This window comes from Nicotiana tabacum, chromosome 21 (genome assembly GCF_000715075.1).
Source record: "Nicotiana tabacum cultivar K326 chromosome 21, ASM71507v2, whole genome shotgun sequence".
In the NCBI taxonomy this organism is placed as follows: Eukaryota; Viridiplantae; Streptophyta; class Magnoliopsida; order Solanales; family Solanaceae; genus Nicotiana; species Nicotiana tabacum.
In genome coordinates, this window is record NC_134100.1 from 78,227,784 (window position 1) to 78,299,872 (window position 72,089).

At 38.2% G+C, this 72,089-nt stretch overlaps 1 protein-coding gene, 1 long non-coding RNA gene and 2 pseudogenes across 5 annotated transcripts; 3 read left to right on the forward strand and 1 right to left on the reverse strand.

Annotated features, from left to right (window-relative positions):
• The first annotated feature begins 3,645 nt into the window (after positions 1 to 3,645).
• On the forward strand, positions 3,646 to 4,449 carry LOC107821026 (uncharacterized). The gene is made up of 2 exons (XR_001656043.1): positions 3,646 to 4,191; positions 4,286 to 4,449. It is a non-coding gene; the product is annotated as an uncharacterized LOC107821026 (long non-coding RNA).
• A 2,319-nt stretch (positions 4,450 to 6,768) lies between these two features.
• On the forward strand, positions 6,769 to 30,786 carry LOC107821025 (flowering time control protein FPA-like). Of its 4 annotated transcripts, XM_075242542.1 has the most exons (6): positions 6,840 to 6,917; positions 7,712 to 8,020; positions 21,381 to 21,493; positions 23,095 to 23,215; positions 23,406 to 24,637; positions 29,273 to 30,786. In XM_075242542.1, the coding sequence occupies exons 5-6, from the start codon at positions 23,466 to 23,468 to the stop codon at positions 30,489 to 30,491; spliced, it is 2,391 nt and encodes a 796-aa protein (XP_075098643.1). In that variant the 5' UTR covers positions 6,840 to 6,917; positions 7,712 to 8,020; positions 21,381 to 21,493; positions 23,095 to 23,215; positions 23,406 to 23,465; the 3' UTR covers positions 30,492 to 30,786. The 4 variants fall into 4 exon arrangements, with proteins under 4 accessions (XP_075098642.1, XP_075098644.1, XP_075098643.1 ...); XM_075242543.1 differs by lacking the exon at positions 21,381 to 21,493 and having other exon boundaries at positions 6,810 to 6,917; XM_075242541.1 differs by lacking the exons at positions 21,381 to 21,493; positions 23,095 to 23,215 and having other exon boundaries at positions 6,769 to 6,917.
• Positions 30,787 to 32,731: 1,945 nt separating this feature from the next.
• LOC107775266 (beta-galactosidase 7-like) lies at positions 32,732 to 37,331 on the forward strand (annotated as a pseudogene).
• Positions 37,332 to 37,786: 455 nt separating this feature from the next.
• On the reverse strand, positions 37,787 to 42,065 carry LOC107775265 (vacuolar cation/proton exchanger 2-like; annotated as a pseudogene).
• Between the last annotated feature and the right edge of the window lie 30,024 nt (positions 42,066 to 72,089).

A 72,089-nucleotide genomic window follows, 5' to 3' on the forward strand; every position in this document is an offset into this window, starting at 1 on the left:
GAGGGATCCAATAGTAATTGTCCTCGTCCGTTCCCTGCTCCTCCGATTGAGTCGAGGTTGGTAGTTGTGGTTGTTATTTAGCTTCCTGTTTTTCTTTGGATTCTGATCTTTTTGTTGACGAAAGTGCCAACACCGGTATCACTTCGTCGACTGCGAATATCTCTTTGGTAGCGTGTTATTCCCCGTATACCATTTTTATTCCATCCGGTGTTGGGAACTTCAGCATTTGGTGAAGTGTTGAAGGAACTGCCCTCATATTGTGAATCCAGGGTCTTCCCAACAGGGCGTTGTATTTCATGTCGCCTTCGATCACGTGGAACTTGGTTTCTTGAATAGTCCCAGCTATATTTACTGGTAAAATGATTTCTCCTTTAGTCATTTCACTTGCCATGTTGAAACCATTGAGAACTCGAGTTGCGAGCACGATCTGGTCTTATAGGCTGAGCTGCTCCACAACCCTCGATCGAATAATATTGGCCGAGCTTCCTGGATTAATTAAAACACGTTTAACCTAAATTTTATTCACAAGGATAGAGATTACCAATGCATCGTTGTGGGGTTGTGAAATTCCTTCTACTTCCTCATCGTTGAATGATAAAGTGACTTCTGGTGTATAGTCTCGAGTTTGTTTTTCCCTGGTGATCGATATCTTAGTGCATTTGAGAATAGGACCTTATGGGATATCGATCCCACCAACGATCATGTGAATTACGTGATGTGGTTCTTCCTGCTCATTTTTTCTGTCTGCATCCCTGTCTCTAAAATGATTTTTAGCTCGGTCGCTCAAAAACTCTCGAAGGTGACCCTCGTTGAATAGACGGGCCACCTCCTCCCTTAGTTGTTTTCAGTTTTCGGTTATGTGACCATGCATACCATGATATTTACATATTTGATTGGGGTTCCTTTGGGATGGATCAGTCTATAGGGGCCTGGGCCATCTAGTATCTTTGATTCTCCCAATAACTGACATAATACCTGACGCGTCGATGTTGAAGTTATATTCTGATAATCGTGGTGCCTCTGTGGGATCAGCGCGTTTATCGAAACCGTTTTTGGTCATGAGCCCTCGAGAGCTCTGTCCTTGATCGTTCCTTCGATCATTTTGGATGGGATTGCGTCCCGGGCCGCTATTTCTACGATATGCATTGTATGGCTGATATCGATCTCTGTTTGACTGAGGTTCTTTGTCGATATCTCTCTGAGTTCTTCCAACGGGCCTGATCGGATAGGCGAACCGGAAGGAGTTCCTAATTGATCATCCTCAACCCTGATCTTTGACTGGTGTCGATTATGTACATCGGCCCAAATTACTGCTGGGTATTTAATTAAATTCTGCTTTAGCTATCGTGAGGCCACCTAACTTCAATCGTTCAAACCTTGAGTAAAAGCTTGAACAGCCCAATCGTCTGTGACTGGTGGTAGTTCCATACGTTCCATCTGAAACCGAGATATGAACTCCCTTAACATTTCGTTATCTTTCTGTTTTACCTTGAAGAGGTCCGACTTCCTAGTCGCAATCTTTATTGCTCCGGTGTGTGCTTTTACGAAAGAGTCTGCAAGCATGGCGAAGGAATCGATGGAATTAGGCGGCAGATTGTGATACCATATCATTGCCCCCTTCGATAGCGTTTCTCCAAACTTCTTTAGTAGAACCGATTCGATCTCATCATCTTCTAAATCATTTCCTTTTATCGCACATGTATAGGAGGTGACATGCTCATTTGGATCGGTGGTCCCATTGTACTTGGGGATTTCTGGCATGCGAAATTTCTTCGGAATGGGCTTCGGAGCCGCACTTGGGGGGAAGGGCTTCTACACGAACTTCTTCGAGTCCATACCTTTTAAAATTGGCGGTGCCCCCGGTATTTGATCAACCCGGAAGTTATATGTCTCTACTTTCTTATCATTTGCCTCAATTTTCTTTTCTCCCATTTCAATTTGTTTAGTGAGATCCTCGAAAATTTTCATAATGATGGGGTCAGTCCCCGATTAATTGGCATTTGACCTTTCCGGCACTGGCTTGGTCTTGTGGACGACTTCTGGTTCTACCCCACTCGGCGCTTGATGTTGATTTTGTAATTATGCTATAGCGACTTGTTGAGCCTGTAACATTTCAAATATCAATTAGAGGCTAACTCCACTATCTCCTCCGCACTGCGTACTTCGACCACCAGATCGACCTTCCCTGCGTATGCTACCTTCGGGATCAACGCCCAAATTTGTATTTAGGGCGATATGTGAGCTGACGTCGATGGGGTTTACAATTGGTACTCCCTCGAGATCTGCTTGAGGCACCTCGATTTCTGGGGCGACTATATTGTCGTTTTTCCCGTGAAATCTGAAACCGTTGTTACCATGTGTGTGCGTTGTTTGTGAGTTTAATCTTGAACAAGCACATGCTTTCAAGACCATGTATCATCCAGATTTAGGAAAATAAAATAGCAAAATAATATTGACATGCATATGAATACCATTTTACAATTAGAAAATATTTACCCTCAAAATTGGATAATAATTAAACTTATAATGTGGATTTAAGGACACGTGATTTCACTTAATACCGATTGATAAATATGAAGATTAAAGATAAAATTATATAATAAAGTAAATCAAACCAGTATTTGAGTAGAACTCAACCCTTGAGTTAAAGTATACTCGAACTGATTGATGCAAGGACAATAAAAACACAATAAGCTGAAGAACAAGAGTGTGAGCGAGGAAGAAAATTATATTGCTTTGTTATCAGTCGTGCCTACAAATGGTTAGAACTCCCCTTTATATAGTAGAGAAATTCTATATATGGTACAATTCTAATTACAGAAGTAAATCCCATGATTAATTAAACAACCGTTCTTGATTCGATTCTTTCCGAAATTTTCGCCATGATCTTCGACCGGTCGTGGATATCTCGCTTTTTCGTTATTATGCAATCTTCGGAATTGCTCGATGTTTATCTCGTTCAGTCTCAATTACTGTCGGCCTCGATCTTGGCAGGTGCCTCGAATCCCGATCTCGGTACCTTGTCTTCGTGCCTCGATCCGATCTACTTCGGAGTCGTCTTTCGATGCAAACTCCCGGTCTCGGTCAAATAGTAAAATCGGGTGGGCCCGATTTTAATCGTATACAAGTTTGAAAAGAGTTCTGCTAATTTAGATTCAAGAATAATGGTACCATAGACGATTCATTCCTCACCTAAATATTTCCACTTCATGGATAACTCCTGAAAATTATCCAAAAAGTTGGAAATTATTTGTATTGACAAAAAAAAATTAAATACGTGGCTAATACAAGAATCAACACGTGGCACACATACTAGGATCTTCTAGGCCATTCCAGATCAACTGAATTCATCTAGTCAAAACCGAAGAATCATTCGAGAAGTTCATCCTAAATTCTCCCCACCTATATCGGATAGTACAATATCAGAGTAGGCCATTCAGATAGCCACCGAAAATCAGGTAGATAACTCCCTCATACCAATAAACTCTAAGATAACTAGGTTATAAATTCATTAGGCGTAACATACGAGATATGCTAATAACACTCGTAACGGGCGAGCACAGTATTAGGAAACAGTTACAACTAGATAATCCTATAAATACTCTCGTTCTCCAATATTGTAACCTATTCCGATTCAATCTCTCACAGTGTTGTTATATATTCATTGAGTCATTAGCAGAGCTGTCAATATAGGCTTGGCCCATTGGGCCAGCCCAATCCAGCCCGTAATTTAGCATGGTTGTGCTAGAGTTTTTGAAGCCCATTTAAAACGAGGCTTTTAAGTCCGACCTGAGTAAGCCTGTGGCCCGGGAGGCTTGGTTGAGGCTGGGCCGGCCCATGGGCCTAATAAAAATATTTATTTAAAATATAGAAAATATAAAAAGTATACTGCCTTCAATGATGGAAAGTCAGAATTGAATCTTTACTTAGAGGAACCAAAGCGTGATCTTGAGAAGTTCCAAGAGATGGATGTTGTCATGTATTGAAAGGACCATTCTAGGAAATATCCTGATCTTTCAGTGATGGTGCATGGTGTACTTAGTATTCCTATTACCACTGTGGCATCGGAATCAACATTTAGCATTGGTGGGCATATTTTGACAAAGTACATAAGTTGCATCCATCATGAAAATGTCCAAATACTTGTTACTACTCGAAATTGGGTCCACGATTTTTCCCAAACTCAAACTGGTAATATTTTTTTTTATATGCATTTGAATATTATTAGTTTTTAAAATTTAATCATTCTTAATATTAACTAATTAATATATCATATGAACTGTAGATGTAGATAAAAGTGAAGATGTTAAAACAACTTTGTCACAAGCGGATTCAAATGTGTTTGATGAAGATGATGTATTGGATATCTCATAAGCGTCATGGACGCTCTCTTGAATAGTTTGTTTTGAGTTTTGAATTTTAGTGAATGAAATATAGTCTTGTCTTTTACTTTTTTGTGTGTATTTATTGTGATATATTAGAACAAAATAAAAAGTTATTAAGTTTTGCAAAAAAAATTCAATAAGATATTTATTAACTTTTAAATATTTATCTTTTTATAGGTTAGAACTTAAAGAAAAAATATAAAATTATATTTTAAAATGATAAACCGGCCTGTGGGGACCCGCAACCCACATAAGGCTGGAATGGGCTGACCATTATAAGGCCCATCAAAATGGTGGGCTAACCCAACCTAGTCTGTCAATTGCTAAAGTTCACGTGGGCTGGGCTAGACTAACCCGGCCCAGCCCATATTGACAGCTCTACTCAGTAGACCCACTCCTCACGTTTTCTTTTACACAATTTGAGAAAGAGCCTGTAATCAAACCAAAAATAAATAGCATTCAACTTATTACTAAGTTTTTCATTATTTACTTCATGGGAGTGAATGTATAAATTATATCTTATGCACTTTAGATACTTTATCGTACTAGTTAGAAATCTCATAGAGTTGGTTGAAGCAAAGGCACAAGCTAGAGATATTAAGAAGCTCATGAGATTCAATTAGAGGAGGTTGAGGTGTCTTTTCCTTTCGCCTAGAATATCTTTTTCAAGGTTGGGAGAGAACAAATGTCATATTTAGAAATGTGGTTGAGGTGCTCGATCCTAAGGTTGAAAGAAAAGAAAGTTCAAGCTTAATTTAGACTAAGTTTATGTGCTTTGCACATTATGCTCTATACTTAGTCTAGACTAAGTTTGACATGGTCAAGTGATTTGTGGATGGCTATTATTATTATTTGTGAACTTCAAATATATTTATTAATGAAAGATGGTATAAAGTATAAACTTTGTATCTAGATTCTTGACTTGTGAGCAAGTTAAAATAGAAAACTAAAGACCAAGAGGTTTGCTTATCTGATAGAAGTACTATGATGGAAATGAGAGTGAGTCACTGTGAATTTCGTCATAAGATTACCAATAGATTGATGGACTAAATAAAGGATTTTATCCCAATCAAGAGGACTTATCCTAAACTTAGTTTGGCGAGTTATACGTAAATGAGAATTTTGTTATATGAAGTGTTTACTATTTTATATTATGGTCCGCGATTCACTTCTCATTTCTGAAAGACCCAAGATGTTTTGAACACTTGAGTGGATCTCAACACAAATTTCTATTCATAGACTCATGGAAAGGCTGAGTGTATTATATAAATTCTTAAAGACATGTCGAAAACATATACCGTATATTATGAGGCAATTGGATAATTTTCGTCTACTATCGAGTTTGCCCATACGAATTTTGTCTAGTATTACATACATATAGGGGTTTACAATTTACTTTTTATACTTGAAAGACAATGAGGTTTTGATGACTCGAGTGTGTGTATATTTTTTGTTTAATATCCTTTTTAAACTTTTGATGCACAAAAATATTCTAGATGCGTGAAAGTTTCGAGTGCATTTGTTTCTTTGTGATTTGCCCATAACATTTTAAGCTCAATTTTTTTAAAAACATAAATATCTCTAGTTAAATAACCATTCTTTTAATTTTGGCTTTATTAGCTAGCCAAAATGTCTTACCACATGTGGTTTAAGTAAGTTAAGAAAGAGAGAAAGAAAACAAAACAAATTTTATTGTTTGTGACATGTTTGAAATGTAATTTCCTAAGTCAAATCCAAACTTATAGTATTGCATTAACTATTTGGATGTATCATGTACATGTACGCATGCTTATTCTACCAAAAATCATATGGCATGATTGCTTTTTTTTTTTTTTTTTTGCAATGGGATTTGGATAATATAAATTCTACATAACACATGTAGAAATACTTACCAATTTTTTGGGTACAATGGTCACTTTTTGGTAAAATTATGTAAAATATATTCATTTATTTCTTAAGTTTTATTTAACTAAATACAACTAAATAAATTACAAGAGTACATTTTTCATCCTCTCGATTTATTCACCATACGAAGAGCCAAGCATCATTATTACGCTTTTGCAAGCATTTTTAAAGATATTTTAGTTTAAAAAAATATACTTTAATGCATTTTAAACATGTTACATTAATTTTTGTTTTTACAAACTATATAGCTATATTTACATCAAAATACAAATGTTGCAATTTGTACTCAAAACACGGAACCCGAGAAAGGGAAAAAATGTACTTCAAATCAATATATTAATTTTATAAATACTTTAATTCAACAATTTATCAAAACTTTTAGTTAGTATATTTAACTTTAATATATCATTTAACTATAGTAAAATAATGTGATGGAATAACATTTGCTCAAAAAGGGGGCCACGTACCACGACCCACCTATCTTCTGATATTTGGTCCAATTCGATTCGCCGGTGATTTATCCCATATTGCTCAAACCCTAATCCACTCACTCCCTTTGTGTTCTCTCTTACAAGAGTTTATGCCGTAAACTGCAATTCCTCAGTTTGTTCCAATCTACATATGTCGGTAAATTTCTTCTCTGAAAACTTTTCTATTTCAGTTACCCTACGTAGTTGATATTATTATGTACTTTGTTTTATTTGAGCATTGCCATTAGTTTATTTGTGCTTTTGTTTGTTTTGGTGTATAGAGTTGAATTATTTTTTGTTTCCTTGCTGAATTTGCTAATTCAAGTTAGTTTAAGCATTGTCATTAGTTCATTAGGGCTTTTGTATGTTTTGTTGAATTACTATTAGTACAATTTCTTTTGTGCTTCCGAACTCGGGATGCTTTGTGCACCAGGCTGCCTGGGTATGTGTTACATGTTATTTAATAAAACAAGTAAGCCTTGACCCCAAGGTAGTTGCGGTTGGTTCCATGAATCTTCGGTATCCATTCAGTTCAATTTGTGCCCCTTTCATTACGATAATATTTGGTAGGTGATTTCCTCATATCTGCTGGTAGGCATAGTTACCTCCTACATGTGCTTGTAGGAGGTAGCAGGTACCCGGTGAAATAGTCGAGGTGTGCGCAAGGTGGCATGGACACCACTGTCATAAAAGAATTTTTCTTTTCCATGAAATTTGGCTTACTCCAGATTTCATCAAGTGGTCATGCTAGAGACATAAACAGTCATGGATAATGAAATTATGAGATCCTTCCGAATGAGCTAAGAGAATCTTATTTATTCTCTTTCGTTTTGTTAATTGAAGAAATTATTGGAAAATAAAAAAACAAGTACAAAAATGAGTAATAACCCCCAGTAGAGACTGGTACGATTCAATTAAACATTTTATAAATTTTACATGGTTCTTTTGCAGACTGGCAGAGGAGGGAGAGATAGATATCGCAGGGATCATCCTCCAAGATCTGAAGAGAAGAGTCATCATGGTCGCGAAAACCCCCCTTCCAGACATCTTTGGGTTGGAAATCTATCTCATAGTCTTTCGGAAAGTACATTGGCCGATCACTTCTTACGTTTCGGAGACCTGGAAAGTGTGGCATTTCAACCAGGTCGAAGCTATGCTTTCATTAATTTTAGAGACGAGGAAGGGGCTTTTGCTGCTATAAGACATCTCCAAGGCTATGCTGTTGCTGGCAATCCACTTAGGATTGAGTTTACAAAGGCGGTTAGTCTTGTCAACCTTTGCCTAATTTTCCTTGTGACGTTGTTGTCTGTGCATAGAAAATTCTCGGCAGAGCACTTGATACTGCTATACTTTTCCGTAGAAAGTTTCTATGAAATGCATTTTCTTACTCTTAAACGTTTGTTGTTAATATTAATGCAACCATCCAAGTTTGATCTGGATCTTGATCTTCCATTTGCCATTCTATCTGCTTTCACTCAATAATCAGGATACTGGACTCCTCATGGCAGCATTATATGTACAGTATTGTTGTGGAAGCCGGAAGGTCATGAGAATTTATTTCAGTGGCTAGGAAGTAGGGTGCAGTTAGTGCTTCTGTAACTCGATTTGTAGGCATGGACTGAACTCTAGACTAGTCTAATATAAGCAGAAATGATCCGAACATTAAAAGTAGATGTATAAATATTGGTGTAATTGTCTAGAATCTTATGGAAGACTTAACCACCAGACTAAGGCAAGTGGTGAAACCGCAGTTAGCCATTGGACCAAGGAAAATAGTAGAAGTTCAGCAGTCTAAACACAAATATTTGCAAATGTTGTTTCAGCAACCTCCAAAAGTGAGCAATATTTCAAATGAGCAGCAATCTGGTATAATTTGTACAATAACTCCTGCATGATATCCTTCAATAAAAGATAAAAAATGACCTATGAACGGGACTTGTGGTGTGTATTTATCCGGGGGGGTTGGTGTGGTGAGTACTGTGTGTCCCTAAGGGGGTCCAATTCTTAAATATGCCAAGCATGGCCCAGTACTCCATCCATTGTCAACCATATGCCATCCAGTGTATTTCAGCCTCTTTTGACTAGTTCAGAAGTTTTCACTCTATCCTGAGCAAATGATGAGTAATCAATTAGGATAATTCAAAATTCAAAGCTCTAACACAACTTACACTAAGTCACTAATAATATAGATCATAACAGGTGGTTACTTCCCCCCCCCCCCCCACACACACACACACACACACACACAAAAAAAAAAAAAAAAAAGATGGAAAAATTGTAACAATTGGTTAAAGTAGTCAAACATTTAATCATCTGAAACCAAAGGAGAAATGAAATCCAATACCTATATGACATGGAGAATCTAAAGACAATTCCACGAAATTTTCAGCAGATTAAATTTCCACAAATATTTTGCAAACATGCAGAATATGGCAGTGACATAGCAGGGATTGTCTTGTGGCATTAGCAATTCTAAAATATTAGAATGTCCTTGTATTTTGCTCCCTCAAGCGATCTTGTAGCCTTAATTTGTGAGGGTAGGGAGTGACGAGAAATTTCACAGGATTCAGGAGAGGTTTTACACCGCACCAAGTGCGCTCTGTAATCCACAAGTTATGGATCATCTGAGTAAACAATGGCTACAAGGTCCTTCCATTTTTGTCTCCTTTACTGTGTTTCCATGAAAATCAGTTATCAGGAACCGAGCTCCTTGCTCAAGCAATGTCTGTTTTTGATCACTGTAAAATGCCATCAGAGTCATGTAGAGTATCCAACTATGCATTTCTTTTAGCACTTTTGCTCATTAATAACCAGTGAGAGCATAGATGCTGGTGTCAATTCATCGGATGTGTTAAAGGACAGGTGGACTGTCTTTTTAATCAACCTCCGGCTGCTTAGTGCCGCAATTGAGCTGGACCACATAGCTGCTCAGTGGCAGCATTTATCTGTTAAGTCCTAATTTTAGATGGCTCGTTTTGTTCTAGGATAGTCCAAGCTGCATTAGGTAGCACCTCACTAACTTCATACTAGTGCAGCAGAAGCACCATATACACATTTGCGAGTGTTTGAATGCACTTGTTTCTTTCTTATTCATATGCATTTAAGAGATGATTTTTCCCCAAGGCAGAGCATAAATCTGAACCTGTTTTTGAGATAGTGACCTTGTTCCATGACAAGGTATTACTTATTAGTTTGCCATGACAAAGAAAAAAGCTAGCATTTAGTAAATTGTTTCCGTTTCCTTTTCCTTTTCATCTTCAGTTGCCTTTTGGAATTGGTAACAGTATTTGTAGCATGTGGTATAAGGTGAGAGTAAACAATCAAAATTAGATCCTGTTCAAGCAGGAAAACATCTATTGCTATGACCTTTCTGTATGGCATGCAGTTGGGATTGAGGGACCATCATGTAGGCCTGTTAGTTTTCCAGAGATGAAAATTAACCATCCGCATCTTACTGCTGTTTTCATTTAAAATTACATTGGCAACACATCTCCATAATAAAAGGCTATTAATATCAGATTTATCAGAATTTGCATCACGAAAATTTATCAAATTGCATGGTTTCTTAGTTGTGATCTAGTTCAAACTACTATTATCATGGCTTCACAATTAAATAAATTCCTATGAGCTACATCTCATTTATACTGGAAGTCCTTCACAAGCAACATCTCATGTGCGGTGCCTTCAAAAACCACAAAGTAGAATTACAACTGCTTTCATCCATAGCGTTCCGGTTATTACCTTTTTGAATCAATGAACCAAATTAAGAGGAAACACATAGATTAGCTATTCTAGAATTCACTCCAACACAGTAAACCCCAATTCTTAGATCATAATGGTGTCAGTGACACTGCAACAACCCAAGTGATAAGGATTCTCATTCTCAACCATATGTTTGGACTGAATAAGCACCTAACGAAACAAACTGATCAAAAAACCATCCAGAACTGTGAGTGATGTATCCAAATTAAAGTATATGACACGACATTCTACAGAACATTCCCCAGTTGAACACTTGAATCCGGCAGTTCATCAGCTGATAAGAAAGGTTTCTCAATTTTCTTTCTGGATGTATTCCATCATACATCAAATTCACATACATGACCTGAATGACTGGTGGTCATTGATGTAAAAATAAGCTGCAGTTCTCTTATGTGACCTACTTGAATGCTTTGAAATTGTGACACAATTATCTCTTTCTATGGTGTTCTGTGATCTAACTTAGTCTGTATTCAGAAAGTACCGATCTTGAGGCAAACTCCCTCTGCTTCTGGAAACAAAATTATAGGAGAAGTAAGGCTGAAGAGTTGGATAATTAGCGATGATATTTTCAGGAAAAGTGAAATTTCTTAATTCAGAAAATTTTACAGCTGCCAACCATACATAGATGCTAAGATGCAAATAGAAGTCAGTACGTGGCTTAAGTATAACTTATTGTCAATATTATAGTCGCAAAACAGAGAGTATCATCACTTGAGCAAAATGCATGACTGCTGCTCACTAAGTTGTTCCTACTTCTGTCAGGTCCTCCGGGGAAGGCGATCCATTTATATCTATTTGCATGTGAGGCGTTTGAATTACTTTGCCTACTGCATGTTTGAATTTAATTAAATCCTGATTCCTAAACAAATGAATATACAGAAAGAATATCCTTGAACATAGCATTAAATGAGTTTGCCTCCCTCATCTTTTTGGTCAGCTCTTGAAATATTTACATGCTTTGTTTGGATGAGATGATTCTACTTCGCTCTTCTAGAGGTTCACTGAATTGGGCGTGCCTATTTTTATATGTCCACCATGAAGTTGGTCTAGGGGCGTGCCTATTTTTATACGTTCATAGTCTTGCGGACCGGACGGTTCTATCCCAAATTAGCGTCACAATCTAGGAACAAGTGGAAGCATGTTTCTGCTACCGGCTGGACCCAACTCATAATTGGCGAATTTGTAGGTTGAATTCTACTGGATGCACGCCAATGGGACCTTCCAATAAGTCTACTGGAATTGGCTCTATATCCGTTGCCTAAATCTCTTCTTTATCTGCTGCTCTATAACTGCCTTCCTCGCCTTGTCTTCGGCTTCCAGTGTTGTGAACTAACCTCTTCCTTTTACAGCCAGACAACTGGCAGATAAACTGGGCATCTAAAGAGCATAAGATCCGAGTTGCCGCCAGGCATAGAAGTCAAGTATTGTATTCCACCTATGTATTTATGCTGTCTATTTCTCATGCTGCTGTGTGGCCAACTTTGGAAAATGATACCAGTTGATTTCCATGACATTGGGGGTCTAAGGCATTGGTGATCCCAAAATAATGCTTATGAATTTGCACCACTTGGTAACGTAAATTATTTATATATTAAATCAGAAACAGGATTTGCAGTCCGTTTTATTGTTTCAAAGGTGCTCAGCTGCCAGATTTGTCTAAGATGAGGTTTTGATACTTCTGTTTTGGGATTAATCACTTGGACCATTGTGTGAGCACTTGAGACTACAAGCCCTCCAGAGCAGAACTTATATCATGAAGGACAAAATCCTAGAGGCTGTATAGGTGTACTGCTTGGTGTCATATGAATTTAAGACAGCTACATGTGAAGATGTTTAATCTGCCTGCACCATACTGCTGTCACACCCCAACCTAGGTGAGGTGGATAGGCACTTAATGCCTTACGTACGTGAGTGACCCATTCCGTAAAACTAGTATCTTACCACATTTGCAACACCTACAATAAGATCCATCCCAAATATATATATATATATATATATATATATATATATATATATATATATATATATATATATATATATATATGCAACAACACAGGCCTGCAAGGTCTCAACCAACACAGACATCTGTCAGGTACACATACGTCTACAAAAGCCTCTAAGAACATCTGACAGACATAACATAGTCAGGATAGGGCTCCGACCTACCCATAAGTCTATATATAAATTCAAAACATAAGGACCTCTAGGCTCGGCTACACTCCAGATGATATGGAGTCTACCGATCAACAAATGGAACTGAAATTATTTGTTATGGGGGGGTCCGTCAAACTGCCTACTGAAACCTGCTGCATTTCAGCAGCGTCTCCGGCCAAAGGGATGTCAATACGAAATAAGATACCGAGTATGTAAGGCAACTGAATAATCATAAATAAGTACTGCAATCAAATAAAAGAATTCTGAAGGAAGATAACCGGATAAAACAAGGGGTCAAATCACCTGGAGATCAGAGCTCACTCATACAGTAAGTCTAGAAGGTCATATACCTAATCTTACCAAACAGGACCCGTAGCATTGCTATGTAGCTTTGTTTTCCTGAATTTTCTATAACAACATCTCACAGCTTATACCATGTCTAGTCTATCATATGTCAGTCACATGAACACATAAAACCGAAATGCTAATTACTCGTGTCGTCTCATACGTATGTGCTAGCTATCAGACTCGTAAGTCTGTACTTTCCTGGAATAAGCCGGTACTTCTGGACTAGTGTATCCTTCATTTATCGGGCTATCATGCCTGTATCTGCCAGGCTAGCGCTCATGTACTACCAGGTCACTAGACGCGTCTGTTGTACGTATTTATCGTACAAATAACATGCCTCAACAAGTAGAGTTCTCATATAACTTCTACTAAGGTAATCAAATCATACTACAAGCAATAACTATCAACAAAAGGCAATCTCATCATTTCTGCAATCGTCTACAACAAACAGCTCACATAGTGCCAACTTGTGTCGTCATGATACCGAAGTCCTCATAAGGAAGCACTATAGCTCATAGACGTCTTCTAAATAGGATAAGAAGCTACGAACAAACATTTGAAATTGGACCTACAAAGGTGCTACCAGTTAAGGCATGTACGGGCTATAAAGGCATGAGTAGAGCAACCCTTAACGACGGTCGTTTTGATATATGAATACTTACGAGGGAGTCGTTGTGGTTCATATGCATTTTCGGATAGAAACAAGGGATTACTACTGAACATGTGGAACTCGTGACCTTGGGGCAATCTCAAGTAAGGAATGTATGCAACTAGCTAATACATGGGTAGAACAACTCGCATTAAAGGTTGTTATACTAAGAAGGTTTTTATGAGGGAGATGTTATAGCTCAATAACACTCACCGGAAAAGAACATGGGTTGTGAAGAGTTATATGAAACACATTCTATTAGGGCGACATCAAGTAAAAACATAAGGAGCCGTTGAATGACGAGTATAACATTTCGAAGCATTTCATTTTGGAACTCACTTTTCTGGAGGGGAAACTCACTATAGATTCATGCCTAGGAAGAGGATAACGAATAGCCTTACATACCTCTAAGCTGACCTTTTCACGTTGATGACGGAACTAGCCTTCTCCACAAATCACGCTACACAAGAAACAATACTATTATTAATGAAGAGAAGCATAACAACTAGCCGACGAACGACAAACCGCTCTATACATTGATTCTACAACATATATCTTCGTCTAACTCCTGTCTAATCCTCATTACACCATCAATAACACATAAATATACATACCACAAAACCAGTCCCAACACGTCACACAACAAATGAAACAACACTAGCATCAACAGGAGAAACATGCTAACTAACAAATGAGCAACAAGCTTGCTTTACATCAAATCGGACAGCATCGCCTCCGTTTCTTTTACATCCCTCAAGTCAAGAACAACATCAACACAACAACAATCAACAACTATATGTCCAGCACATGAAGAACAACCAGAACAATCCCTCAAAACGTCACACAACAACACTCTGTACCCAACTTCAACATAACCACCTCTATTTGCAATTTTATCGCTATCCAACCCATCTAAAGCTCTATTAAGCTCAAATACATGGAGAAGAATGATATTCTTACCTTGGACGACAAGAATCAACCCACTTATGTCTTGCTTCAACTTGAAGTAACTTCAATTCCATAGCGCCAAAGGGAAGAACAATCTAAACTAACATCACAAATTTTTTTAAAGGAGAAATCACTTCCCAAGCTTGTAGAACTTCACTTGAATGGTAGGGAACTGCCTTGGGAGTGTTTGGAGAGGGTGAGGATCAATTTCGGTCGAAAAATGAGGTTTAATGGGGTCTCCACCGTTTATATATAATTGGATAAGTTTCCACTGTCTATGTGGGTCCCAAAGGGGGCTACCTATGCAGTCTCGCAAAAACGCGAATATCTCTCTGCTCCGACGCCGTATCGACAAACGGTTTATGTTGGAAACTAGACTTTAGACTCGTAGGCCTTCAATTTGGTGGGTGGATGACCCCGTAACTCCAATTATATTGGGAGAAAAGTTAAGTGACATTAGACCCAAATTTCAATAAACTTATGAACGTAAATTGCGATAACTTTTGCCGACTTTCGACGAAACTTACTTTCTTCGATTCGTTTAACTTCTAAACTGTCCAACATGTGTTGTTCATGGTTTTAAACACTTATAAAATTGAGAATAGTCTTGCTCTCCGAGCTTACGTCGACTCACTTACGACGCACTTCAACGTACGAAAGTACGGGATGTAACAACTGCTCAGTGTTCTGTGATATTTCTAGAGCACCATCTGCTTCTGATTTTTCATTGTTTTTCTTTGGGGGACAGGGGACAGGGTTAGCTGCTGGTATTCATCCGTTTCATCTGACCCCTGTCCCCTAGGTGTCTCTCACCCTCTCACTTTCCAGTTATTTCCGCTAGCAACTGGTTTTTGCCTATTTCTAGCTATCTTAAATTCCCTAGAGAGGTTCTCATATCATGTAAAGACAGAATTGCAAGATGAAAACTCGGCATGCATCAAATTCTTCTGGTATAATAAGACCAAATATGAGCATGATATATTTCTAATATTGAGATCTCAGATTTTTCTTTCTTCATAAATTTGGTACTGAGAAAGTACAGAAGTTTGCTGGATTTGAATCTTATCAGTGTAGAAATTCCGTGAAATCAAACTATATCATTTACAAAAGGAGCCCTATACCAAAATTTTCAGATTCTGGATAGATCTATATTTAACTAATGTAGCATTCTCCTACCTACCTTCACGCACCTATGTGTTCTCTCTGGCCAAATTGTCCAAAGAATACATAAAGAGATGGTTTTCTGTATCAGCTTCCGCTCTTGTTCGCTGCCCCTGCCAGCTGCTCAATACTTATCTTAGGTTACCTGGCATTATCAATTGAATCCCATAAAGATTTAGGAACATACACCAATTCTGCTCGACATGTTTTTTGAGCAATTACCAAATCTTCCATACATTATACATATTTACAATATCAACAAATGATTCACAACTTCCGAGTTCTCTTTGCATAAGCAGCACCAACTGCATAAGTTTAAGGCTCTCTTCTTGCAAATTTTCCTGTGTCAGACACGTTTGATGTGCAGTTATCTATCCAAAGCGTGCTACCTTGCTTGTAGCATTTTGTTTCCAGATTATCTTGCATAGCCATTCTGTACTTTGCCTAGAGGATTTTTGTTTTCTTTTGACAAACTAAGCCCTAAGGTAACCATTACCATGTAAAAATACAGAAAAAGGTCTATGTTCTTCCATGACCATGCAGTATCTAGTGGAATACCTTGCCAGTAGTTCGTAATGGGACTTCGTAGAAAGTTTTTCATCCTTTCTACCTGTCCAGCACATAGTTTCATTGTGTGTCCTGTGGAGTAACTCCTTCAACCATTCTCAGCAGGTCTTTTAATCGTTCTACTGCTGGATGCCCCAATCGTTAAAATTTCTTTTAAATTGGAAATTCCAACTACTTACATACCAGCAATCTGCAATGCAACAATTTCTGTTAACCACGAGGCTGTACAAATTAGGGAAGATTTCTGCTGAGGTATTTTCCCCTATTTTTTGCTACACTATTAATTTTATTAACATTTGGGCACAAAAAATTCAAATATACAAGAAATATGCCTAAAGGTAGAAAATAAATTTTTTTAGCTTTCAACGTACGACACACAATCTTCTTCTATACATAAAGGAACCTCATGGGTGCACCAAAAAGGAAATAAGGAATTAAAGGTTATTCCACCATTGTACAAAGTTGAAGTAAGGAATAAGGAATAAAAGCTCTCCTCTATTTCTCGCGAAACGACCCATATAAGTGCTAGTAGAGCAACATCGCACGCCATGCGTCCTCTCTTCGATCTACCACAGTTCGAGCCGAACATTACTTCATTTAGAGTGCGCCAATCACTTAAATTATTCCAAACTATCTCAAAATATCCCACCATCAGTGTTGTCAAAGGCGAAAAGCTCTAACAAGCGCTCTAGGACTATTGGGGCTTTAAGCGCAAAGAGCAATTAAAGTGTGGGCTTTAGTTAAAAAAAAAAAAAAAGCACAATGAAGGATGGTATTAAATATATGTGTAATTCAAGAAAATTAGGGTAGAAGGATAGTAGGTAGTCGAGCATTTTTCTTTTTCTTTCTCAGACCGGTAGCATTAGTGTTAATATGGTATCCTTTTATTCAAAGATTGCTATTACTACCTACTGTTTTATTGTTATTATCTTGCTGTTGCTATTACTTGTTGCTACTGCTTCTTTCCATCTTTTGTTTAGCCGAGGGTCTATCGTAAACAACCACTCTGTCCTCCCAGGGTAGGGGTAAGGTCTGCGTACACACTACTCTCCCCAGACCCCACTTTGTAGAAATTCACTGGTTTGTTGTAATTCAGGAAAAAAGTAACAAATTCACTTATAACGTTTTCCTTAACAACTAATACACTTATTTGCCGATCATTGTTGTTTTTTAGTATTGCTTGATTCAAGATAGAACTCGTGGGTAATAAGGCGCGTGCCTTAGTACCTTGCCTACACTTAAGCACCGCTTAGGCAAGGCTTATCACCCTCCTTGAGCTTTACTAAGCTTCAAGGCTTAAGCGCGCCTTAAATGAGCCTTTGAAAACATTGTCCGCCATAGCCTCAAGGCTATCAAACAATGAACGCGGAGATTTTTGACGTCTTCACCGACTCTCTTATATAAAGCACCAAATGATGTACGTAACCTTCCTCTTTATTATATTCTCTGCTGTCAAGATCTATGTTGCTCGGACTCTTCACTTTGGGTGCTACACCCGTGTTGGCATGACGTGGGTGTGGGTGTGGGATCCGTACCGGATTTGGTCAACCGATTTTGGGTACTTTGACCAAAGTCGACGGAGAAATTCAGGACATACACAATGATTTTTGAAATTAAAACAAAAGTTAGGGTGAAATTGAACAAAATGGAATACCTTTTACATAGAAATTTTCATGTCATGCCTTTCCTTTTATCTCATTCTCGGATTCTCCTGTTGATCAATATTTTCTCCTTCTCGAAATACCTTATATGTTTTTCACATAATCTCTCATAATTTAAACATATTTTTATAACTTTATTTTTAGATATTTGAATTATTTTTAGCGGAATTCCCCCACTCGTATCCCTACCTGGATTCGTATCCCCGAATCTTAAAATTTAGATCATGAAAGATCCGACCTCTAGATCTGCACCCGTATCAGACACCCGCACTCGAGTCCGAGCAACTTAGGTCTAGATTACCCCTCTTACTGCTAGCCAAGTGAAAAAACACACCTTTTTGGGTACCTTACAGATCTAAATAGATATATATGGAAGGAAGCCTCCTCCGAACCAGGAGCTTCTCATAATATGACTTAACCAAGAATACTCCACGCCCCAACCTCCATACATCGTGGTGGTTATCCTCTGACGTGCCGTCTTTGTTAAATAAACCGACTAAGTTTTGAAATTCTTCCACTTCTAGTCATGAAAATTCCTCCTAAATCTCGGTATCCCATACCATTTTTCCTCCCAAATTTTGATTTTCCTTCCATCACCAACTTTCAACGTTTTCGAAAACTACTAATACGTTTTCAGAATGAAATACATGTGGAGCGTGAATTGGAGTACTCTATGGATATTGTGCACTTATTTTTATTTGATGACCTCTTTGCAATGCTTATTTTTCCCTTTATTCTATCTCCAAGGCCATTTAAATAGGAGGCTTTCGTGAAGCCTGGGATTGCTTAATCCTAATTTCTCATCCTCTTTACATTGCATCACTTTTCCCATTTTATCAGATGCATCTTTCTTCCTTCTTGATTTCCTTTCCCTAGGAATTCACTCTAAAAGAATCTTGGAACAACCCCTAAAGGTGTTATGAAGAAATTTAATCTGTTAGCATAATAACTTTAATTGATAGAAAAATCTATGATGACCTAAAACAATACCATCTCGGGGAGTGTTTTATTTTGCATATCTCGAGTTTAGAATTCTCCTCACACTTTTTCCACCACGATTTTCTCTTTTAGGAAACTCGTCTCCTTGATTCTTCTCCTCATTCATTTTGTATTTGACATTGAGATGTTTATATAAAGCATTCTTTTCAACCTTACGGCAGCCATGATGGCATGTGTGTTGCGCTGGGCATAAGGGGCCTGACGACTTGACGTCATCCTAACCTTACTCTACTCACCCTTTTCTATCTTGGACGGAATAGGAATTAATGACATCAGGTATGCTGGGATGCTATAAAGCTCACTATTCACCAATGACAATTTTTCTCAAAAAGATAGATTTTGTTACTTCCACGTGGTTAGCCTTTTTTCCCATTTTTCAATGGACTTTTTCATGTATTACTGTCTTGTATTTTGCGCAAAGTAGTATTTCCAGATACCTTGTTTCAGTTGTTCAACCTTGCAGCTCAAACTTATCTGCTAGCTCTCGAATATTTCATTAAATATTGTTTGAAAATAAGTTGTTCTATGAAGATCTGTTACTGCCCTGATTGCAACTAGGATCCTTTTTAGATGTAGTCTGCCTCTTGTTTGCATCACACAAAACCGAAGTATTGTCAGCATATTTTCCAAAAATCTACCTTCCTTATCAATATTCTGTATCCACTTGACCAGTTCATCTCCACAACTTGGGATAACCGGATAACATTCTGTCGAGAGTCCCATCACCATGATAAAAAGATCAGCTGATAAGCATTCACCCTATCTCAAACCTATCTTCTTTGGGAGAGAAAAAGCTTTCAAGATGTTGGATTTCCACATTGGTAGTGGATGGGGGACTTGGTCCCCTCGTATGGTCTTGAGCAATTCTTACCTCATGAGCTACATTTTGGGGTCGAGTTAGACCCAGGATCCATTTCTTATCATGGTATCCGAGCCAAACTGTCATTATTCCTATCTGGTTTCCAGTGCTCTGCTTCCTTGAACAAATTGGAACAAATTCCAGTATGTGCTCCTTTATCACTTTTGCATCTTCTAATAGTACCCCTTATTTCTATTCTATCAATAGAATTATATCTTTTATGGGCATTGGCTATTCTATGAAAGAGCCTTGTATTTTTATCCCCTTGCTGAAGTCACAAACATCTACATGAAATTTCTTCCACTCTTTCTATTTCCTCGAGCTCCACTTGTTGTCTGTTTTCAGGTGGCCCTGGATGACTAGTACACGAGTTAGATGTGTCACTGACTAGTATATGAGGGATATGTGTCTATCTGTCAAAAAACATGATTGGTCTCAGACCTATACTTTCTTTAAATGGTTGAACCTGACTAGTCAGAATAAGGCTCGTATGCTATTTGAGTTTCTAAGCTGTCCAAACTGTTATCCTTTTCAGGTAGGTTTTGCATATAAAGTGATTTCTGGAGTCATGCCCATGTTTAATTGTGCTATTTTATGTGCATGCTTCATGCCACTTAATGATTATTAGGATCCCAATTTTCTTGTTTTGTAACGCAGGTTAGAAGTTAGGCAATTTAGTTGAGATCTTGTTTTGCATGAATTGTTGTTTCCGAATTGCTTATAGTGAGGTTTGTGAAATGGAATCATTTTTATTCTTTTCTTTTTCTCTTCGGAAATTCCAATTCGAATAACTGTACAAGTTTGACTTACAAGATGTGCAGATTGTTCCCTCATTTTTAAGGATTTTTCTTTGCCACTAATATGCAAATGACCATGATCCTCGTCTTCTTCGGTGTAACTTTTCCACTTCTGCTCAGTGTTGTCTAAGTGTACTTGGTTGAGGTCCTAATAGTGCTACCATCTTTTCCATTTCCCAGTGAAAAGAGCTTTTTCTAAACATATCTCCTATATCTCCTGCCCATTCAATGGACAAACTTTTTAGAACTGCATTTTTGTATCCTAGTAAGAAATATAAGATGGTTTTGATTTGATTGTCATCATTTTACTTCATTTATATATGACTCACTGTAGCTTTTTTAATTAATTCATCCATATAATTGTTGTTCGGGTTATTTACTTGCAATATCTCTCTTATATATATATATATATATAGGTGTGTGTGCGCGCGCATGCGTATGCATGTGTGTGTATGTACATATATATGAGTGCATGCATGTGTGTGTGTGTGTGTGTGTTTGCGTACGCACATGCAATTCTTGTCATATGGATTTCTTCACTAAAGAGTATTAATAATGTTTTTAGCTTAGAGCTCTTGCGGAACTTGGCGCCTTTTTTCACTTTGTGCTTCTTGACATCACCACTATCGCTTCACTCAGCAAAGGAGAAGAGTAGCTTCTCTTAGTTGTTTATTCCCACTCTGCTTCTCCAACTGGTTTTCCTAGTTCATGGCAGGATGAAGGTTGTCAAATTGATGCTTAGCTTAGTGATTGGTTACATCCACGGTGTTTATTCAAGTGCACCATTGATATACTCCAGGGAAGAGCAAATAGGTGTGTTAAGTTGAGGTATTTGAAATATATTCTTTTCAAGTTAGGAGATTGTGCCTTTAATATGTGCAGAGGTTGTGTTGCTGTCCTGTAACTTGACTATCTCTAGAGCTTCCTTTCATTGATAATCTAGGGGCTAGAACAGAAGATATATGTTGTTGGGTTGTCTTCTTCAAAATGCCTGGACACGTTTTTGGCTTTTGTGCTATCGATAACTTGTGCTTTATGCCTGGCTTTTTCCCTATGGATTTGATCAGTTAAGAGCCTGTTTGGTCAAGTTTTTGGCAGGCCAAAAGTACCTTATTTTTTTTTGTCAAAAAAGTACTTTTCGGAAAATTTAAGGTGTTTGGCCAAAATGAAAAAGTACTTTTGAGCAGTAGCAGAAACAATGTTTTTGCTTTTTGGGAGAAGCTACAAATTTTAGCTTCTTCCAAGAAGCAGACGCAGAAGCAGAAAATTAATTTGTTCAAGATAAAAATAGCCTTATACTAAATTTATATTTTTCAAATTATCCCTCCTTAATTTAACATTTTTCTTTTCCTTTTCCTTTTTCTTTTTATTTCTACTATACATTTCTTCTCTTTTTTATTTTAATCATAATTATATTCTCTTCTCCTATTCCTAAGAGTAAATTTTAAATTTATATTGAATGATGTATTTTGACATATTTAAATTATCATGTAAACAATAAGTAATACCACACACTCAATGCTATTAATTTGGAATAACTATATTTTATATTGATTGAAATTTTTAATTTATATTTTTACTTTACGTTTCATGTTTTAATTGAATTCCTTTATAATAAGTGTTTAAATTTATTTTTCTTTTCTAAATAATATTAAGTGCAAATTGAACCTTTACTGTCTTTTTTCGTAATTTGATACTTAAAAGTGCTTTTTTAAAAGATTGGCCAAAGACAATGAGCTTGCAGAAAGTACTACTCAAACGAATTGGACAAACACAAAGAGCTTGCAAAAAGCACTACTCAGATGAATTGGACAAACATAAACTGCTATTTTGCAAAATTACTTTTTCAAAAAGCACTTTTCAAAATAAGCAGTTTTTGACAGCTTGGCCAAATAGGCTCTAAGTCTCAGAAAGGTAACTGAAAGCTGCATGTGAGTGAGCCTCACAAGTAAAATATTAGGTGTATTCCTATCATATCTTCTGTAAGAATTGGTTATAGAAATTCAGTGGAAAACCGCAAAGCTACTTCACATCCGCAGGTCACTGCATCAGTGAAATCTTGCATTTCTTCTACCGGAAGAATGTTGCTTTTGTTAAGACACAGATCTATTGACATTTATACTTCTGTCTGGACGTCGCGTTTCCTCTTTGCACTTAAAAGAGACGGTCTGAAGTCATGATGCTGTAGCCACATCCCCTATAGACTTGGGTTTCTGTGTTTGTAGGCGATATGAGCCTGGAAGTTGAGCTATTCCCAACTTGTTTAAATAGTAGTTAAACTGATGTCCATCTAGATGATTGTATTTGTCATGTCTTATATGCATGTATGTTTGTTTGCGTATGTGTACACTTCATCATCTTACTTCCAGATTCTAGCTGCAATTATCACAGTACCCTCGTGAAGATAATGCAGTATTACTGTATTGCAGAGTGTATACTAGTAACAAGAGTATGGAAAGAAAGCCCTTCACAAGAACTGAGACCAGTTTTAAATTTTGAGGGTTTTGATTGATCCTTATTCCTTAATGCAGCATGTTCTTCGACTAACAGGTTACTTCTCTTAGTGTTGTACTTCTCAACAATGATACTGCAACTCACCATGTATAATTATTACTTTCTGGTGAAGAAGTTAATCTATATGCCAGCAGATCCACCTCTCTTTTGTTTTTTGTTTTTTAATTTAAAAATATATCAAGAAAAAATGGCGATAATTCTGCTCTAAATAGGGTTTATATCACAGGAAAAATCATCACCTCCAGCACGGGATGAAGAGTATTTTCCACGTCGAGATGAACGTCCCATGATAAGAAGATCTCCACTTCCACAAAGGGACTTGAGGCCTCGCCACTCTACTCCTGACTTATCACCACATCCGGACAAATCAAGGTTAAATGATAAGAGTGGAGAACCCAGTGAGGTTTTATGGATTGGGTTTCCTGCACAATTGAAAGTAGACGAATTTATTTTACGAAAAGCCTTTTCCCCATTTGGACAAATAGATAAGATTACTGCATTTCCTGGTAGAACTTATGCCTTTGTTCGATACAAGAATGTGATGGCAGCTTGCAGGGCAAAAGAAACGTTACAAGGAAAATTATTTGGCAACCCTCGTGTACATATTTGTTTTGCGAGGTCGGAATCTGGAACCTCTAACAAGGAGAGGAGCTCAATGAATGATTCACCATCCTCACATTTGAGATCATATGGGCACATTGGTTCTTCTGAGAACCTTCGGCATGGTAGGGACTTTGGTAATGCTTCTGGAGATCATGGCATGAGGTCTCCAAGGTTTAACTCAGATATGGATCCTGGTGATTCTCGTCTTGTTGGTTTTGGCAGAAGGGGTAATTCATGGGCAGGTGAAGATGGTGCACTTGACAGGAGGAGATTTCCAGCTCTGGATTCTGAACTGGGGCATGGGGACAATGCTTACAATCAGCGTAGTCCTCCAAGGAAAAGAGTTTTAGACATACGTGAGTTTTCTCCTCAGCGGTTCCCTAGACAAGATCCATTGTATGATGATTCATGGGACTTGCCTGAGGATCCTTTAGTCTTTCATGAAGCTAAGAAACTGAAGACCAGCTCCTATCCTCCAGAAAATGAGCTTCCAGAATATCCTTTCACTGATATGGAACCAGCAAAACACAGGGGGTACCATGAATTTTCTCAAGCCCAGGTTCTTGATAAAAACTTTGATTCTGGATCTCTTGTTCATAGACAGATCCCTGAGCGGATGATGAACTCGAATCTACCTTATCCGGAGGAGAATGAACGATGGAATTCACGTTTTGATGGTTTTAAGGTGGGGTCTGGTCAATTGGCTTCAAATGCTGAGCAGAAAAGATTGACTCCTGAACCACATCCCTCATCCATGAATACTGAGTGGAAATGGGAAGGTACAATAGCCAAGGGAGGAACTGCTGTCTGTCGCGCTCGATGCTTTCCTGTGGGCAAACATCTAGACATGAACTTGTAAGTAATAACTTGCTTCAGGGGTAAATGTTTCCATAGACATAATTTCTCACCCTAAAGCTCTCAAGTTATTGAAATAAAAAACTGATAGACGACTTCCAGTTGGAAATCTTTTTCGAACTGCAGGGCTCCTACTGTCACGACCCAATTTTTCCACCGTTGTGTATTGTGATGGCACCTAGTCTTAGGGACTAGGCAAGCGTAACATTTACTATATAACAACAATAATTAAATAACATCTAACAATTTTTGAAATGGAAATCTCTATAAAATTTACAATTTCCCAAACCGGTAGTACAACTCATAAGCTCTACAGAGTTTGCTACAATTTTCTAAATACAACTGTTTAAAACAAAGTAAACAGTATGAATACAAATCAGAAGGTGACTCCGAATCCTGCGAACGCAGCAACAGGTTTACCTTGAGTCTCCGCAGCAACAATCCGCACAGTTAGCTAAAGATCAACTGACTTCGAAATACCTGGATCTGCACAAAAATGTGCAGAAGTGTAGTATGAGTACACCATGGCGGTACCCAGCAAGTATTAAGACTAACCTCAGTGGAGTAATGACGAGGAACAATCAAGACACCTACCGGACTAAATAACCTGAACAAATATAAGTATAGAAACAATAGAGTATGATATCTACATAAAGACTACGCGAAGTGGCAATTGATACGGTAAATTTCAGTAAGAAAGGGATATAACAACTATCAACGGAACACCATAATAATGACATAGAAGAATGAATGGAAACACAACCTAAATCCGATGAACACAATTAAAAGAAGGGCAGGTAGCAACTAGATGAAAACAACCACTTTCACACCAGGTTTAGGTCAATAAACTTCACGAGGTACCGAACCTCATACTATTCACAACTCACGGGTCCCAATACCTGAACCCTAACACTTGGCATCCTGTGCCCTCATTACACTTCATAACCGCATTGACGACTCACGTGCCAAATAGAGCCATTCTCACATAGAAGGCAAGTAAACAAGGGTGTGCATCTGTACTTAACAATATCAAGAAAAACCTCTTAACCGATAAGAGTGCTCAACTACGTGTATGCTTGTGCAAGTGTCCTAACATAGTTCATGCCCGCTAGCAAGTACAGGAAAAGAAATGGACAGCACGTAGAATGTTTTCTAACAACTTTTGACAAGATAAAACTCACACAGGTAAGTGTACCACTACACAAACATCAAACAACAAGAATGCCCCCAAGCCATCACAAGTCATCACAAATCAATCCCTTACATAGCCCACCTTGTCTCGCCATGTGTGCAATAATAAAGTAAGTGCCCGCCTCGTCTCGCCACACGTGCATAACAATGTTCCCCCTTGTCTTGCCACATGCGCAACCCACATATATATATCCCGCCTTGTTACGTCGCATGTGCAAATATCAACAGTAACAATAGTACGGCAGAAACCTCGTGCAACCCCATAACAACAACCGCACGGCAGAAACCTCGTGCATCACAATAACAACAACCGCATGACAGAAACCTCGTGCCTCACAACAAGTACAACAACAACAATGGCAGTAATACAAGGGTACGACAAATAAGTCAACTCAGAAATTCTAGAACTCAAAGGAACGGAGGAACTAATTCACAAGGAGTAGCCACAATAGAGAATGCTAGTCATAATAAGAACAACTCAACAAGAAAGGAAATATTATGTAACAACGGTCCACAATGTACAGTTCGACAACGAGGGAGCTAACACAAGGCGAATAATTCCAAATAAGGACAAGTCAACTAAAATATAAGATATCTAACTTCTTTTAAGGTTGGGCAATTACGAAAGAGACACAACAACTTCAATTAAGGATAAACAACATAAGGATAATCATTGCCTCAATTAAGGATGAACAATTACAGAAGAGATAATTATAACTTCAATTAAAGATAAGCAGTTAGGGAAAAGACAACATGGCAATAGAAGAGATAACAATTTCAGTTAAGGCACATATGAATCAAATGAACAACAAGAGTGGATCATGAAGCAATTAATTCTAATAAAAGCAGGTAGAAGTGAAACTAGTAATTAAGAAACGTAATCATAACGAGAACAACTGCATATTCAGTGAATACAAGGACCTAAGAACCCTAAAAGGCCAATTTTCCACAAATAGGTCCGAGCACGTACTCGTCACCTCGCGTACACGGACTACAATTAGCATAGAATACTCAAATCCTAAGGGGTAGTTCCCTCACACGAAATTAGGCAAGATACTTACCTCGAACCAAGCTCAATCAATCGGTACCAATGCCTTTTCCACGAATATACGACTCCGAAGGGCCCAAATCTAGCCAAAATCAATTACATACCATAAATACAACTATAAGAAACTAATCTAATTAATGAAATCAAAGCTAAAGCAAGAAATTAGAAAATCGCCCCAAAAAGCCTCCCCGAGCCCACGTCTCGGAATCGGGTAAAAGTCACAAAATATGAACACCCATTTACTCACGAGTTCATTCGTACCAAAGTTATCCAAATATGATGTCAAAATCCCAATCACAACTCAAAAACTTAGTTGAAGAACTTCTCCCATTTTTTTCAAATTTCTCAACCAAATTCCTTAATTAAATGATGAAATCAACTATAGATTAGTGCAATATAACCATAAACGAGTTAAGAATCATTACCCCAAAGTTCTCTCTGAAAAATCCTTGAATTATCGCCTCAATCCGAGCTCTCAAAGACCCAAACTAAAAATGAGATCAAACCCTCGAAATTGACCTTTTCTGCCTAGCGATTCTGCATTTGCGGACTACCAATCGCACCTGCGACGCCGCACCTGCGGAATTTCCATCACAGGTGCAGAGATGGCTTAAGGTCCAAAGATCCGCTTCTGCAGACCAGGGCACGCACCTGCGAGCCTGCTTCTGCGGATGACCTTCCGCATCTGCGACTCTGCCCAGGCCGCCCTTTTCGCTCCTGCGGTCAATCCTCCGCATCTGCGGATGCGCAGATGCGGCTCCCATTTCGCACCTGCGCTCACAGACCAAGCTTGACAAACCGCACCTGCGCTCCTCCTTCCGCACGTGCGATCCCGCACCTGCGGTCTCCCCTCCGCAGGTGCGAAAACACCAGAAACCAGAAAATCTTCAGCAACTAGCCTAAGTCCAAATTCAATCCGTTAAGCATCCGAAACACACCCGAGGCCCCCGGGACCTCCATCAAACATACCAACCAGTCCTAAAATACCATACGAACTTAGTCGAGCCCTCGAATCACATCAAACAACGCTAAAATCTCGAATCACCCTCCAATTCAAACCTAATGAACTTTGAAACTTCAAACTTCTACAACCGATGTCGAAATCTATTAAATCAACCCGGAATGGCGTCAAATTTTGCAGGCAAGTTCCAAATAACATAACAGAGCTGTTCCAACTCTCGGAATCGCATTCCGACTCTGATATCGCCAAAGTCAACTCTTGGTCAAACCTCTCAACCTTCAAAACTTCATCTTTTCCAACTTTCGCCGAAATGCTCCAAATTACCCTACGGACCTCCAAATCCAAATCCAAATCCGGACGCACGCCTAAGTCCAAAATCACCATACGAAGCTGTTGAAGTCATCCAAAGCCAATTCCGGAGCCGTTTACACAAAAGTCAAATTCCGGTCAACTCTTACTGCTTAAGCTTCTAAAACATGAATCCTTCTTCTGATTTGACTCCGAATCATCCTATAACTGAATTTGACCACGCACGCAAGTCAATACACATGATACGAAGCTGCTCAGGACCTTATGCCGCCGAACGGGACTTAAATTCTCAAAACGACCGGCCGGGTCGTTACACCTACCCTCTAGACATTTGACTTGAAGCCCTTCCTCACACAGAAATATCACAAGTACAAATATACTCTGCTTTAACTGATAAAATCATACTTAGTCCATGGAGCTCATGTTGTATAACAATTGTAGTTTCCTATATGTGCTTTTGAATTAACTTTTAAATGTTGGATTGGTAAGCTCAACATTCAGGTAAGTATCACTTTAGAGCAACTTTCTACAAGACTTGTACAGTGTTCGGGCGATTGATGCTGTAAGAACAGTACTTAGGCTTGCTCAAGTCAAATATAATCATTTTCCGTTTATATGGCCGAGAATGAATTGTAATAGAACTCTGATAGTGTACTCTTTGGAGAATTCAGTGTTTTACAACCTCGTTACGTAGAAGTGAAATTTTTCGATTAGGGCATCTCTTATCTTAGAAGTCAGATAAAAAATGGATAGTGTTAATAGTCCGCTCTACCTAATTTAAGGAGATTCAGAGATTGATTTTTGCGCCTTCTTGCCCTTTTGGGAGGCAATCATCATTTCTCTTGTATGGAGTAGGAAATCTTTGTTCATGTTATCAAGTACATGGGAAGAATCTAGAATGGTACTTAAGTAGTCACAAGACTTGTTTTAACTTTCTCGTTCATCTTAGAATTACGAATTTCTGTCTTCTCATACATTTGTTCACAGGGTTTTTGGGATCAAACTACTACACTTAAGAAAAAAATGAGCTTATCTTCTTAGATTGAGAACTTTACACCCACGTGTTATGTATAGAACTTAAATTCTTTTTCTTCCATTGAGTTTGCAATGGTTCACAATTCTGCAGACCTGTATTCTTAGACTGCACAGCAAGGACTAGTTTAGACATGCTTGCAAAGCATTACTATCAAGCAGCTGGTTCTTGGGTTGTCTTCTTTGTTCCAGCTAGTGATCCTGACATGGCATTTTACAATGAATTCATGAATTATCTTGGTGAGAAGCAGCGAGCTGCTGTGGCGAAATTGGATGATAGGACCACTATGTTTCTTGTACCTCCTTCAGACTTCTCTGAGAAAGTCCTTAAAGTGCCAGGAAAACTGAGCATCTCTGGTGTTGTTTTGAGATTAGAACCTACTGGTCCCAGTTATGCGTCTCTTCACCAACAGCCTGAAAATAATGAAAGCAGTGTTACCGGTTTCCAGGGCATGACATCGTTTGCCAAGCCGATATCGCCTTCTGGGCCTAATTCCGCACTTACATCTTACCCAACTACTCAGAGGCCAGGACTCAGTAGTAATATGTCTTTTCCTGGCATAGATACAGGACCTCCAGCTGCTTCATTTCCAGGCTCTCTTCACCCAAGTGGTAACTTTTCGGAGCCACTTAGTGGAGACAGGAATAATTACATGGCCAATCAGCAGTACCCTGCCATGGGACAGAACTGGTCTTCCCATGATATGCAGAACATGAATCCTGGTGCTAAGAATATCACCTCACAATCATCCGGTGGCAGAAATGATCCTGCAATGGTTCAGGGATATAATCCGGTCATGCCTAGTACAGGACATGAAAGTTCAAGCTTCTACAGGGGTGAAGTTTCAAGTATCCATTCAAATGGGAATAACAGACCTCCTCTGGAGGCAAAGACACCAATGTCAGCACCTCTTCAATCAGAACAACTTGCATTGTTAGCCTCATCACTTCTTGGACAGCAGAGACAATCTGGGGTTACACCCACAGGACAAGATCCTAGACAATCAGGCACCGCTTACATGCCTGACAACTCATACAGACCACAGCAGAATCTTCCGCCCTTAAACAATCAGGCTGTTGATCTTTCATCATCACAGTTTGGTCAAATGCAGCATTTGCTTCAGCAGCAGCAGCAACAACAACCAACTATGAGTTTGCCAGGCCCACCTCCGAGAGATCTTCAACATGGCACTCAATTGAACCAACTGCAGACTGCAGCAGATGAGGAAACGGACCCACAGAAGCGCTTGCAGGCAACATTGCAGTTGGCAGCAGCTCTTCTTCATCAAATTCAACAGGGTAAAGGGACCTAATGAGCAAATATATACATACGTATCGAGGTCAATAGTCACTGGATGTATTTAGTTGCTTCTATATGGGGGAGAAGTATCTTCATTGTGCTGTGCTTTCAAATTTGACCTAGAGCTAAGAAACTTGCTGCATCATTCTGTTCCTCCAAATCTGTCTTTCTTAACTTTTTAATATATTGCTTCTTGTACTTGTGGTTTGACCTGTAGTTCAAGACTAATTCATTCTCCCCTATTTTTGATAGCTCGAGGCTTCGAGTTGGAATTTCTACTGTACAGTTTTGAACTTTTGACTGTTCAACTGGATGTGTAGCTGTGTTCTGTGCAAAAAAGTGTGCCATTTCTATTTCCTTGGCATTTATGCTCATGGTTTGACATGTCATTATTTTTCATCTCCCTACATGGAATTGGAATATCTACATTTTGCATTAAAATTGTAGTTCTTCACATCAAATTTTAAAATTTCGCCCGATTTGTGACAAGAATATGGAAGTCTGACATTTCAAGCACTTCACTTTTTTTTTGTTGAGGCTAAATGGAGTTATTTCTTTAATCAAGAAACAGAGAATAAGTCCTATCAGCAACAATCTCCAGAACGAGAGATATTGTGACAGTAACTAAAAGGGAATTAGCTTAGAAGTCAAGAAAAGGGAATAAAAACTGTTTGGACACAGCATTTTCTTTGGCAAGTTTAACTTTGATACATAAATTTCTTTACACTAATGGCTTATTTAGAAGGTAAGTACATGTAGTTGACTATATTTATCAATGTGGTACCCAGAACTAGGGGAAATGAGTTACTACAAGAAGTTATTTATTTTCGAACAGGGTATGCTGTTACAGATTTTTTTTTTTTATTCATATACGATATTTATACCAAATTCCATATAAGTTAATTATGGTTGAGGGAGTATATTGATGTAAAAACACACATTAATTTGAGTGATAGAAGTTCACTAAAAATTACATATCGTGTACTTATTGATTTGATGTACATGTCCGTGACGGAAACTTTATCCACAGTAAAGCTGTCGAAATTTGTTCACAAAAATCATGAGTCTCTGCCATCAGCTTTTGGCACCTCTTTGCTAATGCTCTCTGTTAAGTGTTAAATTACATTTAATTAGATTTGTTATGTGACATTTAATTAGACTTACAAAAATGTTCATACAGCTTGCAATCAGCTTCTTCGATGTGCTATAATATGACTTACATCAACTGCTGCATTCATTTGGTATTACTTTTCTAAGCCATTGAGTACAAACATAGAAAACTTCTACCCAACTATTGATTCCATGTTCATATAACTATTTTTTTTCCTCTTAATTTCTTTAGCGTAACTGATAACACTTATTTCCCTAAAATACTATGCAATTAAAACAAGAAATTAATTAATTAATTGTTACACCAATGAGTATTTGAATTGGCGTGTACTACTTCAAAAAGATAAACCAATATTGTTGTCTCAGAAAAAAGAGAGGATAGAATTGCATATGACATATGTCAATTTTAACTAGTTTGTAATATTCACAAAATTTCAAAATTTAAATATATTTTCGAAGTTATTTAATTTCTTGCTTCTCAAAGTTTTCATATTTTAATTTATCACCGATGAACTTATTGATTGAATATTCCCCTATTATATAGGAAAAAGAAAGAGGTCGGTAAGAATTGAAACTTACATGTAAGATAACTGTTTTATATAAGCTAGAACTCGTCCCTTAACAAATCATTTTTTTGATATAATAATTTACGTAAGGTATCTAACTGGATCTTTGGCATTTACAAGATCCAATTATATCTGATAGCTTTCACAATATATAATATTTTAAATTTCATAAAAGGTTAAAATGTATATTTCCGATGGAAAAATAAAATAAAAGTTACGTTATTGTAGACGTAATATATTTACTAGACCGAATTAAATCAAGTATTTTGTAAAAAAATAGTATGCTTCACACGATAAGATTAATAAAACAAAATCTACAAAATAAATTAGCCAAAAAATTTCAAGAATTACCCAATTAGAATAAAAAGAGATAGAGAATGATGGAAGAAAGTTGGCGCTAAACTAGACTTGTATAGAAATTAACAACTAGAGCTTGAATAAAACACAATAAATTCACATTTAATAACAGATAGAATATAAAACAAAGTTTTCAACTAGGTCTCTAATTGCTCTACTACTATGTATTATAAATAGAGGCCACTTCTAATAATTCTTTCTACGTTAGTTTCAACTTTAGGTCCAGCCATGGCTACATACACAAGTTTTTTACTACTTTTTGTGGTTCTTTTCTCTTTTTGTTTGATTTCTTCTGCTACTGAAGTCACGTATGATGATCGAGCTTTAAAAATTAATGGCGAAAGAAAAATTATATTATCTGGTTCCATTCATTATCCTCGTAGCACTGCAGAGGTAAATCAAATATTTGTTATTCTCTTTTATCAAAAGGTCGAAAATATTTTGTACCATATAATGTGATTTTGTTATGCTAAATGTTATCAATCAATCAACCTTGTGTGATACGTCAATCTCAAATCAATTGAGGCATGTTATATGATTTTTTTTTCTATTAAAAGCGTAACAACTTTTTTTTCCTGATGATGGTAGTGAATCAAAAGCAAAGTTTAAAAGACGAAAGACAAGTAGTAAAATTATTCCCCGTCTAGAAATATTCAAATTTTGATGCCCAATACTCCATAGATAGTTCGAATGGTATAAAAGCAATAATCAATTTTTGCTAAATCGTTTGTAGGGAACCCTACCTTACCTTTTAAATATTTTTGATATTTTTTAGATGTGGCCATCTTTGATCAAGAAAGCTAAGGAGGGAGGTCTTGATGCAGTTGAGACCTATGTTTTTTGGAATGCTCATGAGCCTGTATATCGTCAGGTTTGTATTTATCATATTTAATTAGCCAACTTTTTTGGATAATGATTTTCTTTATTCTGTATAATTGATTTTTTCCTTTATTTTATCTTTTTTATGTATAATTAGTATGATTTCTCGGGCAACTTGGATCTTGTGAAGTTTATGAAATTAATACAAAATGAAGGGCTTTATGCCATATTGAGAATTGGTCCATACGTCTGTGCTGAATGGAATTACGGGTAATTATTCTGTTTAATCATGTGATTTGATATTTTAAGTTAATTTTCATTTTTAATGTTCTTTTATTTATTTATTTATTTTGTTTTTTCTTCCAGAGGGTTTCCAGTTTGGTTAAACAACATACAAAATATGACTGTTAGGACCAACAATCCTCCGTTTATGGTAAGTATTATTTTTGGTTTACATTTAATTCAAAATTAAACTAACTTTATTTTTCTCAAACCGAATACTTATTTTTCTTTTAATTTGATTAATAGCATGAGATGAAGACTTTTGTCAGCAAGATTGTTGACATGATGAAAAAAGAAAATCTTTTTGCTTCTCAAGGTGGACCAATTATACTCTCTCAGGTTTGTTTTATGTCTCTTTTATTAGTTTTAAAAAATAAAATATTAATTCGTGATATTTGAAGTGAAGTTTACAATTTTGTTTTTGGTTTGTTAATTCCAATAAAATTAGATTGAGAACGAATATGGCAATTGGAAAGTTGAATCTGAATATGGAAATGATGGGAAAATATATATTCAAGAGTGTGCAAAATTTGCCGAGTCTCTTAATATTGGTGTCCCTTGGATCATGTGTCAACAAGATGATGCTCCAGACCCCATGGTTAGTTTTTTGTTTTTTATTTTTTTTTTAATTTTCCACTCGATGTTGTACATATATTGAAACCGACTAAATCACGGATTTGCGTTGGAAAATCTTGCATTGGAGGATAAAACGCTCTTACTAAATACGCGACTCTATACACGGGGCTCGCTAAAATTTATTTTGTTCTTATTCAACTCGATTGTTTTATGTTATTGTTTAATAATTTCGCCTTTTATTATTTTGAAAATGGCAGATCAATACAGCAAATGGTTATTATGCTGATAACTTTTATCCTAAACGTAAAATTCCCAAGATGTGGACGGAGAATTGGACTGGCTGGTAAGTTAAATTAATTTATAAATTTTAATTTAATATACACATGGTTTTTTCTTTTAAATAAAAATTATTGATTATTAAATATGTGATTACTTTTTTTTTTTGTGTGGTTTAAACAAGGTTTAAAGACTGGAATAATGGTAGAGATCCTCATAGAACTGCTGAAGATGTTGCATTTGCTGTTGCTCGTTTTTTCCAAAAAGGTGGCACATTGCAGAATTATTATATGGTTAGTAAATAATTCATGTTGATTTTTTTGGGGGGGTTTTTTTGGCTTGATTCTTTGCTTTGTCTATCATAAAAATTAATTATTTTAATTTTTTTTTCTTTGTAGTATCATGGTGGAACTAACTTTGGCCGTGTAGCTGGAGGACCATATATTACCACAACTTATGACTATGACGCACCCCTTAATGAATATGGTAATAATTATAGTTGAAAAATATTTTTATTTTTATAAATTTAACATTTTGATTATAATGCATGACTATTTAATGGGTAATTCTAATTATTGCTCAAAATATTTTAGGACAATTAAACCAGCCTAAATATGGACATCTCAAGGAGCTTCATGAAATACTTAAATCCGTTGAGAAACTTCTCACATATGGCAATGCAACACAAAAGTCTTATGGTGATGATGATTGGCAGTATACGGTTAGTATATATACATATACATTTTCCCGTTTTATTTTCGTCTTTTATATATATTCTTAAAATTTATTCGGTAATAATTTATGTTCGATTTACTAATTAATTACTAATGTTTTTAATATGGTCTTGTCCAGACTACTGTGTATGAATACCAAGGCTCAAGGGTATGTTTCTTAGCCAATGCAAATGACAAAAATGATCGGATATTCAATTTTGAAGGCAAAAACTACACTGTTCCTGCTTGGTCAGTTAGTATTCTTCCTGATTGTGTCAATGTCAAATACAATACAGCAAAGGTATGACATATTTATATGTCTTATTCTTATAATTTAAATTATTTTACAAAATACATAATTTTCTATTCTTTTTTTTCAAGGTTAATGAATTTTCTATTCTTTTTTTTTTCTTCAAGGTTAATGCTCCAAAAAAAGTGATGCTGAGAAAACCAAACAATGCTGATAACCCTAATGGCTTAGATTGGAGTTGGAGAGCTGAGAGACCTTCACATCTTAAGCCTTCTTTTATCAACATTAAAAAGAAAGGTGTTTTATATGCCAATCAACTTCTTGACCAAAAGATTGTGGCAAATGATACTAGTGACTACTTATGGTACATCACAAGGTAATATTTTTCTCTTTTTCTTTCTTTCCTTTTTAATAATTTCTACGTTTATCATTATTTCTATTTTCTAATTTAATCATCTGGTATCCTTAACCACTGGTCCGACTAATTTGATTGCATTTTTGTAGTGTGGATATTAAAGAATCTGATCCACTTTATGGTGGTGAAGCTGTTCTTGAAATTCATACTAATGCACATGTTCTTTATGCATTTTTCAATGGCAAGCATATTGGTATGTATTATAAATAATAATTGTTTTAAGATGTAAGTTTATTTTATTAAGGTTTGGTTTAATTTTATTTAAATTTCTGTTATATTTTAGGGACTAAATGGGCGAAAGATGGAAAGTATAGTTTTGACTTTCAGCAACTTTTGAATCAAACCTGGAAAGAACACATTATCTCTCCTTAGTGTCACTGTTGGATTTCCTGTAAGTATTAATTTTCTAATTTTTCACTTTTTATATAGATAATATTTATTCATTTTTTTTTTTGACAATAAATTTTTTTATTTGTCTTAGAATTATGGAGCCTATTTTGACAAGGTCAAGAATGGAATTCTTGGTCCAGTTGTGCTGAAATCACCAAGTGGTGTTGTGAAAGATCTAACAAATAACCAGTGGGAATACAAGATTGGTTTAGAAGGACTTGAAAGAAAGCTTTGGGAAGATGAAGATTACATGCATAGAAATTGGAAACCAGCTCAAACTCTCCAAACAAACAGAATGTTTGTATGGTTTAAGGTACTGTTTTTACTACTACTTATTCTTGAAGATAATTCAAATTTAGTTTTATAAGATATAGTACATATGTACATGTTACAGTGACTGAAACAGAATTTTCATCAAGCACGCTCAACATCTACTATATATACATAATTTATTTTAACAAGCGATTTTTCAACGAACCTCTTCTGCCCCTTTAACTCCGCTTTTGTGAATGTATTATACTAAATAGGTTTATATGGTCTTTGGAAAATCATGGAATTTTTTTAGTCTTCTCTTTTGTTGATTTTTTCTATTTTTATTTTTTACAGACAACATTCAAGACTCCCTCTGGTGATGATCCTGTTGTGTTGGATATGATGGGATTGGGAAAAGGAACAGCTTGGGTAAATGGAAATAATATTGGTCGATATTGGCTAACTTCTTATGATTTTGAGAAAGAGAATGGCTGTAGTAGTTCATGTGATTATCGTGGTAATTATCATCCTGAAAAGTGTGCAACTAATTGTGGACAACCTACTCAACGCTGGTATGTTATATTGTTCTAATTTTTTTAACCTAAAGTTTAATTATTATATATTATAATTTAATTTTTGGTCACTTTTTCTTTATAGGTATCACGTACCAAGATCTTTCTTGCGTAAGAGTGACAACAATTTGGTTATATTTGAGGAGTTTGGTGGTCACCCTGCAAAAGTGAATGTTCAAACAGTTTCACAAGAGTAGTGTCAAGACTAGCCAAGACTTATCATGGATGATAATTTCTCCAATTAATTAGTTCATAGTTTCTTTTTTTTTTTTAACTTAGTTATCTACCATGTAGTATGATTTCCTAGATTAGATATTTAGATAAAGTTTAGAAAGATTATAGAAATTATGGATCTTTATTTACGTCATACCATAATATTTATATAATCATTACTTGTTATTTCAGTATTTATAATCTCGTTGTTAGCTATTTATGCACTTCGAAACCAATATTGAGTATTATCATATTCAATCCTTCTTGAATTTTAAATTTATGCAACTTATTGGCACCGACTATTTACACCAACTTGTACCTATTAACCATGGTTAAGAGATTTAACTAGGTGAATTAATTACACACAATGTTTCTTTTGGCACTATTAGGCAACATCATATGATATTGTCCTACATGAATAATAAGCTCACAATAAACAAAAATAATACATACTACTTTTAGCAATGGGAAAAAAATGAAGCAAGATACTATACTAAACAAATGGGGGAAAATCTGATCAACCAGCTTGAGCTATAGCTGCAGATACATTCTTATCAAAATCACTGCTCAAAATGGCAGCTCTTCATCTAATGCAACTCTTCATAGGCCCTTCAGCATTAGCACGAAATCACTCATTTAGCCATTATGTTTTCTGGGCTTGTCCTCTGCAAAGTCAGTTACAACACATTTGATTATGATGAATAGATTTTAGGTGGATCCAGGATTTTAACTTCATGGGATAGTCGAGTTTGAAATTCTACCATAGTCCATTTGATTATTTGATTCGAAATCCTTATTTGTACTAATTTAGTGGATTTTAACACATATACAAGATCTGAATTAGAGCTACGGGGGTTCAAATGAAATGAGGTGCAGCCGGTGCGAGCACATTTACTGCTGTGTATGTGCGCGTGTGTGTTTGACTTTGCTTTCACTAAACAAGAAAACAATACATATTAGAATAGTAATGTTAGTATATTATCTACACTAAAAAGGTATAGAAATTTGTAAATACAATAGAGACGACAAGGTACCATAAAATAATTGCACAAAGAGAGGGAGGGCAACTCACATATAGACTCTGGATCTATATGTACAAAGAAACTTGCAGCAACTATAAGATAGCAGAGGAGGGGCATCAGCCCTTTAAAGTAATTAGAAGTTCCATCCTGTACAAAAAAGGACAAACTTTACTCCAGTTTCTATTTTGACGTTGTAATTAAAGTTATTACCTATTGAACACTCCAACTCAAATTAAAGTGTGCATATTAATCAGAATTTTCATTAAGGGGTGTCAAAAAATAAATAATTAGCTACATCGAAAAGTCGAGGGGAGTCAACGTATAGTATATATACATAAAATATAAAAAATTATCTAGCAATATAGTGTAATTTTTCGGCGAAGGGGTATCGCTTGACACCCCTTGGTTCAATGTGGCTCCGCCACTGCAGCCAGCCCGTAGCAAGACTTGCGACAACGTTAACCAATTAACCATTCTTTAACAAGATAAGATATTGCCACTCTAGACATTTCGTCGTCAAGCAATTTCTGCGAAACAACGCTAAATATTGAATTCTCCACCAATATTTCTAAATTGAAGATGAACGGCCAACAACAACAACAACAACAACTAAACTCAGTCCCAAACAAGTTGGAGTCGACCATATGAATCCACACTGACCATGTACTCCATATAAACTCATCTCAAGCCAGAAAGGGAAAAATGAGTAAAATATGTAGAGTGATAGCATACCTGCAGCATGAATGCTGCAACAAGGACAGTCATAAGAAGTGTGGCTGTTTCAAACATTTGGAAGTCCAAGTTCATAGGACACCCTATTATCCATCCAACCACCACACAGAATGGGATCTGCACCAAAAGAACATATGAAAACAAGCATAAATTACCAAGGAGAAAAAAAAAGATATCAAAACAAAAACATGTGTAGTATCTTCTTTTTTCACTTGGCATTTGAAGTTGCTATTAATTGGGAGTTAAAACTGTGGTTTTCTTGATTATAATGGGGGAGTAACAAAAGTTTTTGTATTTCTCGAAATAAAGAACTGAAAAAGTGAGGTGTATTGCTGGAAATGAACTGCAAAGAAGCTACGGAGATACATTCATATCTTGATTAAATAGATCAAAAATAATTTAGGTACCTACCCCAAACATGGCAATCTGTGTTGACGAGCCTATTGCCACTCCCAAAGATATGTCCTGCGCAGCCACAAATTAGTAAATGAGGAATGATGATTGTAAATCATTAGCTTTGTAACAGATAAAGTTGAAGAAAATACAAGCTTGTCTTTGACAGCAAACATAACAGCTCTGGCATGTTCAGTGGCGTTTCCGACAATCGGGAGCAGTATCACACTTATAAATGCTACACGAATATTTATTGCAACGAACGCCCCCTGAAAACATTGTCATGCTTATTGGATGAGGGATTCAAAGAACCAAAAGGGAAAAGGAAAAAAAAAATGGCCACAATTTTTTTGCTAGATTCTATAGAAAAGGACCTTTTCTTTGTTGTGAGTTATGATAAAGTAATACCTGGATCATTTCAATCATACAAATCTGTAGCAGTAGCCAGTAAGTTGTAAAGGAACAAGGAGAAAAAGAAAGAAATTAATTATTTTTAAAGAATACAAAATTGCAAGATCGAAAAAGATAAAGAAATTTAATAGGATGGACTTACCTCTATGGTATTGACTAGGTACTCCGACAAGACGGCTATCCAGTGTCATAACAGAGAGCCATAGAATCGAGCCCCATTTTGATATCTCGTGAGCTTCTTCATAATCTGAACTCTCGTCAATCTGATCCTCTTCCTGAAATTATACTAACTAAACTAAGAAAAAAATTTGGAGCAAATTCATGAAGTAAGAAGTCCAACCTCGGCCATTGGCATGTAAAGATTCTTTTGGTTTGTCAGCTGAAAAAATAGATATGCGCCATATGCTACAAACATAATGCAGCTACTAAATCTGGAAAGCGCCAACTCTGACTTCCCAAAATGTAATTCAGTATGCGTAACATGGAGGACAGCGGGGAACAGCAAGCACATAACTGCCATTAAAAGCAACCCTGAATTCATCACTGCAGTTCCCTAACAAATAAAATTTGAAAAAGATCCAATTATCCTTGTGTTATTCATTGATCATTATACACTATTATTGATATTGGTGTACAGAAATCATATATGTAAGGAGTGATGAAAATATACCTTGTTGAAAACCTGCTCCTTATTAGAATGAACAATGCCACCACCAAAAAATGCACATCCAAGCACTAGCAAAGTATTAGACAGAATTGAGCCCAATAGTGATTGCTGTACCACACGAATCATGCCACTTTTCAGAGCATACATAGATATTATTAACTCTGTTGCATTTCCAAATGTTGCATTTAGAAGTCCTCCCACTGCAAAAGTTTTAACTGAGAATTAATCCAGATGATATCGGCTAAATACTGTGCAACTACAAAAAGGACAAGACATCTTTTTTATAGGTCAAACTTAATCATATATATTTTCTTCAAAAAACCATGGGAAAGTTTGCTAGAAACATAATACTTAATACTACAAGTTTGAAACATATGCTACATGTACAGCAGATCTATATCTGAGAAATCTAAATTATCAGGTAATTTAAGTAAGGATGTTCAGAAGGCAACATTAAGATAGTAGCTTTAGAAAATTTTAAATGAAATATATTGGCTGCACATTTTGTTTTAACTAGGAGTGGAAAAGAAGATACTAGCAATTTTGCAGGAAGCTAATGGTTCAAGTCAAATAGTTGGTGAAGACAGCTACTGGAAATAATGCTACTTAGATAGGAGATGAAGGGTATGTAACCACTTGGTGCAGGAGACAGGTCAATAGATCCTGAGATTATGTGGAGTATTGACTGAATGCAAGCTATGCTGCCCGTTTGAGCTTGCTCACATTGCTCGTCTCGAGCCCTGATAAAGGAAGGGAGTTGTGGTAGGCTGACAACTAGCGTAAAATTAGTTAGCCAATTGATGATTAATCCCTGAAATAAATATCGTTGGGACTCACTCTCCTACACACACATTACATAGATAATGCGGAAAAAGGATTAAAATTTAAAAAGCAGTAGATGGTACAAAAACATCACGTACTTATAAATCATCTATTAAAGCAATAATGAAGATGAGTGACGCAGATGCTTGCTGTTTCTTTTTTGCAACTCTACTAGAGTTATTAACATAAAGAGACAATAGACATGCATATCTACAGGTAAAGACAAGACTACCTGTAGGTCCAGTATAAAAAGCCAGCTGCCTATACAAAGAATGAAACCAAACAGATATTAGTTACTTCTTGGAAAATGTATAACAGTTTTAAAAGTTTGTAGAGAAAAACAAGTCAGTAACCTTCAGTTTATGTTCCAAATACAATGTCTAATGTTAACAGTTTAACCGAGAAAGGATCAGAAAGCTATTGTCTTTTCAAATTATGTAGACATCAAAAGATGGACATATATAAGTTTAAATGTTGTCCAGCTCAAAAGAACTTCCATTTCACAGTTAAAAACTAAGCCTGAGGCCTCAACATGTCAAGAAATGCTGGCATGTCTTTAAAAAAACAATCTGAATGTTCTTTCGTATGCTATTCAATATACTTTTACGACTGTCATCATCTGCCTCGACATCATAAGAAGATCTTTGAGGAGCGGCGCCCAAAGAAGATGTCTTTCTATCAAAATTCTCAGATCTGACAAGGTCCTCATCCTCAAGCTGAAGTACTGCTCTTCCCTCTGATAATCCCATCTGTATAGCCAGTATCACTTCATTGGATGTGATGAAGAAGGACAGATTTTATTCCCGTCAAGATATTTTCATGCATTCAGAGACCATCATAAATATGCAGAAAGATAAAATTTTTGATAGGCATGAAACTCAATCAACTCTTAAAAACTATAATCTATTACCTTCATTGATAATAGCCAAAAATCTCATGCGTATGTTATCCCTTTTACAAATAATCTCTCATAAATTTATTTGTGCTACAATTTTTTTTTCTTGTTGGGAATGACTTACAATAGAATCCGCGTTGTTTATCTTTGACGAAATGGGCGGAATAGCTCAACAACAACAACAATGTAGTCCCTTAAGTGAGGTCTGAGAAGGGTAGTGTGAACACAGACCTTACCCCTACCTTGTGGAGGTAGAGAGGTTGTTTCCAATAGACATGGGCGGAATAGCTCCAACGCCAAAAATGTTCACAATGTTCCATAGCTTAAGAGTGCAAGGGAAAAACTGACAAGATTTGTTATTAGATGTTGTGATCACCTCTCTTAAATCTTAAAGAATTTGTTAACCACCTACCGTTAAACTCACCAGTGATATGCTACCCCTAGATTAGAAAGATGGGAATCTAATCACCTGATAAGGGAAGTAAGCAATGATTCCTCATAGATTCAATTCTAACCAACAATTGTCTACTGGTATTTCATTTTCTTAAGTGCATTTCTTCTCTTGCATAATCGTAAAGGATATTAAGGTTGCATGATGCCATAATTCGTTTTCACTACTATAGGCATGTGTCCGAAACCCACTGGGCAACTTACTTATACGTAGTCGCACCAGATAGGCCCACTAAGGGTAAAGTGCTTTCTACAAAGAGAATCTTCATTCGCAGGAGTTTGAACTCAAGACATATGGTAAAAGATTAGAAGGATGACCAGAGACGAATGTAAGAAATGAATATTATGAGTTCGAATTTCAAATTCTACCACATCCCATTTGATTTCTTTGGTTTAAAATTATAGTATATTTGTATTTATTTAATAGATTTTTTAATTGATATATAAGGTCTGAGCCAAAACTGTTGGTTCGAATAAACATATAGGCTATAAGTTACGATCTACATCCGCCCCTGGAGGGATCACAATCATCCCACTGCACTCCTAGGTGTGGTGCCATATAACTAATGCATTAGAATTTAGAAGGAATGTGTTATATGGAAATGTAAACTACAAACAGAGAAGGAAAGAAACTCACTTCAAGATGGGACTTCGATCCTGGAAAATGCGAATGATATCATTCACTAATTAATGGTTTGTTTACCCAAAAAACGGATAGAGTTGAATTTGTACGTAGTTCTAAGAGTATGTGGTATAACTTGACACAAATCGTAAGAGTAAAATGGAAATATCGAATATTGATTGCAAAGAATGAAAAATAAGCATAGTGGGAAAGAAGATGATTTATGGATTAAGCAAGATGAATCAATCTATGTAGCTAAAAAAGATAACTCTTCAATATAGGAGTGTATGATCTCTCAGTTACCATGTATGTAAAAACTTCCTCCTTACAGAAATAATAACCAATCCCTTTATAGTGAAGGGATCCTACTTTAGATACAATTAAAAATATATAATGGGAGACCCATGATAAATTAACTTTTCCATAATTCCTGTCAGGATTCTCTCCCCTAGTGCGGTTGCAACGGCTCTTGTCTATGAGTTCGATATTGACTCGAGCTCGATACCGACTCGAGCTCTCGATCTTGACTCGAGTTCGATTCTGATTCGGAGCCTTGTATTGATTCAGGGACATTGTTGGTCAGTCTCTGCCTCATAAGCTCGATAACTTCATCATAGTTCGATTTGGATTCGAGTTCGATAATAATATCGAACTCGACATTGATCGGTCCCTAGGGCTCGAAGCTTGATGACCTGACTTCGAACCTCAACTTGATCTTCGATCCAATGCATTACCATTTCGATCAGTTCATACGAAGGACTAACCGGTTTTGACCGTATACAGATAATCCCCTCGTTTCTTGGGAATGATATAGCGAGAAACGACATGATTTTTTAACGGTACGATTAGATATATACTGGCGTTTGCATCGAGTCCGATCATGATGTGTGTGATAGTTGTCCCGTCGGTTCAATTTACTTAGGCATTTAATGCGTGTCAGACGATGGTCGGCTATTATCGAAATTGAACTGCCATTGCTCTACATATAAATAACCCCTTTTTTCACTTTTAATCACTTGTACATTTTCAAACTCTAAATTTTCTAACTTCTTTCTCACACCTTCTGAATTCATTCGCAAATCTGTGATTCTTCTCTGCAAAATCTTTCTTCAAAAACACCAAATCTTTGTTACCTCCTTCTATTCTCGATCTTTAAATTCAAAAATGGCAAAAACATCAAAAACCATTCCTCAGAAAGAAAAAGCTTATTTTTCACAGCCTGCCGCCGACAAAATACCGGTGGAGCCACGACCTGAGGAGTGCATTCTTGGGGCATGTGTTCTTACCTCTGATTTTAAGGTCGACAAAGGCTCGTCGGTTCTCGGCCGATGTGAGCCAGTATCGAGGTATATATATTCGATAACTGAGAGGCACCTCGAACATCTAAAGAAAGATTGCAATTGGGAGAACAAAGAAATAATAATCCCGTCTTCTAAAGAAGATATCACCATTTACGTGAAAGGGGTTTTAAGTGTATATACTTACCCTTTCACGTTAGGTCCCCTCGACCCTGTTATTATTGATTTCTGCCGTCAATACCAAATAACCCTAGGTCAGATCCATCCTTCTTTTTGGCGGATCGTTATTTTGATCCGTTACTTCGTGAACAAAAAGGAGGGGATGCCTTTCACCCTCGACCATCTCATCCGATTGTTTGCCCTCGCCTCTTTCGAGGAGGGTTAATAAAACTTCAGGGTCGGGCTACTAAGGTTCTGTTCTCAAGCATAGATGAGGACAGAGATCGGGGCTGGATGAGCAGATTCGTTCGAGTAAAGACTTTGGACCTGATTCCGACTGAAAAGATGCCTTTTCGAGAGGAGTGGAACATGAAGCGTAAGTGTAATTCTGCTGTTATCTCCTACTATTTTGCCCCTTCATTTCTTTTCTCACCGATATCCCCCCTTTTATGATGCAGCAGTTCGTTGGATGCCCGATGCAGTCCCCGACCTCAAGAACTGGTTATGGGATCTAGCTTCGACCTCCACATATGCCGAGCGCTTGTGGCGTGATTTGTCAAAGGGCCAATGGGAGGCCAAAAATCATGGTGAGCCTCTTTCTCGTATCTTTGGTAGTTCGAACGAGATGTTTTCCATATACTTAAATAAATTTTCTTGTATGTAGGTGTGGGCAAAGATGCGGTTTTGAGGCCCTCATCCGCCGATGAAGAGGCTTCAGCCTCTGATCCAAAGCCGGTGAAGGATAATAAGAGAAAAAGGGCCTCCGCTTCCGAAGATCCAAAACTGAGGACAAGGATGGCTCGTAAGCCGAGGAAGAATACCATTCCTTTGACCGTAGAATCAGTTCTGCGTTTAAGGGATGAAGACGAAGAAGAAGAAGAAAATGACGGGTCCGTGCTGGTGGCCCGAATGAAGAAAACCATCGATGCCCCAAAGGCAACTGAATCGATGGTGATTTATAAAGCTCCGCCTCACACTGAGGAGATATCGGAGGAAGGTTCGGGAAGAGTCCTCGAATCATTAGAGATCGAGGATGCTTCCCACCAAAGTTAACAAACGGTGGGTATATAGGAAGGGGACGGTCCTGTAGCTCTTCGAACTGAGGAGAACACCCCAAGCGAGTTGCTTGGGGTAGTAGTAATGGAGACTCGCCCACTGTCCCTGCCTTTTCCGAAGGGGCGATTCGGGAAGCCCAAGCTTTGGGGGCCCTCGAGATGAGCCGGTCTTATGAAGGGGAGGACCCCTTCTGTGATTTGTTTACTGGGGTCGAGGACGCTGCTGGCCCTAGTGATGTGTCGGGCCTTTTCTGCGAAGTTTAGCAAGCTCTGAATCGGGTAAGCTTTAACTCTCTTTGTTGATATTACTTTTATGTTTGCTATTCTTTTCTAACTTCTTTTCTTCTTTTTTCGCAGGCCGTGGCGGTTCATCGTGAAGTATGTTCTCGGTCTTGAGCTGAGCTGCATCGGTTCGAGGCCGACCTTCGATGGGTTACGGAGGAGAGGAACGCCATCAGACTCCTTTTTGAGCAAAGAGAAGAAGAAATCAAAGGCCTTCGAGCTGAGTTGGCCAAGGCTCATCAAGACCAGACCGAATTGACCGAGCAGGTAATGATAATATTAAGAACTCATGGGTTTGATTCAGGATTGGAGGCTAATATTTCGATCTCACAGCTGCAACAGAAACGCGAGACGATTGGGCAACTTCGCGAGGAAGTTGATATAATAAGGGCGGAGACCATGGGATGGAAATATGGCATGGACCCTCTCGCTACAAAAAAGGAAACTGTTCGGGCCCAATTGTCATCGACTGCAAGCCAACTTCAAGGCATGAAGGAGAAGAGCTTGGCTCAAGCGAGAAGAATAGAGGAACTCGAGGCTCGGTTGGCCTCCGAACTTGCCAAGGCCAAATCTGATGCCGAAAAAGAAAAGTCCTATGCGTATGCATTAGTGACCGTCTATCGGGCAGATGCTGAAGCTGCTCAGGTACAAGCAAGAGAGGCAGCCGAGACCGCCAATACTCGAGCACATTAGGTTGCTAAACTTGATAAATGCCGATCTCGGAGGGAGACTCTTGAAGAGATCCATGCTCGAGGTTTCGATCTCACTGAAGAGATAAAAAGAGCTAAAGAGCTTGAAGCCGATGCTGAAGCCTTGGCTTCCGATGATGATGATGATGATGCTGGCGATGATGGGAGCAATAGTGGGTCCGAGAGCGGGGAGGAGCCCGATGGAGAAGAGACTGCCCCCGTAGATAACCAAGAAATTTAGCCCTTAGTTTTCATTTTGGTTTTTTGTGTAGCGTCCTCTTCGTACATTATAAATATTCTTGTATATATAAAGATCTTTTTCTTTTCCTGACTCGCCTGTGTTTTATTCTCTGCCTTGAGAAGATTTTGTTTCATTCATGCCATATGAAGGTTTTCATAAGGCTTTAGGCAATTTGATCGAATTTGGATCTTGTAGCCTTTATAACCGAGTGAGTGCTTGCTCAAACTCGAAATAAGGTAGCCCATAGGCTTAGAAGTCGAGTTGAGTGATTGCTTGAACTTGAAGTAATGTATCCCGTGGGCTTATTAGTCGAGTGAGTGGTTCGAACTCGAAGTAATGTAGCCCGTAGGCTTAATGATCGAGTGATTGTTTGCTCGAACTCGAAATAAGAGTAGCCTGTAGGCTTAATAGTCGAGTGAGTGATTTTAACTCGAAGTAATGTAGCCCGTAGGCTTAATGGTTGAGTGAGTGATTGCTTAAACTCGAGATGATGTAGCCCGTAGGCTTATTAGTTGAGCGAGTGATTTGAACTCGAAGTAATGTAGCTCGTAGGCTTAATGGTTGAGTGAGTGTTTGCTCGAACTCGAAATAAGAGTAGCCTGTAGGCTTAGTAGTCGAGTGAGTGCTTGCTCGAACTCGAAATAAGAGTAGCCCGTAGGCTTAGTAGTCGAGTGAGTGATTCGAACTCGAAGTAATGTAGCCCGTAGGCTTAATTGTCGAGTGAGTGTTTGCTCGAACTTGAAATAAGAGTAGCCCGTAGTCTTAGTAGTCGAGTGAGTGATTCGAACTCGAAGTAATGTAGCCCGTAGGATTAATGGTCGAGTGAATGTTTGCTCGAACTTGAAATAAGAGTAGCCTGTAGGCTTAGTAGTCAAGTGAGTGATTCAAACTCAAAGTAATGTAGCCCGTAGGCTTAGTGGTCGAGTGAGTGATTGCTCAAACTCGAGATGATGTAGCCCGTAGGCTTATTAGTCGAGTGAGTGATTCGAACTCGAAGTAATGTAGCCCGTAGGCTTAATGGTCGAGTGAGAGTTTGCTCGAACTCAAAATAAGAGTAGCCCGTAGGCTAAATAGTCGAGTGAGTGCTTGCTGAAACTCGAAGTGACGTAGCCTGTAGGCTTATTAGTCGAGTGAGTGATTCAAACTCGAAGTAATGTAGCCCATAGGCTTAATGGTCGAGTGAGTGTTTGCTCGAACTCGAAAAAAGAGTATCCCGTAGGCTTAGTAGTCGAGTGAGTGTTTGCTCGAACTCGAAATAAGAGTAGCGCGTAGGCTTAGTAGTCGAGTGAGTGCTTGCTCAAACTCGAAGTGACGCATCCCATAGGCTTATTAGTCGAGTGAGTGATTCGAACTCGAAGTAATATAACCCGTAGGCTTAATGGTCGAGTGAGTATTTGCTCGAACTCGAAATAAGAGTAGCCCGTAGGCTTAGTAGTTGAATTAGTGATTCGAACTCTAAGTAATGTAGCCCATAGGCTTAATGGTCGAATGAGTGCTTGCTTAAACTCGAAGGGGTGTAGCCCGTAGGCTTAATGGTCGAGAGAGTGCTTGCTCGAACTCGAAGTAATGGTCGGCCCTTGAGCCTGTTTGCATAATAAATCTCGAAATAGAGGAATTTTTCTTGGATATAAGATATCGGTAAAAAAGAAATTTTTCTTTGTCAGTCATTATACATGTGTTCCTGTTTTGTGTCAGGGCTCGATCCAACTACATGAGCATGGTTCGTTTTGACCATTTGGCTCTTATAATTTTTCCTATCGGAACCCTGTTGTTATAAAGTAACTTTCTTGCATCGAACTTGATATATTTGAGGGGTAATGCCCCCCAGTATTCGAGGTCAATTGTAAAGGGGCCTCGGATACTGTTGAATTATTCTAAGTTAGTCGGATACTATTGAATTGTTCTAAGTTAGCACGATCAAAGGTTGCCTCATTAAAAACCTTTCCGAAAAATCTATTTGGGATAAAACCGGTCTAAGGGAAAAAGAGTGCAATGCATGCTTTCAGACCTAGGGCTTCGTGTTGAATGATCCATCCTTGTTCCTGATCGAACTCCTGCAAGGGTTAGTTTCGAAATATAAACGAACATGGGAGGGTCGTACCTTAGGAGTAGTATCGTTTTAGGTGCGACACATTCCAATTGCTTGGTAGTTGTTTGTCGTTTATAATACCGAGCTTGTAGGATCCTTTACCGACGTTTTCGAGAACCTGATACGGTCCTTCCCAGTTTGGACCCAATTTTCCTTCATTTGGATTTCGGGTGCTGAGGGAGACTTTCCTTAGCACTAAGTCCCCAATTTTAAAATGGCGACGATTGGTTCTTCGGTTATAGTATCTTTCGATCCGCTACTTTTGGGCGGCCAATTGGACGAGATTAGCTTCTCGTTTTTCATCCAATAATTCGAGTCTAGTATTCATAGCCTCGTGATTTGACTCTTCTGCTGTATATCTAAACCTGGCGCTGGGTTCCCCGACTTCGACTGGGATCAAGGATTCAGAGCCATTTACTAAGGAAAACGGGGTTGCCCTCGTACTAGATTTTGATGTTGTTCGATATGCCCAAAGAACTTCGGGTAGAATTTCTCTCCATTTTCCCTTAGCGTCGTTCAACTTTTTCTTTAGGTTTTGAATGATAGTCTTGTTTGTCGATTCGGCCTGTCCGTTCCCACTAGAGTGATACGGTGTTGATAATATCCTTTTTATTTTGTGGTCTTCGAGGAATTTTGTCACTTTGCTGCCGATAAATATTTTACCATTGTCACATACTATTTAGGCGGGTATCCCCAATCGACATACAATGTGATCCCAAATGAAGTCTATAACCTCTTTCTCCCTTATTTTTTCAAACGCCTGTGCTTCAACCCATTTAGAGAAATAGTCAGTCATAAATAAAATAAACTTAGCTTTACCTGGGGCCGATGGAAGAGGGACGGCGATATCCATTCCCCATTTCATGAATGGCTATGGGGATAAGACTGAGTGAAGTTGCTCTTCGAGCTGATGGATCATCGGTGCAAACCTTTGACATTTGTCACATTTTCGAACAAACTCCTTTGCATCTTTGTCCATATCGATCCAATAATATCCTGCTCTGATTATTTTTCGAACTAATGAATCGGCACCAGAATGATTTTCACAAGTACCCTCGTGAATCTCACGTAGGATGTAGTCGGTGTCTCCTGGACCTAAGTATACTGCCAATGGTCCATCAAATGTCCTTCAATATAATATTCCATCTGCAGTCATTGTGAATTAAACAGCTTTGGTTCGTAGGGCCCTCGAATTTTTAGGGTCCGATGGGAGCTTTCCGTTCTCCAAGTATTCAATATACTTATTCCTCCAATCCCAGATTAAGCTTGTAGAATTTATCTCGGCATGACCTTCCTCGATCATGGATCTCAAGAGTTGAACGACAGTGCCCGAGCTTATCTCATCTTCCTTGACCGATGATCCCAAATTTGCAAGTGCATCGGCCTCACTGTTTTGTTCTCAGGGTACATGCTGTAAAGTCCACTTTTTGAAACGGTGCAAAGTTACCTGTAGTTTGTCCAAATACCTTTATATTCTATCCTCTCGAACTTCGAAGGTTTTGTTTACTTGATTTACCACCATTAAAGAGTCACACTTGGCTTCAACGACTTCTGCTCCCAAGCTTTTAGCTAGCTCGAGACCTGCAATCATGGCCTCATACTCGGCCTCGTTATTAGTCAACCTAGTAGTTTTGATAGATTGCCTAATAGTGCTACCCGTAGGCGGCTTTAAGATGATGCCTAGCCCAGATCCCTTCACGTTCGAAGCCCCGTCTATGAAAAGGGTCCATACCCCCGATGATGTACCCGATTTCAACAAGTGTTCCTTTTCGACTTCGGGTACGAGGGTTGGCGTGAAATCGGCCACGAAGTCCGCTAAAATTTGAGACTTGATGTCCGTTCGGGGTTGATATTCGATATCATACCCACTGAGTTCGATGGCCTATTTGGCTAATCGGCCTGATAGTTTGGGCTTGTGCAAAATATTACGAAGTGGGTAAGTGGTTAATACGCATATGGGGTGATATTGAAAGTATGGTCTTAACTTTCTAGAGGCGCTTATCAGTTCAAGTGCCGATTTATCTAAGTGTGTATATCTAGTTTCTGCTCCCCCTAAGGTTCGACTCACATAATAAACGGGAAATTGCGTACATTGCTCTTCTCAAACTAGGACACCACTTATCGCGATTTTCGATACTGCCAAGTACAAGCAAAGTTTCTCGTCTGCTTTTGTAGTATGAAGCAGTGGTGGGCTCGATAGATATCTCTTCAATTCCTCTAATGCCTGTTGGCATTCTGGGGTCCAGGCAAAATCGTTCTTCTTTTTGAGTAGAGAGAAAAATCTATGACTTCGATCTGACGACCTTGAAATGAATTAGCCTAAGGCAGCAATTCGTTCCGTTAGCCTCTCCACAGATTTTACACTATCCACGATGGCGATGTCTTCGATAGCCTTGATTTTATCGGGGTTGATATCGATCCCCCGATTCGATACCATAAAGCCGAGGAACTTGCCCAAAACCGACCCCGAAAGCACATTTCTCGAGGTTGAGCTTCATGTTGTATTTCCTTAAAACCTCTAATGTTTCCTTCAAATGAGTCACATGGTCCTCTGCGTGCAGGGACTTAAATAGCATGTCATCAATATAAACTTCCATTGATTTACCTATTTGTTCCTCGAACATTTTATTTACTAGGCATTGGTAAGTAGCTCCTGCATTTTTTAGCCCGAAGGGCATCACATTATAACAATATATTCCATACTTGGTGACAAATGAAGTCTTTTCCTGGTCTTACAGGTTTATTTGGATTTGATTATACCCAAAATAGGCATCGAAAAAAGTAAGGACCTCGTGGCCGGCCATGGCATCGATCACGCGATCGATGTTGGGCAGCAAAAAAGAATCTTTGGGGTACGCTTTGTTTAAATCCTTATAATCTACCCACATTCTAAGTTTGTTCCCTTTTTAGGGACTATAACTACATTGGCTAACCATTCGAGATATTTCACCTCCCGAATGGACCCTATTTTAAGAAGTTTAGTTACCTCATCCTTTATGAATTCGTGCTTTACCTCGGACTGGGGTATTCTCTTTTGCTTCACCGGTTTGAACCTAGGGTCCAGGCTTAGCCGATGCATCGTTATACTCGGTGGGATCCCTATTATATCTAAATGGGATCAAGCAAAACAATCTATGTTATCGATAAGAAATTGAATAAGCCTTTTCCTAAGTTCGGGGGTTAATCCTATTCCCATGTATACCTTTCATTCGGGAAAATGCTCGATTAATATGACTTGCTCCAATTTTTCAATCATTGATTGGGTGACGTCGGAATCATCGGGAACCACGAAGGATCGAGGGATCCTTTGATCATCATCTTCGTCGATCTTCTGATTTTCTGGTTGGGTTGAGGCTGACGTCTGTGATTGCTATTTGGCATCTCGTTTCCCTTTTGAGTCTGACCCCTTTGTTGAAGAAGGTGAGGATATCGGAATTGCTTCTTCGAAGACAAACATTTATCTCGCGGCCGGTTGTTCTCCATACACTGTTTTGACTCTCTTCGATGTTGAGAATTTAAGAACCTGGTATAGGGTCGAAGATACAACTCTCATGTTGTGGATTAATGGCCTTCCAAAAAGGGTTTTGTACCTCATGTCGCCTTCGATTTCGTGGAACTTCGTTTCCTGGATGGTCCCGGCCACATTTATCGGCAGAATTATCTCGCCTTTGGTGGTTTCACATGCCATATTAAATCCGTTTAGAACCAGGGTTACGGGTACAACCTGATCCTCTAGACCAAGTTGTTCTCCAACCTTCGATCTAATAATATTGGCCGAGCTACCTGGATCAATTAACACACGCTAAATTTAGTTTTATTCATAAGTACGGATATTACCAGTGCATCGTTATGAGGTTGCATGACACCTTCTGCATCTTCATCATTAAAGGACAAGTTTCTTATGGGTGCGTAATCCTGAGTTCGAGGTCGCTTTTCTCTCATAACCGATGTCTTAGTGCGTTTAAGCATCGGCCCTTGAGGGGTATCAACGCCACCGATGATCATGTAGATGATGTGCTGTGGTTCTTCCTATTTGTTTTGTTTGCCGAAATCCCTGTTTTTGAAATGGTTTTGGCCCTGTCACTTAAATATTCTCAAAGGTGCCCTTCATTGAATAACCGAGCTACCTCCTCTCTTAGTTGCCTGCAATCTTCCGTTTTATGGCCATGGGTGCCATGATATTCGCACATTTGATTGGGATTCATCTGGGCAGGATCGGTCTGCATGGGTCAAGGCCATTTAGTGTCTTTGATGCTTCCGGTAGCTGACACGATGGCTGATGCATTAATGCTGAAGTTATACTCCGATAACCGTGACGCTTCCTTAGGTCCGGTAGGCTTGTCTAACCCATTTCTGTTCATCAGCCCCCGAGACCCTTGACCTCGATCACTTCTTTTGTTGCCTTGTCCGGGGTTACGTCTCAATTCATTGATTCTGTGATTTCCACTATACGGTCAGTATCGGTCCCTGATCAGACCTTGTTATCGATTGATATCCTTTCTAGCAGCAGGTTCAGACCCCAACTGATCGTATTCGACTCTAATTTTTGATTGGTACCGATTATGCACGTCGGCCCAAGTAATAGGTGGGTACTCGATCAGGTTATGCTTCAACCACCGTGAAGCCGTCAAACTTCGTTCGTTCAAACCTTGAGTGAAAGCCTGAATAGCCCAATCGTCTATGACTGGTGGCAGATCCATTCGTTCTATTTGAAAATGAGATACGAATTATCTTAGCATCTCGTTATCCTTTTTGTCTTACCTTGAACAGGTCCGACTTTCTGGTCTCGACCTTTATGGCCCCGACATGTGCTTTTACGAAGGAATATGCAAGCATAGCAAAAGAATTAATAGAATTAGATGGTAAATTGTGATACCATATCATTGCTCCCTTTGACAGGGTTTCACCGAATTACTTCAATAATACGGATTCGATTTCATCGTCATCTAGGTCGTTCCCTTTGATGGCACATGTGTAAGAGGTGAAATATTCGTTGGGGTCGGTAGTTCCGTTATATTTAGGAATCTCGGGCATTCAGAATTTCTTTGGGATCGGTTTAGGATCCGCGCTTGGGGGGAAAGGCTTTTGTACGAATTCTTTGGAATCTAAGCCCTTCAATATCGGTGGTGCCCCGGGGATTTTATCAACTCTGGAGTTATATGTTTCCACCTTTTTGTCGTTTCCCTCGATCCTTCTTTCACCTGATTCTATTCGTTTGGTCAGTTTTTCGAACATCTTAGCAATTTCGGGATTAGTCCCCGACTCTTGCTCATTTGACCTTACTATAGCTGGTTCCGTTCTATGGAAAATTTCTCGAGGTGGACTGGGCTCCGACCTGCTTGGTATCTGGGTTTGACTCTGTAACTAAGCTATTGCTGCCTGTTGAGCTTGCAATATTTCAAAAATCATGCGCAAGCTGACGCCGTTTTCTTTGATGTTATGGGTATCTCGAGCCGCAGATCGAGTACCACCATGAATGCTATTTTCAGGTTCAGAATGTAGGTTTGCCTCAATGGCCACATGCGAATTAACGTCTAATGGAACTTCGACTCGAGCCTCAACGACGTCGACAAGCGGCCTTTCAGTCCTGGGCATCAAGTTATTGTTCTCATCTTGAAGACCGGCTTCGTTGTCGATAGGCCATTTAATTGATAGTTAGTCGTTGCTAATCTGAAATCAAAGACACTTCCGGAAACAATCGTAAAATGGCGTGTTTTGCGGATTTGTATCAAATAACCACTGTTATCCTTAGCCCCACGGTGGGCGCCAAACTGTTTACCCGAAAAACGGATAGAGTTAAATTTGTACGTAGTTCTAAGGGTATGTGGTATAACTTGACATAAATCGTAAGAGTAAAATGGAAATAACGAATATTGATTGCAAAGAATGAAAAATAAGTATAGTTGGAAAGAAGATGATTTATGGATTAAGCAAGATGAATCAATCTATGTAGCTAAAAAAAGATAACTCTTCAATATAGGAGTGTATGATCTCTCAGTTACCATGTATGTAAAAACTTCCTCCTTACAGAAATAATAACCAACCCCTTTATAGTGAAGGGATCCTACTTTAGATACAATTAAAAATACATAGTGGGAGACCCATGATAAATTAACTTTTCCATAATTCCTGCCAGAATTCTCTTCCCTAGTGCGGTTGCAACGGCTCTTGTCTATGAGCTCGATATTGACTCGAGCTCGATACCGACTCGAGCTCTCGATCTTGACTCGAGATCGATTCTGATTCGGAGCCTTGTATTGATTCGGGGACATTGTTGGTCGATCTTTGTCTCGTAAGCTCGATAACTTCATCATAGTTCGATTTGGATTCGAGCTCGATAATGATATCGAACTCGACATTGATCCGTCCCTAGGGCTCGAAGCTTGATTACCTGAATTCAGACTTCAACCTGATCTTCGATCCAATGCATTACCATTTCGACCAGTTCGTACGAAAGATTAACCGATTTTGACTGTATACATGGTTCTTCTCTGCATGTAAAAGAGAAAACTTTCATTTTCCATCAACAACACAATGAGCATAATAACTAACCAAAACGTAAAACAAGAACACCCATTTCTGGGAATTAATTGCAATATTTTGGAGAAATTCCTGAATATGTGTTTGCACATCAATAAATTCCTAGAAAACATTAATGCGTAAATGGACGCACCTGATGAGAGTCAACAACTGCTGCTATAAAACTCAGTTCGTGACATGTGAGGAGATTTTCAAAGCATTGAAATTGCAATATTTCTTTCCTCCCCTCTTTTTCTTTCTTTTCCTTATATTTATTTTTCGATTTTTTTTTTTTTTAATTTCTTAGAAAGATCTTTCTTTTGTCGTTAGTTACTTGCTTGGCGTAGTTTGCGGTGTGAAGTACGTAGTGAGAAAATGGTACAGCGGAAAGAGTTGGTTATTCATGTATAAAAAACAGTAACACAGCGTGAAAGATTAAACAACAATGTCACATCCTACATGTGGAACTAGAATATTTTTTAGCATAGTTATTATTATATAATTATAAATGGATTAGAAGGAAAACCAACTGAATTTTAAAAATCTTTTTTTTTTTTTAAACTTATGTCAAGTCAAACTAAATGATATAAATTGAAATAGATAGAATAAAAAAATCGCATTTATTATGAGCTACTATTGGTTTATATCTTCCCTCTAATAAATGGTAGATATACACAATGATAATTTTAGCGGTTAGGTAATATTTATAACCAATAATGTTGCATTTGCTTCCAAATAAATTGAAGAGGTTCGAAGTTTAAATTAAAATTTAGATAATTAGAAAATACATAAAATTATTATAAACATTAATTATTTTACAATAGAAAGTATGTAAATAATACTCCTTGTAATATATAAAAGGTTATTTAATTTCTCAAATAATAATAATAGTGTTATTAAACAATAAAAGAAGAAGAAGAGTATTGCAAAGAAAAGTAGGGAGATAAAATTCTTATTGATTTGGGATAAATTATAATAGAATAAAACCCCTCTATTTATAGGGAAAAAGTAACTTAGCCACAAAGTAACAAACCCTAAAATCTTTCTAAAATATAGACATTCACCTTAAATACAATTCTATTTATAACACTCCCCCTTGAATGTCTATTCAACGGATAATGTGCCTCGTTAAACCATTAACTAAAATAAAACCAGTGGGAAAAAAATTCTAGAGAAGGAAAAAGAGTACACATGTTTAGAAATATAACGACCCGGCTTGTCGTTTTGAACATTTACGCTCCCTCCAACTATTTAAAGTCTGGAATAGTTTCATAGGATGTATTATGACATGTGTGAATCATCGGTTTTGATTTTCAGGTATTTTGGGATTAATTCGGAAGAATGAATTTCATGTTGGAAGCTTAAATGAAAAGGGTTGACCGGAGTTTGAATTTTTTGAAAACGACTCCGTAATAGAGTTTTGATGGTTCCAATAGCTTCATATGATTATTTCAGACTTAGGAGTGTGTCTGGTTATTTATTTTGAAGTCCGTAGTTGGATTTGGCTTGAATTGGCGAAAGTAAGAAATTGAAGGTTTGGAAGTTTGACCGAAAATTTGAATTTATTGATATCGGGGTTGGAATCCGATTCTGGAAATTAGAACAGTTCCATTATGTCATTTATGACTCGTGTGCAAAATTTGAAGTTATTCTGGATTGATTTGACACGTTTCGGCACAAGATATAGAATTTGGAAATTTTAAAAATTTATAAGTTCGATTCGGGGTGCAATTTGTAATTTCGACATTGTTTGATGTAATTTGAGACCTCGAGTAAGTCTGTGTTATTTTACAGGACTTATTGGTATATTCGGATGAGGTCCCGAGTGACTCGAGTGAGTTTCGAACGGGGTTCAGATTGATTGAAACCTTGTTGAAGCTGCTGGAATTTGGGATTTGCTGGTGCAACTGCTTCTGCTGTAGCTTGGTCATAGAAATGACTCCGCAGAAGTGAGCAGCCCATTGCAGAAACGGACTGGGCACTGCTGGGCAGGAGCCACAGATGCGAAGGAACCTGCGCAGAAGCGCGACCGCAGATGCTGTCCTGGGCATCACAGAAGCGATCACTGTTAGCCAAGATTGTCTCGTAGATACGAGCTTGTTCCGCAGAAGCGATGGTCGCAGATGCGACCTACTATCCACAAATGCGAAAACGCTGGGCAGAATGCCTTATATTCGAGGGTTCACCATTTTTACCAATTTTTCGAATTTTAGAGCTCGGTTTGGGCGACCTTGGAGAGGAACTTCACCACACAACTTGGGGTAAGTTGTCACGACCCAAAAATCACACCTGTCGTGATGGTGCCTATCTTAATACTAGGCAAGCCGATAACCTCAATAAATCATGATTTCCTTTAAGTTTGAAAACATAATATTTAAATACAACATAAAAATCTCGCAAATACCGATACAAACACTCCAAAAAACCGGTGTCACTGAGTGCATGAGCATCTAAATGATAACAATGTATGACTGATAAAATACTTTCTGAAAATATAGAACAGTACAAAAACTAAAAGGAAAGAGAGTCAAGGTCTGCGGACGTCAAGAAACTACCTCGATAGTCTCCAATGGATAAAACTTCGAAAAACTAGCAACCGCCGTGTCCGAACATACCTGGATCTGCACACGAGGTGCATGGTGTAGTATGAGTACAACCAACTCAGCAAGTAATAATACTAAATAAAGAGCTGAAGATAGTGATGAGCTTCACGGCTGTAACGACTCGACTTGTCGTTTTAAGAATTTACGCCCTGTTCAGTGACTTAAAATCTCGAGCAGCTTTGCAATATGTATTATGACCAACGGGTGTGATCGAGTTTGATTTACTGAAGATTCAGAATTAAATTAAAAGAACAATCCTTATTTAGAAGTTTAAACGGAAAGAGTTGACTTTTAAGTAAACGACCCCAGAATAGAATTTTGATGATGTCAATAGCTTTATATGGCGATTTTGGACTTAGGAGCGTGTCCGAAAAATTATTTGGAGGTCCGTAGTGGAAGTAAGTTTGAAATGGCGAAAAAAATTGAATTTTGGAAAGTTTGACCGGGGGGTTGACTTTTTGATATCGGGGTCAAAATATTATTCTAAAACTTTTAATAGCTTTGTTATGTCATTTATGACTTGTGTGCAAAATTTAAAGTCATTCCGGATTGATTTGATATGTTTCGACACAAGATATAGAATTTGAAAGTTCAAAGTTCATAGATTTTGATTTGAGGTGCGATTCATCGTTTTGATGTTGTTTGATATGATTTGAGACCTCGAGTAGGTCCGTGTTATGTTATGTAACTTGTTGGTATATGAGGACGGGGTCTCGAGGGCCTCGGGTGAGTTTTGGATGTTTAACAGATCGAATTTAGATTTGGAGGAGGAGCTGAAGCAGCTGGGCTGCTGGTGTGATCGCACCTGCGCGAAAAAGGGCCGCAGGTGCGAGCTCGCGTATGTGAGGAGTGATTCGCAGAAGCAAAAATGCATGAGCTGTCTAGGAACTGCGGGTGCGAAAAAAATCACCGCGGGTGCGAAGACCGCGGGTGCGAAAACAGTTATCGCGGGTGCGAAGACCGCGGGTGCGAAAACAGTCATCGCGTGTGCGAAGACAGTAGGTGCGAAGAAATCACCGCGGATGCGAAGACCGCAGGTGCGAAGAAATCACCGCGGATGCGAAGACTGCAGGTACGAAGCAATCACCGCGGATGCGAAGACCGCAAGTGCGAAAAAATCACCACGGATGCGAAAATCCTGGACAGAATGTTAAAAACAGAAGGGGTTCCGAGTTTTGCCATTTTTGGACCTTCAAGCACGGTTTTTGGGGCGATTTTGAAAGAGAATTCAAGGGAAATTTGAGGTTATGTCACTTGTGATCATTTCTACTCCATAATATTGAATTATCATCGACTAATCCGACTAGATTATATGTTTTTGAGGTATAAATCGGGGGTTTGAACTTGGGGATTTGAAAATAAGATTTGAAGATTTGGAGGTCGAGTTGAGGTCGGATTTTGGTAATAATGGTATGGTTAGACTCGTGGTTGAATGGGCTTTCGGATTTTGTAACTTTTGTCCGGTTCCGAAATATGGGCCCCACGGTCAATTTTTGAGCATTTTTGATGAAAAATTAGTATTTTCTTATGGAATTAATTCCAATAAATTTTATTGACTGAATCGAATTATTTGTGGCTAGATTCGAGGTGTTTGGAGGTCAAATTCAAGCAAGAAGGCGATTATGGAATATTGGCATAACTTCAAAAATTTAAGTATCTTGCCTAACCTCGAGTGGAGGAATTATCCCTTAGGCATTGAGTCTCATGTGAAAATTGTGCAATTGAAAACCATGTACGCGAGGTGACGAGTACGTACTTGGTTTATATGTGCAAATTATATCGGTTGAAATTCGTAGACGCCCTTAAGTATTAAGTTGGAAAATTGTTGTAACTTATTACATCCCTTATTTGTCATGCCTCATTCTTTTTTTGCCGATGTTGTTTTTATAGGATAAATTGGTGATTGTCACTTGACTTTTATGTGAACTCTGTGTTTGTTTGAGTTGCCATTTTTTTTTTATGGAAAACACTTTCATTATTCATTTTACCTACAAATAATTAAAATGGAAAATTTAGTTAATAAGATGAATTACTTTTCAGTTCACGTTGTGGAAAATTTGGTATTGAATTATAAAGGCCATGAATCATATTGAGATAAAGTGCCAAATTGTGAAATATTATTCGGTTGAGTTGTTCACTCCCGAACATTTTGTTAAGATGTTGTGCACATTATGATCGAGTCATGGCTCCTTATTGTGGAAAAATAATGTGTTGTTGATTTCTGTGGCAAGTTGTAATATTTGAGCACTTGATGTGCAATTTGTGATATGTTGTAATATTTGAGTACTTGATGTGCAATTTGTGATATGTTGTAAGATTTGAGTACTTGATGTGCAATTTGTGATATGTTGTAATATTTGAGCACTTGATGTGCAATTTGTGATATGTTGTAATATTTGGGCACTTGAGGTGCAAGTTGTATTATGTTGTGATATTTGGGCACTAGGGGAACTACTAGAAGTCATGCGGTAATATAAGGTCAGGGTGTTGAAACGCATGTTGTGAGATAAGGGTGGCTTGAAACGCGTGGCTAGTAGGGAAACTACTAGAAGCTATGTTGTGTGATAAGGATGGCCAAAATGTGGGATGCCATTTCGGAAAAAATAATTTCTTTAAAAATTAAATATGAAGGCTCCCACGGTGATATAAGAAAATGAGATATTGTGAATTTATTTATGATTTGGGACTACGAGGCGGTACCTCGGGAGTGCCCTGTTGATATTTCTTTATTTATGTTCCCGTCTTGGTGATTTTGTTTCATTGAATATGTAAATTCTTGTCTTCTTCCGTGATGTACTAGTTAACTTTATTATCATGTATTTTGTGTTCCTAGTTATATTGTGTTGGCTTTGGATTTTTAGCACGTGACTTTGAAGAAGTATATTTATGGGTTTTCTTACTGATTTTTGATGATTGAGTTGATTTAAATAAAAAAAGGAATTATTATTTTATTTTAAATTAAATAGTTTTACAACCAAACTAGTAGTTTATCTGATGCCTTAATTTAAGTGAAATGTTACTTTCTTCACCCAAATGAATTCTAAAAATAAATTCAATTCTTTGTTGATTTCTTACTTGATTTAAAAATTTTAAACTCACTTTAGTGGAAATAGATTGATCATATGGATCTTATATACATTGAGGATATTTGGCACGTGAGTTGTTCGTGCAGTTGAGATATGAATTGAGGGCACGAGGTGCCAGGAAAATATGATGATTTAATTATGGGGCACGAGGTGCCGTGAAAATATGAAAATGGGCTTAGACCCTTGTTTACGAAAAATATAAAAATGGGCTGAGACCCGTATTTTTATGATTATGAATAGAGATGTCACATGGTGATTTTTTTTAATTGAAATAATTATATTCAAAATATTTATTTGGAAGGATTTTTATTCAAAAAGACATTTATTTGAAGGACTTGATTTAATTGGGTGTAATTGTGTTTATTAATTATTGAGGGATATTAATGGTATTCTTGTTGTCTATTGTGCATATCACTGGTTATTTTATCCTGCTCTTATTGTTATTGTTTCCTAGTATTTTGTATATTATATTGCACAAGTTATCAGACTAGTGAGTGTCTTGACTATACCTCGTCTCTACTCCATTGAGGTTAGTCTTGATACTTATTGGGCACCGCTGTGGTGTGCTTACTCCACACTTCTGCATATTTTTGTATAGAGCTAGGCATTGGAGGTATCAGACTTGAGCAGAGTTAAAGTGCGATCGTAAAGATTCAAGGTAGAGCTGCTTGGCCGTCGTAGTCCCTTGGACTCTTTTCGTTTCATTGTACTGTTAATTTGTAATCAAATAGTATTGTATATTCGGTCCTCGTGATCATTCCATTTATTCAGCTAGAGTTCGTGACTTAGTACTACCAGTCTTGGGAGGTTGTATATTGTAATTATTTCTGCCAGTCTTGGGAGGTTGTATATTGTAATTATTTTCGCTGTTAGTTTTGATTATTTATTTAATTAAAAAAAAAGCTTCAAAAATGCAATGGAAATCGGCTTACCTAGTCTTAGAGATTAGGTGCCATCACGACTCCTGTGGTGGAATTTTGGGTCGTGACAACGGCTAAGTTCAATTACAGTAATTTCCAACATAAGAAGATATGTATGCTTTCATGTTCAACATTTAAAACTCAACAGTAATTTCATATCAAGTTCGACTAAAAAGGGAGATAATATCCTTCAAGAATTTCCAAAACAGTGATATATGACAACTGGAGTGTAACAACAATGAAATCAATGCATCCTCTCAGAGCAACAATCACCCGGTCATCCCATTCACTCCAACCTCACAATCACTCTTTTCTCACAGTCATTCATTCCTCTTAATCACTCAGCACTCGACACTCGCACTCAGTAGGTACCTCCGCTCACTGGGGGTGTGTACAGACTCCGGAGGGGCTCCTTCAGCCGAAGTGCTATAACAAGCCAATCATGGCATAAATCAATGATAACATGCTGCGGCGTGCAACCCGATCCCATAAATATCCTTACAATTAGGCCCTCGGCCTCACTCAGTCATCAATCTCTCCAATCTCTCGGGCTCTCAGAAATCATGATAAGCAGCCTAAACAGTAATGATATGATGCATCAATAATGGACAATATAGACTGAGATGTAATATGCAAGTAAAATCGTGACTGAGTATGAAACAATAATTTAGCGGATAATTCAACATGTACACGACCTCTATGGGTCCCAAGAGTGTAAACACATGGTTTAAACATGATTTATAGTTCAATATCTCTAATACGTGAAAATATGTACGGATATCAACAGATTATTCAACTACACAGTTCCATTGAATTAACCAAGTCATAATTCCTACGGTGCACGCCCACAAGCCCGTCACCTAGCATGTGCGTCACCTCAAAACCAATCACATAATACATAATCCGGGGTTTCATACCCTCAAGACCAAATTTAGAACTGTTACTTACCTCAAACCGAGCAATTCTTTATTCCAATAAGCCTTTGCCTCGCGATTCGGCCTCCGAACGCCTCGAATCTAGTCATAATTAATTCGATTCAATCAATTCAAATCATATGAATTAATTCCATATGAAAATACTAATTTTCCAACAAAAATTCCAAATTGCACTCAAAACTCGCCGCGGGGCCCACATCTTAGAACCCAAAAAAATTATAAACTATGAACGCCCATCCAACCACGAGTCCAACCATAAAAAAATCACCAAATTCCGACATCAACTCGACCCTCAAATCTTCAATTAAAGTCTTTGAAGATCTACCATTTTCAACCCAATCTTTACCCATTTGAACTCAACAATCTTTTCACAAACTTTATTGGTACGTGTATGTATAAATAATATGCTTACACTCAAGAATAATACTTCCAATCATCTATTTTTACCTAAACTCGAAATTGAAGACTAGGGTTAGATATTCTTACCTCTTTGAAGCCCTAGCAAGTGTGATGACCCAAAATGTCATCTTTAAATTTAATAAGTAATTTTTTGTTCTAAGACCTCAAAAAGCACCATTTATCATTCCTCGACATGCGTGCACAATCCGTAAAATTTTTCGGAAAATTTTCATGTGAAAAATGAATTAAAATGTGAAATAGAGCTTTAAAACTCAAGTGAGTTAACTTTGGTCAACATTTTTAGCAAACGGACCCAGATCAGTGTTTTGACAGTTCCGGTAGCTCCGTATCGTGATTTAGGACTTGGACTTATGCCCGAAATTTAATTTGGAGGTCCCTAACTCAAGTTATGACCATTTAACGGAACTAGCAATTTAAAGGCTAAAGATTTCCAAGTTTGACTACGGGGTTGACTTTTTGATATCGGAGCCGGAATCCGATTCTGAAAATTTGAACAACTCCGTTATGTCATTTATGACTTATGTGCCAAATTTGATGTCATTCCGGATTCATTTAATATGTTTTGGCGCGAGATTTGCAAATTGAAAGTTTAAAACTCAAAATTTGAATCGGGGTGTGAATTATAATTTTAGTGTTGTTTGACGTGATACGAGACCCCGAGTAAGTCCGTATTATGTTATTGGACTTGTTGGTATATTCGTACGGGGTCCCGAGTACCCCGAGCGTGATACGGATTACAATCGGATCAAGAACTGGACTTAAGCAAAATCTGTATTTTTCCTTCTGCTGTAATCGCACCTATGGATTTTTCTCGCAGGTGCGAGCCTTCGATCGCAGATGCGCACGAGCATGGCTCGGCAAAAGTCCGCAGGTGCGGAAACCTGCACGCACCCGCGCGTCCGCAGAAGCAGACCAAATGATCGCAGAAGCGAAGGCAACGCAAGTTTTTCTTATCCTATATTGATTATATTTCATGATTCCATACTCATTTATATCATGAATCTATGAATTTATGGAAGAAAAATCAGATTTTTCAAAAATCTTCCAAAAACAAGAAATATAGATTTGAAGGTCCATTTGATATCGGAATTGGACAATTTTTGTATGGTTGAACTCGTATCGGAACGGGTGTTCGGATTTAGCGAGTTTTTCCGAGATTTGAGATGTGGGTCCCACTGTCAAATATTTAAATAAATTTCGGATTTTTATTCGGAAAATTTATAAATTCATATGGAATTAATTCCTATGATTAGTATTGAATATATCGAATTGTTTGTGAATAGATTTGAAGCTTTCGGAGATAAATTTAAAAAGAAAATCTATGGTTGAATAATTGATTAGAATTTGTAAAGTGGGATAAGTGTCGGGGTTAACCTTGACTTGAGGGAATAGAACCCTTAAATTATTTGTTATGTGAATTGCATGTGAACGACGTATAGGCGAGGTGACGAGTGTCTATACGTCGTCAAATTAATTGTTTGCCTGCTTACTTGATAAATCATAAATTATTTTTAATCATAAATTAATTATTATAATAATTATTTCTCTATTATTCTTTGTCAAATATTAGTTCTTGAATTCCTGCATTAATTGTTACATGCTATTTGAATTATGTGTTTTAATTATTATTTAACATTTAGCATATTAAATATTAAACTGCCTATTTTCTCCCTGATTTCTATAATAATTTGCTATTTGTCATTGTTTGTTTCATAATTTAATCATAATTGTTGTATGCTTGTTGTCTTATGATTTTATATTAATTGTTGCATTTATTGGGGAATTTATTCTATAAGAATTGATTGTAATAGAAATATTGGAGGATCGGGTTGCACGCCGCAACAAACTTATTAAAAGTTAATATTGGAGGATCGAGTTGCACGCCGCAACAGACTTATTAAAAGTTAATATTGGAGGATCGGGTTGCACGCCGTAACAGTCTTATTAAAAGTTAATAATGGAGGATCGGGTTGCACGCCGCAACAGACTTATTAAAAGTTAATATTGGGGGATCGGATTGCACGCCGCAATAGATTTAATGAAAAGTCAATATTGGGGGATCGGATTGCATGCCACAACAGACTTATTTAAAAGTCTATATATATACTTGATTGAAATAAATATATGACAGACTTGATTAAAATGAATATATTGGTGGAGCGGGTTGCACGCTGCAACAGAATTGAAAGTGAATATATCGTGAGAGCGGGTTGCACGCTGCAACAGAATTGATGAAAATGATAATTGGTTATGACTGCTGAGTTGGCTTCAATTATTATAATAGTTACCTGATTTATTTCTATTATTGTTGCTGTTACTAATATTGCGTACAAGTAATGTAAGTGACCCGCTTTAGCCTCGTCACTACTTCGTCGAGGTTAGGCTCAGCACTTACCAGTACATGGGGTCGGTTGTACTGATACTACACTCTGCACTTCTTGTGCAGATTTTGGAGTTGGTCCCAGTGGCGTACCATAGACTTGCTCAGATATCCGCTACTAGAGGAGACTTGAGGTATAACTGCATGGCGTCCGCAGTTCTGAAGTCCCCGTCTAATTACTTCAGCTGTGTTTTTTTTTCCAGACAGCTTTATTTTATTTCAGACCTTTATTTGTATAATTCTAGAAGCTCGTGCACTTGTGACACCAATTCTGAGATGGTATTTAGACACCGTTGTTTTTATGGATTATTTCACTATATTTCAAACTTTTCTTCCTCATTTGTTTCCTTGTTATTAATAAATTTAAAATTGTTTTAAAAATGGATAATATTATTCTAACGTTAGCTTGCCTAGCAAGTGAAATGTTAGGCGCCATCACGGTCCGAAGGTGGGAATTTTGGGTCGTGACAGTTGGTATCAGAGCACTAGGTTACATAGGTCTCACGAGTCACGAGCAAGCTTAGTAGAATCTGAAGGATCGGTACAGAGACGTCTGTACTTATCTCTCAGAGGCTATGAAGTTTAGGAACAATATCACTTCTTTATTATTCTATCGTGCAATTTTATTCTATCATCGATGATTGAACCATTCTACTCTCATTCTCTCGCATATGGTGAGAACACATAATACCTCTATCGATGGACAGGGACCAGAACCCCCGGTGGCAACTATGGCCAGGGGTAGAGGTCGAGGTCGAGGTCATGCTAGAGGCCGAGGCAGAGGCCAAGGTAGAGCTCAGTCTAGAGATCGAGCAGCTGCACCTATTATAGAACCTCAGGTGGATCTTCAGGAGGAAGTTCTAGTTCAGAATGTACCAGTTGGACCAGTTCAGGTCTTGGAAGGATTCATAGCCACTCCAGTATTTCAGGACGCTCTAGTCCGTTTGGTAAGTCTTATGGAGGGCATGGCCCAGAATGGTACATTTCAAGTGGAACCAGCTGTCTCATAGGCTGGGGGAGGAGCACAAATTCCCACTACTCCCGCTCTGGAGCAGATGACTCCCCAGAATCAGGCTCCAGCAGCCCTGCCAGTTGGGATAGTTCAGCCGGTTGTTCCGGTACAGACCGGTGATAGGCCCGCCATGTATTTTGAGGCCTTATTGAGACTAGATAAGTTTACTAAGCTCTTTCCAGTTCACTTCAGTGGTACACCTTCTGAGGACCCACAAGATTATCTTGAACGCTGCCAAGAGGTACTGCGGAACATGGGTATAGTTGAGACCAATGGAGTTGATTTTGCTGTATTCCAGATGACGGGTTCCGCCAAGAGGTGGTGGAGAGATTATACATTGACCCGACCAGTCGAATCACCTGCACTTACCTGGGAGTAGTTCTCTTAACTATTTGTGGAGAAGTTTCTCCCTATCACACTAAGAGAGGAATTCCACAAGCAATTTGAGCGTCTGCAGCAGGGCAGTATGATTGTTACTCAGTATGATTCCCGTTTTGTGGATTTGGCCCGTCATGCTCTCTTTTTACTACCTATGGAGGGAGAGAGAGTGAGGAGGTTTATTGAGGGACTCACTCATCCTATCAGACTTCATATGGCCAAGGAAACCAGAAGTGAGATTTCTTTTCAGGCGGCTGCTAATGTCGCCAGGAGGATCGAGATGGTTCTTGCACAGGAGAGAGGGTAGAGGTCTGATAAGAGGCCTCATCAGTTCGGTGGTTTCAGTGGTGCCTCGTCTAGAGGCAGGGGTAATTTTGGTAGGGGTCAGGTAGCTAGAGATGGAGGTCAGGCCATTAGAGGTGGAGGTCAGGCCATTAGAGGTGGAGGTCAGACCGTTAGAGGTGGAGGCCAGCCAGTTAGAAGCCGTCCCAGAGATGCAGTTCAGAGTGGTGGGGCCCAACACCGGTTTTATGCTTTTTCAGCTAGGCCTGAGGTCGAGACATCTGATGCTGTGATCACTAGTATTATTCCAGTTTGCCATAGAGATGCTTCAGTTCTATTTGATCAAGGATCTACTTATTCTTATGTGTCCTCTTATTTTGCTTCATATTTGGTTGTGCCTTGTGATTCTCTGAGTGCTTCTGTATGTGTATCTACACCGGTGGGAGACTCTGTTATAGTAGATAATGCCTATAGTTCGTGTGTGGCTACTATTGGTAATCTTGAGACTAGTGTGGATCTTCTACTTCTTGATATGGTAGATTTTGATGTCATCTTGGGTATGGATTGGCTGTCTCCTTATCATGCTATATTGGACTGTCATGCCAAGACAGTGACCCTAGCTATGCCGTGGTTACCTCGGTTAGAGTGGAAAGGAACTCCTGGACATTTTGCCAGCAGAGTTATTTCTTATATGAAAGCTCGGCGTATGGTAGAGAAAGGGTGTCTAGCCTATTTGGCTTATATTCGCGATCCTAGTGCGGATGTCCCTTCTATGGACTCAGTACTAGTTGTTCATGAATTTTCAGAAGTATTTCCTGCAGATCTACCGGGGATGCCACCCGACAGAGATATTGACTTCTGCATTAATTTGGCTCCAGGCACTCAGCCCATTTCTATTCCACCATACCGTATGGACCCGCCAGAGTTGAAAGAATTGAAAGAGCAGTTACAAGGCTTGCTTGATCAGGGATTCATTAGATTCAGTGTCTCGCCCTGGGGTGCACCAGTATTATTTGTAAAGAAGAAAGATGGCTCTATGCGGATGTGTATAGACTATTGGCAGTTGAACAAGGCCACTATCAAAAACAAATATCCGCTGCCAAGAATTGATAACTTATTTGATCAGCTTCAGGGTGACAAGGTATTTTCGAAGATTGATTTGAGATCTGGTACTATCAGTTAAAGATTAAGGCATCTGATGTCCCTAAGATAGCTTTTCGGACTCGGTATGGGCATTACGAGTTCCTAGTGATGTTATTTGGGTTGACAAATGCTCCGGCAACATTTTTGGATTTGATGAATCGTGTGTTCAAGCCTTATTTGGATTCTTTTGTGGTTGTATTCATTGATTATATCTTGATTTATTCCAGTAGTCGAGAGGAGCATGAGCAGCATCTTCGAAGTGTGCTTCACACCTTCAAGAATAATCAGTTATATGCCAAATTTTCAAAATGTGAGTTTTGGTTAGACTGAGTTGCCTTTTTGGGACATGTTGTATCGGTAGAAGGCATAAAGGTGGATCCTAAGAAGATTGAGGCTGTTCAGAATTGGCCTAGACTTACTTCGGTTACAGAAATCTGGAGTTTCCTGGGTTTGGCAGGTTATTATCATCGGTTCGTGGAAGGGTTTTCATCTATAGCAAGCACATTGACCAGACTAACCCAGAAGGGTGTCCCATTCAGATGGTCAGACGAATATGAGTTGAGCTTTCAGAAGCTCAAGACCGCTTTGACTACGGCGCCAGTGTTGGTATTACCCACAGGTTCAGGATCGTATAAGGTATATTGTGACGCATCTCACATTGGGCTTGGTGCAGTATTAATGCAAGATGGCAAGGTAATTGCATATGCGTCGCGGTAGTTGAAAGTTCACGAGAAGAATTATCATGTTCATGACTTAGAATTGGCAGCCATTGTTCATGCGCTAAAAAATTGGAGGCATTATCTCTACGGTGTCTCGTGTGAGGTATTTACTGATTATCACAACCTTCAGTATCTGTTCAAACAAAAAGATCTTAATTTGAGGCAGAGAAGATGGTTGGATTTGTTGAAAGACTACGATATCACCATTTTGTATCACCCCGGAAAGGCTAATGTGGTGGCCGATGCTTTGAGTAGAAAGGCTTTGAATATGGGCAGTTTTGAGTATATTCCGGTTGGTGAGAGGCCATTAGCTGTAGATGTTCAGACTTTGGCTAATCAGTTCATGAGGTTAGATGTTTCAGAACCCAGTCAGGTTCTAGCTTGTATAGTCGCTCGGTCTTCTTTATATGAGCACATCAGAGAGAGGCAGTATGATGATCCTTACTTGCTTGTCCTTAAGGACACGGTGTGGCACGGTGATGCCAAACAGGTTGATGTGGGGGAAGATGGGGCTCTGCGAATGCAGGGTCATATTTGTGTGCCTACTGTGGACGGGCTTCATGAATTAATTCTTGAAGAAGCACATAGTTCTAGGTATTCTATTCATCCAGGTACCGCCAAAATGTATCAAGATTTGCGGCAACATTATTGGTGGAGGAGAATGAAAAAGGATATAGTTGCACATGTAGCTCGGTGTCTGAATTGTCAGCAAGTTAAGTACGAGCATCAGAGAGCTGGTGGTTTGCTTCAGAAGTTAGAAATTCCTGAGTGGAAGTGGGAGCGTATCACTATGGATTTTGTTGTTGGGCTCCCACGGACTCAGAGAAAATTTGACGTAGTTTGGGTCATTGTGGACAGGTTGACCAAGTCAGCACATTTCATTCCAGTGGCAGTTACCTATTCTTCAGAAAGGTTAGCTGAAATTTATATTCGTGAGATTGTCCGCCTTCACGGTGTGCCCGTGTCTATTATTTCAGATCGAGGTACGCAGTTTACCTCGCATTTCTGGAGGGCTGTACAGCGTGAGTTAGGCACACGGGTGGAGTTGAGTACAATATTTCATCCATAGACAGACGGACAGTTAGAGCGCACTATTCAGATATTGGAAGATATGCTCCGCGCTTGTGTTATAGACTTTGGAGGTTCTTGGGATCATTTCTTTCTATTTGCGGAGTTTGCTTATAATAATAGCTACCAGTCGAGCGTTCAGATGGCTCCATATGAGGCATTATACGGAAGGCGATGCCGATCGCCAGTTGGTTGGTTTGAACCAGGAGAGGCTCGGTTGTTGGGTACCGATTTGGTACAGGATGCCTTGGATAAGGTCAAGATTATTCAAGATCGACTTCGCACAGCTCAGTCTAGGAAAAAGAGTTATGTCGACCGTAAAGTTCGTGATATTGAATTCATGGTTGGAGAAATAATATTGCTCCGAGTTTCACCTATGAAAGGTGTAATGAGGTTCGGAAAGAAGAGCAAGTTGAGCCCTAGATATATCGGACCCTTTGAGATTCTTGAAGAGGTGGGTGAAGTAGCCTACATGCTTGCATTACCACCTAGTTTATCAGCGGTTCATCTGTTGTTCCATGTGTCTATGCTCCGGAAATATCATGGTGATCTGTCCCATGTGTTAGATTTCATCTCAGTCCAATTGTACAAAGATTTGACTTACGAGGAAGAGTCGGTGGTTATTCTAGTCCGGCAGGTCCGATAGTTGAGGTCTAAGTGTTATCCTTCAGTTCGGGTGCAATGGAGAGGTCAGCCGGTAGAAGCATCTACCTGGGAGTTTGAGTCGGACATGCAGAGTAAATATCCACACCTTTTCTCCAGCTCAGTTACTTTTTCTAACTCCGTTCGAGGACGAACGTTTGTTTTAGAGGTGGAGAATGCGATGACCCAAAATGTCATCTTTAAATTTAATAAGTAATTCTGTGTTCTAAGACCTCGAAAATCACCATTTATCATTCCTCGACTTGCGTGCGCAGTCCGTAAAATTTTTTCGGAAAGTTTTCATGTGAAAAATGAATTAAAATATAAAATAGAGCTTTAAAACTCAAGTGAGTTGACTTTTGTCAATATTTTTAGCAAATAGACCCAGATCAGTGTTTTGACAGTTCCGGTAGTTCCGTATTGTGATTTGGGACTTGGGCGTATGCTCGAAATTTAATTTGGAGGTCCCTAGCTCAAGTTATAACCATTTAACGGAACTAGCAATTTAAAGGCTAAAGATTTTCAAGTTTGACCACGGGGTTGACTTTTTGATATCGGAGACGGAATCCGATTCTGGAAATTTAAACAGCTCCGTTATGTCATTTATGACTTATGTGCCATATTTGAAGTCATTCCGGATTCATTTAATATGTTTTGGCACGAGATTTGCAAATTAAAAGTTTAAAACTCAAAGTTTGAATCGGGGTGTGAATTGTAATTTCAACGTTGTTTGACGTGATACGAGACCTCGAGTAAGTCCGTATTATGTTATTGGACTTGTTGGTATATTCGTACGGAGTCCTGAGTACACCGAGACTGATAAAGATTGAAATCGGATCAAGAACCGGACTTAAGCAAAATTTGTATTTTTCCTTCTGCTGTAATC

Excerpts from the sequence above, each read along its gene's own strand:
- LOC107821025 (XM_075242541.1), top strand. Across the intron at positions 8,021-23,405 it reads GGATTGAGTTTACAAAGGCG|GAAAAATCATCACCTCCAGC; the intron begins GTTAGTCTTGTC and ends TTTATATCACAG. Across the intron at positions 24,638-29,272 it reads AAACATCTAGACATGAACTT|ACCTGTATTCTTAGACTGCA; the intron begins GTAAGTAATAAC and ends ACAATTCTGCAG.